This window comes from Tauraco erythrolophus, chromosome 2, assembly GCF_009769465.1.
Source record: "Tauraco erythrolophus isolate bTauEry1 chromosome 2, bTauEry1.pri, whole genome shotgun sequence".
Taxonomy (NCBI): Eukaryota; Metazoa; Chordata; class Aves; order Musophagiformes; family Musophagidae; genus Tauraco; species Tauraco erythrolophus.
In genome coordinates, this window is record NC_141466.1 from 45,094,755 (window position 1) to 45,166,843 (window position 72,089).

At 40.0% G+C, this 72,089-nt stretch overlaps 1 protein-coding gene across 1 annotated transcript; it reads right to left on the reverse strand.

Annotated features, from left to right (window-relative positions):
• Positions 1-2,724: 2,724 nt before the first annotated feature.
• Positions 2,725-36,847, reverse strand: HCRTR2 (hypocretin receptor 2). Its single transcript, XM_086608324.1, has 7 exons — positions 36,619-36,847; positions 20,394-20,572; positions 18,688-18,931; positions 11,452-11,567; positions 5,566-5,786; positions 4,069-4,190; positions 2,725-2,951 (listed from the first exon to the last, which is right to left on the reverse strand). Exons 1-7 carry the CDS (start codon positions 36,845-36,847, stop codon positions 2,725-2,727), a joined length of 1,338 nt encoding a protein of 445 aa, XP_086464450.1.
• Positions 36,848-72,089: the final 35,242 nt, after the last annotated feature.

Below are 72,089 nucleotides of genomic sequence, written 5' to 3' on the forward strand. Positions count from 1 at the left end.
ACATTTTATTTTAATTGATGAAAAGTCAATATTTTCTTGGCATATAAATCTGTAAATTTTTTGTATCATTAGTATTAAATGGCAGCTGAGAAAGAAATCGTGAAAGCAAGCAAGATAACCGATATTTTCTATTTTAAAGATCCTCAGAGATCTTCTGGAGCAATACTTGCAGACATTACAGACTAAAATGAGCTACCAAAGTTAAAACGTCCTGTCCTTCAGGGGTGCTGACACTTGTTATTCCTATTGGCCTGAGTAGGAATTTTGAGCTTATAGCACCTTTGAGCATCACGTAAGTTTTATTTAAGTAGTTACTTTTAGGCACTCGAGTCTGAAGAAAAAAAATTGGCTATTTAGTGTAATCTTATGAAAACATGTGTGACTTGCACCACTCTGGGTTCATGTCTTAGAAGCATGTCAGGACTTAGAAAATTACCCTGGAATCTCTCGAAATTAATCTTAAGGGAAACTTCCATAATGAACGTAGAATTTGCTAGAAGTGAATTAGCAGAAAAAGAAGTGCAAAGTAATTCCAGAATATCACTAGTGCATAAGTAAGCATTCCTCGTAAATAAGTCATTCATTTATAGAAACAGGATATAAATAAATGATGTTTGAGACTTCCTTCAAATTCTTAAGAGTTCTTTATATGATACATTTTAGAACATTCTACGGCATCTAAAATATATAAAAATAAATATCTACAGTATTTACAAAGTATGATACAATCCAATCTTTAAAAAGACTTGTAAAGACATGTTCTTTAGCTCATACTGAGGTAAGCAGGTTTCTGTAAGACTGAGAAGAAGTAGGAAAGGCAGTCATTTTGAAGGAATCTCTTTATCCAGTTGTTGTTGTCTGTAACACAGCTAAAAGCATGTGCTGTTCTCTGGTGGTATTACATGTGTTGAGCCAAAGTCATCCTTGCAGTAACTCCATCGAGGTAAGTTTAGTTATATGAGGGATGAATTTGTCCTACTCTGCATTCTCTGTGCTGCCAGTGTCTTCTGCAGAAACCCTCACAGTTTCATCCAAATTTGAAGTCAAGTTCATCCCTGGTATGTGGAGATGCAGTTCCACTGATTTCAACGGGCTGAGTGTACCTGTGAGATAAAATAAAGATGTTAAGATTATTTTACTGTTTGTAGCAGGTAGCTGACTAGCTCACTCTGTGACTGTCACTCCGAACAGTATGCAGGTGACAATCTGTTAACAAAATGGTCTGCCAGAAAAATGTTCCAAATTGCACTTGCAAATTTTAAGTAAAAACTCCTTGGCTGAAGTCTAAGGGGATTTCTGAGGCATAAACCTTGATTTTCTTGATTTTAAACATTTTTACTGTGTTCTACTACTTATTTAATATGTGCTATTTGGTAAATTGCCCTGTGGTTCCTTATCGAGATGCCATTGAGACCAGCAGAGCACTACAGCACTACAGCTTCCTGAATACAAGTCAATCATAGAATCATAGAATGCTTTGGGTCGGAAGAGACCTTCAAAGATCATCTATTCCAACCCTCCTGCCATGAGCACAGGACAGACAGGGAGAAGAGAATGATGACAAATAATAGATACAGAGTAAAACATAATCTATGGCCACACTGTCATCTGGATTTCATGTCTGTAACCTTGCTCGTGCTGTACATATAGGAATGACAACACTACTGGAGAAAAGCAAGCTGAATTGAGGAAAAAAATTATTCTTTCTACAGTTAAGTGTAAAGAAAGGACTTCTTCAGAGGTAATTTATTTAATTCTTTTTAGATACATATTTTAGGACCAGATTAACTGTCCTCTTTTATCAATATATAGCTTATAGAGTCCTAGCCTATAGTGTCTGAGAGAACTTCTACACAATCAGCATTCACATCCCTAGGAGAGGAGGGATGAATCCTGTACTTGCAGTCCCTTGCAAAGTCCTGCTGGGATATTACATACAATGTAATGAGAAATATCAAATAATAAATTATATGCCATTTTCGGTCTATTCACAAAGCGAGGGAATTGCACAATCATTTCAGCGTTTACCCAGAATTGGGAAAGCTTGAACAACTTCTGCCTTTCATTCCAGATTGTATTCATTTATCAACCTGTATTGAAGAAAAATCAAGAGTGGCTTCCCAGCTCTTCCTGAATACATGTAATAACCCACTCAACAGGAAGAAGAAAAGAAAATGTGAGAAAAGAAATTAATGTGAATTTCTTATTTGATTAGCCCAACTCACACTGGAATGCATGGTAAGCAGATAATTTGAAATAGTCAAGGACATTCAGGTTGTTCAAGCTGTACATCCAGTTTTGGTTATAATATTTGTTATAAAACAGACCATAACTTCAGAGAATTAGCTCTGAGTAGAATGTAGCTGTTTATAAACACATTGCAACTGCAGGGAAAATGACTTTCATATTTTCAGGTACTTCTTTATTTACTTAGAAGTCTAAAGGAAGTAGGGTTCAAAAGAAAATATTTGTATAAAATATGATTACCTTACCCTTTCCCCAATTGCAACTCAACTTTTGAAATAAATGAGATGAAATTTTGTTTCATCAATATACAACCAAAGTTGTAGCATATTCTATAAAATATTTCTTGTAAGTTACGTTTCTTACAGTCAGCTATTAACTGTAAACATCCTTCTCTCATTGCATTGTGCTCAGATTCATATATTGTATGCACAACTAGATTTTACTTTCACAGCATCAAAAGACATAGGGACAAGTATACTACCAGTGGGTAATAGGTGAAGTACCATTTGCTGGAAGTGTGTTTATGTTGGTCAACACAACGTGTTCTGAAAGTTTTGAAATGTTATCAAAATTGCTGATCTGGGTGGTCAAGGATTTCCGACTCTCTGTACTGGCACGGCCTCTGGTGAGCCGTTCATCGTGATGACTGCGAATGCCAAAGATGCAACACGAAAATGCTGCTTTAAATTCCTCTCTAAATTTCCCTGCAACAACAAAAAGGAATCATGAAAAACTTGTACTATAAATCATGTTTCCACAAACTTTATAGATTGGAAAAAAACAGCTATCAAAAGCAAAATTAACCCTAAACACACAGATGCTCTTCTAATACGGAAGTAGGAAATCACATTTTCAACATCTTGAAGAAAGACAGAAAAAAATCTAACCTTTGTAAGAAGACATGTGAGGTATGGTACGAAACCTAAATTATTCCTGGTTAGACAGAATGGACAAACTAGAATGATTTATGAAATCATGTCACAGATAGACTGTTGATTAATAACATACCTAACAAAAACAAGTAATTGAGCAATCACAGGTTTAAATGACTGAATCATTACTCGACATGTGAAATGAGAGGGCATGGCTAATTTGTATTTCCTCTTGAATACATTTCAAAAGAAGATTCAAAGTGTTCAACAGCCCATTAGTCTGCTTTTGGGGCTCAGAGTAAACTGCTCAGATCATCCTCACACTACACACCACAAAAAAACTACAATGGGTAAATGTGTAGTGACGATCAATAGACTTTTGCCTCCATGTATTTAGGCGTAATACCACCAGTTTAGGTCCTGATTCTGCTGTCCATAACCAAATAAGACAAACACAAACTAAGACAAATCTATACTAATAAGCAAACAGCATCCCGGCTGGTTCTTTGGCCTTGAACCTAGTTGGCACAGTCTGATCATGGAAGTGCTATTAAAGACTCACAACCTCCAAAACCCAGTATCTGCATATAAAATGACAACTGGCGACAGCCCAGTTGGTAGCCTAAGCTACCTCCCAGACAGTATCTGGGGAGTGTCTAGGGGAATGTTAATTGCTTCAGAATAAAGTCATGCCAGGGACTTCTCTACCAAATTAATGGCATGGACAGTCAAATTCAAGCACTTGGACTCAGGCCCTGGCACTGTTTAGTTCAGTTATAGGTAGACAGCCTGAAGGTAATGGGATACATCAGGCAACGTGTTCCAAGAAGAGGACCTAGTTCCCACCAGAGGAGCTGAGCTGATGTTACACAATCATTAATCTTATTTGCTATGGCTCATTACATTCAAACTATATATTAAACTTGAATTCTAGGTGACTGTAACTTACCACTGAGGAAGTTATAAATAATAGGGTTGGCTGCACTGTTTGCATATACAAGCCAGTGTGAGAAAGTGAACCAGGCGTATACAGTTTCTCTGTCATCAGCATGATTAAACATCCCAAAAACCCTACAGAAAAAGAAAAGCAAACCTGAAAGATGGCAAAATTAGAAATCATATAAAAAGATTTGGCAACTTCTAGCCTAATCTTATCTCTGGTGATCTATTTGCAGTATCACAGAAAAGCTGATTCAACACTCCTCGCTTTCTTGAGTGAACAAAGTCCTCTCCCCAACCCTCAGATGCCTTTCTCGGTGATACAGCACAACAGAGACCATCAGTACTTTACTTTGCAATTGTGCAGATACATGACTTTTCTGCTAAGTACCAAAGTCAGCCGGTGTTAAACAAGTCAAAAAGAGATGGGAAAAGTTACTTTTGACCTATCCACGTCATTGAGGTTCCCAGCTCCAGGCCTACTCTCCAATAAACAGGGGCTCTGGAGTTAGAAAGGCGTTGAACTGGCCCAAAACCTGAGGCCACACTACCAGCTTCTGTCCTCCAGAGAAATCTGCTTTGCCCAGATTCCTTACACCTAACTTTTGCCATTTAAGTGAAAATGTAACTATGGGCCTACTCTGTAGTCAAGGCAGTCTGTGTAGTTCCTCTGTGGTTCAGATTGTAGGTGGCCTGAACTGCTTTCTGGAAATACTTCTGCCTCTCTGCATTGCCTACCAGGGGACCTGAGGATGAAAAGTGCTTATATTAGGACTCAGGAAAGTGCCAAAATTGAGTGGAATGTATTTAAGCCTCCATATCCAACTTGAGACTATTCCTTAAAAACTAAAATGTCCCTCAAGTACCAATAAAATGCTGGTTATTTTTTAGGATATTCAAGTCTTCTGCTATTTGTCATTATTTATTCCAGAGGACTCAAGACATATAACTATACTAAAGCCTTCGCCTGTCAGGCACTGTACAAAAAACAGAGTGGAAACAATTGTGTCTCAAATGAACAGGAAAGAAAAGGGTAAATAAGTAAAATTAAGCTTCATAGGTTTAGCCTAAGGTCTTAAAATTGTATATGATGAGGCTTGGGTTTGAACCCAGTATTTCACAGTCCTGGGGGCTAAGCCACAACACTACACTCTCCTGCTAACCTTCAGATGCTGCTTTAGGTAAATGCACTTCCACGGGTGCATTTACAGCAAACAAGCTGTAATCCCATGTAAATGACAGGTTTTAATGAGGAGATAGACTAGACCATTTTCATGAGGAAGAGTTTGCTAATAAGCATTACACAATCTGGCCTTTAGTTTAAAAACTAGGGAGAGGTTAGATTTCTTTTTTCCTGCAACTGTATACTTATTTTCCATTTCTTTATCATGAAATAAATAAGCTTATCCTTCAAAAGTGTCTGCCAGAATAAGAGGAATCTCGTAACAGAGGATTGGTTTTAGACAGAAAGCTTTACCAAGTGTTTACATTTTGGGATAAACTTTACCTTTTCAAGACATTGAGGATGCTAATTGGTAGATAGCAAAGTGCAAAAACCAGGAGGACAACCATTAGCATACGTGCTGTTTTCCTTCTTGCACGAATCTGTTTTATTTCAGCTGCCACAGCGCTGATCTTTGACTTTGTTGATTGTACCAGCCCTCGGGGCTGTGCTGAGGACTGCAAAGGCTTCCATTTTTTCTGAACAACAGAAGAAGTTCCTGGGATCTAAAAAAGAGAAAATGAGGGGCACTTTGAAAAACTAGCGTTGTGGGTAGCTATGACAAGAAAAATGGACATATGGACATACACAATGTAAGCTTGCAGGGACAAGTAGGGTTTTTTATTAAATTAGTTGATGTGGCTGCAAGGAACAAACCCGATTTCAGAAACCCTTGAAGGACTGCATAAAAATTTGTGGTTTATCCAAATAAAACAGCTGATGATGTATTAAAATTTTTACTTCCCACATACCTTGCTTTGCTCGTGTCTTCAGACTATTACACTTACCAACCCTACTGCTGCAATTATGTTAGTATAAAGTTCTAAATTAAATGTTTTCTCATATGGCAAAGTAATTTATTCCATTAATATGATGCTAATTTAAGACACTAAACAGCTTTTCAGCATTAGAAAACAAGGATTTATAGCCTGCATAGTCTTCAGTCATAAAACTTCTAAATATGCAATCTAGATGATAATGAAGCAGCTAAAGAAGTCACAGCTGAAGTGTGGATCTCCTTGCAAAGCTATTCAAAACTGAATGTTTGCACAGTGATGAATGAAGGAGAATCATGGAAGAGTGTCAAGAGATAGGAAGAATTAGGTTAGCCAAAGACACCTTGCAATGGGCAGATGTAGCACTATGCTATTTAAAAAAATCTCTGATTTTGTTTTCTGTGCCCTCACATAAGCCAAGTCAAATAAAACAATTTTGCTTCAGTTCTTCAAAATTATTTCCTGCCTGCAGCCAAATGTGAAAGACTACAGATGGTGAGGACTTTCTCAGAGAACTCTATTACAATGACATTTATAATGTTCTTGATGTTAGGCATTGTGAAAACCTTTTGGATGGAAATATAGTTTTATTCATGAGTAGCGCAATTGTCTGCGGGGTGACTGGTCTCATGAGAGGAAAATAGTTCATGTATAAAAGTATCTGCAAAATTCAGATTGTCTATTGTAACATTTTAAATATTAGGGCTAAAATATTAGAATAGCTATTACAGATTTTTGTGTGTGTGTGAACAGATTCCTTGCACAGACAAGCCCTTGATTTAGCATTTATGCGCACCATCAAACCTGATTTACAACTCTTGGAATGTTTTGGCAAAGTTGTGTTGTAATGAACAGGAAATCAATGAAGTAGAACAAGGGATATGTTATAACATTTCTTTTTTTACTAATGTATCTATGGACACAAAGCAAAAAAACTTCTTGCACTTACTTCTACTGAGGATTCCCACTCATTCAGCTGAAATCAGCAGTATCAGTTTCATACCTGGACACATCTGTCCTATTGCAGGAGATTTACTTGACTCAGCTGTGGAGTGTAGTACTGCAATGTGTCTTTTTCATGCATTACTGACATAATACACTAGCTAAGGTTTTGATTTTGGTTTATCAGTACTTTGATATTCTGTTCTTCCTTTTCAGTCATACTGAGTTAACATATTTGTAGCAAGAACTGATCAGAAAATGGAGATGAAAGCAGAGAAACTGCCAAACCTCTCCCTCCTGATCGTGCCAAAGACTCACTTGCAGAATTCTTTGACCAGTTTTCTTGGTAGCTAGATGCAACTTGGAGGAAGAAAAACAGTATCTAGGCTCAAAATTGTGAATGGCTATTTCTACAAAAATATTAGACACAGCTGTTTTTGTACGTGGCTTTTACCTATCAGTGCAGGTAGAAGGGTCTTTTCTGGTATTTAAGCAATCTTTAATAGCAAGAGGTGATCAAAGGCAGGGACTGTATACAAATGTACAATCTCACTGCAGTATATATTAAATTGCTAAATCTTCAGGAGTTTGTGTTGAAAACCTTTCTACAGAGCCCTCTTTTCTTCAGTCTTTACCTGGTGTACACCTGGACTTTGCTGTCTGTTACACCAATAAGCAACAATATAGCAAGAATTTTATGAGGGGAAAAATAAAAGAAGAGCTATATTACTCACAGATACACTGCTGAGCTAGTACCATCTAAGGAGCATAACACTTCAGAAGTGTGTGTATACAGAAACATTTACAAATATACATTTATGTAAGCACATGTGTATTATGTATGTACAAGTAGAATCATAGAATCATAGAATGCTTAGGGTTGGAAGGGACCTCAAAGATCATCTAGTTCCAATCCCCCTGCCATGGGCAGGGACACCCTCCACTACACCAGGTTGCCCAAAGCCTCATCCAACCTGGCCTTGAACACTTCCAGAGATGGGGCATCCAAACTTCTCTGGGCAACCTGTTCCACTGCCTCACCACCCTCACAGTGAAAAATTTCTTCCTTAGATCTAATCAAAATCTCCCCTCTTTCAGTTTAAAGCCATTGCCCCTTGTCCTATCACTACATGCCCTTGTAAAAAGTCCCTCTCCAGCTTTCCTGTAGGCCCCCTTTAAGTACTGGAAAGCTGCTATAAGATCACCCCGGAGCCATCTCTTCTCCAGGCTGAACAGCCCCAACTCTCTCAGCCTGTCTGCATAGCAGAGGTGTTCCAGCCCTCGGATAATCTTCGTGGCCCTCCTCTGGACCCGCTCCAGTAGTTCCATGTCCTTCTTGTGTTGGGGACTCCAGAGCTGAACACAGTATTCCAGGTGGGGTCTCATGAGAGCTGAGTAGAGGTGCAGAATCACTTCCCTCGACCCGCTGGCCACACTTCTTTTGATACAGCACAAGCGTTCCAGCATAATACATATATTTGCTTTTCAGTAATGACTCAGTTATAGAGATAACTGTGGAGAATTTGTGTAATTCCAATAATTCATTAAAAGCCCACTAGACATATCCAAACAGGTACTAAAAGTTGCATAATTATTTCCTTATGTACTTTTGTTCTATCCCCTCAAATTACTATCAAGGACTTTATGATCAGAAGAAATCTCTTCAAATATAACAACAGCTTGCAAAGACTGAAAGGGTATATTTCAGGTGCCAAAATAAAAATGGGTAGGGTTAGTAGTTATTAATATGAGTAGGCTTTAGTGTCAATGTATTTGGACATCAGTAAATCAAAGCATGCAGTATGGAACTTGATAATACAAATTATGTACGAATACTTTTATTATAAGTTCATTCAGTTCTATTTATTTGTTCAGAAGTTACTTTTAATCTATTTGAAATCCTCAAGAGAACATATTCTTCTAAGTCACTACTTCCTCGCTAACAGCTAAAACAAATTACTCAAAATCCCTGGTATTTGTGGCGTGACTGTTCTTCTCTTTACAAAGATGAATCATTAATTCAAAGATTGTAAAGCTTACATTCAGACATCTGCTTGAAAGACACAATCAGTAATTTTAAGAGCTATTGCACAAAGTATGGTAAGGATAGCTTGTAAATCTGTCTTACCTTCAGCGATCTGAAAATTTGCAAGCACAACGCACTCCATTGTAAAAAGAACCTTTAGAAAAAGTGTAGGGCATAGAAAGCATCTACTGTTTGCTGTGGGTTTTCTGTCACATGCATCTCGAAGGCTCATTGCACCTTGCAATAGGATCTCGATATTTAACTGAAGTTCTGGTAAGCAGCATGGTTCCTTAATTGAAACTATTATCAAATAATACACTTAGAGCACTGCATTCATTTGCTCTACATGACTGATTATGGCCACACCTGTTGCACTTAGAAAAACACCTGATGTCTGCAGCCAAATCGTAGTTGATAATAGATGTGCAGTGGTTTTAACTTCACTTAGTGCAGCCTCTTATACATAGTGCTATCGTTTATGCAAGGAAAAGAGACATCTGTAATTTCGCATCACTGATAGCACTAAGCCTGTCGCAGTATTTGTCTTTTTGCCTCTGAAAAAAAAGGATCATCCTAACTCTGTCAGCATGCAAGATGTATAGGGAGAAGAAATACTGTGAAGAAGCAATAGGCAAACTAATACAATCGGGGAAAAAAAAAATCAACAAAACAGATTGGTTTCCAGTCATTCAACTTCTGCTCTAAATCTGAATCAGCATTTTCAAGCTACCTGCAGGTTTAAGAACAATTGCTTTGCATTAACTTAATTAATGGACAGTTTGAGAGACTAGGTAGAGTGTAAAGAAAGTACAAAAGAGAAGGTTAAGATGGAATACGGTGATAAGGTCATTGGGTGCTACAGGACAGATAACTATTCAGCAATGCAGAGCATCTTAGAGCTATGTTAGACTGAACTTAATTTCAAAACTAACTGAGTAAAGCCTTTGTTCTGGTGAAGAGTCCCCTCAAATTGTAAAGGTTAAATTTTACCTTCAAACTGTATTGTTATTTAATCTTGTAAATGTAAGAAATTAAAAGGAAAAATAATGATTTAAAGACAAACAACAAGACAAACAGCAACTCTGGTTTAACCTAATATGATTAGACACAAGAATAATTGCTATTTTGATGAATGGATGACAACCAAATGCCTTAAAATAGATTTTGTTTTTCCTGTATTTTAGTTATTTGCAAGAGATAAGTTTTGTCAGTATAAGATTTGATTTTTACTTTTAACATACATATATTTAGAAATCTAAAATCTACTTGTGATTTCTCTGATGGCTCAATTTGAACTGCATGGAAAATGATGCAGTAGATATTACACCCTGGCCAGGACATCCTCAGATTTGGATGGTATCAGACACAATGTTGAGAGAGAAATGATTCATGCCCATATCTTGATGGAAATGTCAGCCATTGTTAGAGACATTTGAGAGCACAGGAGAGGGAATATCTTGCATCATGTCTTCAACAGGATGAGTTTATTGTCCTTTACGGAATGACAGGGCAGGGGGTGGTGGGGAACTACAGCCACAAATAAATTCCAGACAAAGCAGAAGACAGAAGAGGCAACCACAGACTAATGCATGACAGATTACAGCTCACACCCAGAAAATGATTCTCAAGCTGACACCACTTTGAATTGTTGGAGGGGGAAAAACATTCCTGAAAAAAATCACATCGTTTTTGTCACTTCAATTCAAATGTTCATTGTGTGCTTGCTTGCTTGCTTGGTTTTGTTTTTGTTTTGTTTTGTTTTGTTTTCTTTTGTTTAGCATTTGTTCTCTTTTCTGCATTTTTAATTTGAAGCTTGAAAAAACAGATGTTCATATTATAAATCATGTCAATTATTTGTCAATAATTCACATCAAATCTTACTGATAACAGCCAGCTTCACATCAGGCAATTCCAGTCTCACAGTTCTGATAGTTGAACTTTCTAGTCTAACTTTTGTTCAGATTGCTATGAACCTGAGACTTTGTAGAATGAAAAATAAAAATTCTACAGACTACTAACAAAATGAGGTGGTCAATCCTAGCTTTTGGCTGCTATAGGAGATTTTAGCAGTACAAATAAGGTAACCTATTTCAGTAAGCTTTTCAGATACAATGGGAGAGATCTTTCTTCTCCCTATAATCAATTCTTCTGTTGCCTTTTTCTCTCTTTCTCTCCCTCTAAGCCTTTCATATAGACATGAGCAGGAAGGTGTCTACCTTCAACCTGGCTGCCTTCACTTTTTAATGCATCTCAGTTCCTATCCAAGCTTGCCATAAGCCAGCAATATCACTGAATGTAGTGACAGTGCTGGATGTAAAATTCCAAGTCCTAAATGACAACATGGAGCATCTAGAGAAGAAGGTGGTACATAGGAATCTGCACACAGTCACAACAGCAAGCAAATAGAGCCAGTTTTAAGTGACTTACCTGGCGACACCACAGCTTTCGAAATATTTGCCAATAGGCCAACACCATAAGACACAGTGGTGCCATGTATGTCACCAGAAAAAAGCATGTGTGATACATTTTGGGGTAAACCTCAGCTGGAAAGAGAATTCAAATAGGAAAAGTGCATTTAAATATACATACATTTCATAATCACTTTAAGCCAAGTTATTCATATAGACATGCATGTGTTTTTCAAATATAATAGGTTATAATGAAAGATGTATCCAGTAATAATATGGTCCAGATTGATTTTTTAATCACTTCTATGTATATTCTGTTTCTATTATAAACATGGTTTTATCTCAAGCATTCCTTATATCACATTCTTGTTTTCATATTACATTACTACTTTAGGTATGGAGTCTTAAGAAGTTGTGCTTTTATTAAATCAGTGAAAGAACATTTCACTGTCTAGCAATAGCTAAACAGTTATTCAATCTACCTCATCTTTGATGTGTTTAACAGGCTGTGTAACTGCCTTTTGTTTTACCTCTGCAAAGGCTACAATGTATCCCTGAGTAAATTGCACAGTGTCTCACCTATAAGCATAGAAGGCAGACTATAGCGCACAGGATGCTAATGGGAAGAGAGACAGACATTTCTTACATCATTTTTTTGGCGGCAGAATAAATATGTCTTAAAGGTATACTCAGTGATTTATTATTACAATTACAGTAAAAAAAATTAGAATTCAGTCAAGTGCTCTAAATTTAGGATATTTCCAAGATTATTTTTGACTCAGCTTTAACAATAATGAGTTTGCTACTATTGTGTCCGAGTTTCTTGTGTATCTCTTTTCAAAAGACAACTTATGAATGTTATTCGCTCAGAGACAAATATCTTACAAATGTCGTGAGTATATTGTGTTTTTAAGAATGTTGTATCATAAACTTCACCATTAGATTATAGAAGAATGTGCAGCGGATGCCTGGAAAACTTGCTTTCACTTTTGTAACATCAAATGTAGTTTGGTAATGCCATATGTTAATATCAGTTACAGCTTAACATTTATGGATGGTCTCAGAAAAGGAATGAACATTATGTAGAGTGACAATACATAGCAGAAGTGAAACTTTGCACTAGATGAGCAGTTTAATTGCACCGTAATCCTAAGCATTGCATTTTGGGCTAAAGAAGGAATGTTTATGTTAATTTCCTGAATTTTCCAACATTTCAGGATGATGAGATCTGCAACTAAAAGTCTGTATTTAGTTTTAATTAAAAAAAAATAGAAAGAAAAAAAGAGTTGCATGACATCAACACTTTAGTGGTCAAACTTACTTTCTGCTTCCTAAAGTGACTGAGATTGTATACCTTATCAAACAAGAGGTCCCTTTGCATGCCAAGAGGATCCCTGACTGATTAGACAAGGAGATATGAAGACATGGCCTACAACTGGTTCACCAGTCAGAAAAACTTCAGTATCAGGGAAATAACTTGCTATAGCAAAATCCAGCCCATGTTCATCGCTAGCAAAGATAATAGAGATATTGCCATTGCCATTTGACAGCTTTGATGGATCAGGGTTCAAAAAATTCAGATGATACTCATTTGGCTCCTTACTTGCTCCAAATGCTGTAGCAAACCCGCTTACCAACTCTACAGCAGCTGCAGCTGCAGCTCCTCTTTGTCAATGTCCCTGGGGGAGGCAGAACATTTGGGGCAGGTTTTTTTTAGAAATGGTGATAGCCTGGGTTTGTATATTGACTGATGATCTCAGAATTGTTTTTACATTCCAGAAAACGCAGCCTCACATCAGCCCTGTCAGCTGGGGAAATACTGACACGCAGGCTTCACAGGTGGAGAGATTAAGGAGAAACTGGAGTAACGTAACTTGCTAGGATCACAAGAGGTCAAAGCTGAAAGTACATTCTTTCTGTTCAGAAGGAGGTGTCACCTGCCTCATCAATACTCTGCAGGCAGCCAGGCCCCTTTCAGGTAGAAGAACAGTACATATTTAAAAGGCCATCTGGAGTTTATGGCTTCCAATTTAGCATTCCAAGTAAAGCGAAACATTAAATGAGCCTAGCTATCTACAAAGAACTGACGGACCAGGTTGAAGGAAGATCCTAACGCTTGCCTTTGAAGATTAGCCACCTGGAAAGTGCCAGCTGCTAAACATCAAAGGGAACCTGTCCCTCCTCCACCCAGGGCAAAGCCCTTTGTAGAACTTTTCCCTAAGAAGCATGACTCTGTTTAGCTTCTCAAGCCAAAGAAAAGCTTTAAAGCTGTTTGACAATCCCAGCAGCAAGAAGGAGGAAGGGCTGGCTCGGGATACTGTCCATTTATCAAGTGGGTGAGTTCCAGGCTCCTTAAAAGAGAACATCAATCAGTCTATTCTCTTGGTGATATATCAGCTGTTTGACTGAGGCTGCTGAGCCTCTTACTGCCAAGAAGAAGTATCTTTGCCTTCTGTGGTTGCTTAATGGGCTTTGGGACAGGGAGAGGGAGATTGTTCTTAGTTGGAGTAACTGTCTCTTTAAGGAGAAATTAATGATTCTCACATCACTGGCCACTGTTTTACTGAAAAGAGGGAAGGGGACAAAAAGTGAGCAAGTGGTCACGAAGATTGGACTGGGATGAGATCAGCACTCCTACTCAGCACCAGTCATACAGTGAGATTATTCCACCTGATAAAGGATTAATATGCTAAAACAAGCCTTCTTCTGTCTGCTGCAGGGGTTATTAAACAAATTTTAAACTTTTCTAAAGCTTCCGTCTCAGCACTGTGTTTCAGTCCCAGACTGTTGTTCAATGAAGCAAGAATATAGAAGATTGAAACTACAGCTTCTGGATTTTTGCCAGATTTTTACTATATTTGTAAACATATATGCATACATGTATACATATACATATGTATACAAACTGAAAACAAGCCAGACTCAAAAGGTTTTGATATGTCTAGCAAATGAAATATTCCCTTAAGCCATTGGTGCATAATGAAATCGGTACTCTTGACAGCTTTCCCAAGAATAGGGAAAACCAACAAGACTATCAAGTTTGTTGAGCTTCAGCAGAGAGTTCCTCGGTTCCCTAGTCTCAGGAAGAGACCAACGAGGTTTCAGAGTTACCAATATGAAGAAGCAATGCAGCTACAAGAGTATAATTTTAGAAAAAAGCTTAATAAATAGGGATATTAGGAAGTGGGCATCCATAGTAGAGAAAATTTGACCACACAACACAGTCCTTTCCAAACTATGTCCCTATGTCAGAGTACTTACAGTTAGCTAATAATGAAATTACATTTTCAAACCTGATATATTATACTTGGGTTATCCATTCACGACAACAACAAGCATAATTTTAGTATTAGCAATATTCTGACATCCTTCTGCATTAAAGTGTCACACAAGTATTTCCTTAAATTCTGAACAATTTTATAAACAGGATGCATAAACCTTCATGTAATAATGCACTTTCCAGCTATTTGTTTCCCAGAATTAAGACAATATGTTTTTGTACTATTTTATGAGTAGTCTAAGAGGAAATGGAACATAAAGTCTTCCCTTTGTTTCCATTCAACCATGTAGTTTTGGGAAAGGATTATCTCCATATTCTTTTTATCATTTGCAAAAGGGTTGGTTAATGCACTTTGGCTAACACTCTTTTCACGAACAGCTCAAAGAGAATGTATTTAGCTGACTTGGACACATGGTGAACTCATTTTAATATACGTTTCTTTTATTTTGGCAGTTTATCATCAAATTCAGCACATAGCAATTACAGACTATTATAGAACTGTGGCCAACACTGGCCCCTTAAGTGAGTCTGCATAGGTCACATGTTGGATCCTTCTGCATTCCCAAATAAAATAAAATATTGTTATTAGACAGTACTCAAAATGAAAAACCCTCAGCCTAGAATTGGCAATGAATGTTATATTCAGGAGTGCCAGAAGCAATTAAAAAGAAATTGAGCCCTGTTTTAGGCTGAACTGTTGCTCCATTTGCAGTCACTGGCAGCTCTCCAACAGCATGCTTGAAATCTTAATAGTCAGGGTGGCCACTATTTGTTCACCGTAAGGAGCCCAAGTGTCACAGTGTTGATCAGACCTTCCCTGCAGACACTCATCAGACTTGTATGGATTTCAGCAGCCGGACCTAGGTCTGGGTAGGGTACAGTGTTATCTCCTGCTTTGGCGTCTCCAACATTTTCCTGGACATGGCTTCCCATTAGTACTCCACAGCATCTCATGTTTCAGTGGCCCTGAGTTCCCAGAATTAGAATAGACTTCCAAAACACTTTGGAAAGTGTCATTAAGCACTCTCTTTTTGCAGTCCCAACCTTGACAATTCATAGTTTAACATCCTTGGGACAGACGGCGTACCTGATGCTCTGCAAAGACGTTGTCAGCCTAATTTTAAACAGTGTAAATTATATGCATTTCCAAACAAATACAATCCCTTTCCTCTAAACTGACTCTCCTACAAGATTTGCTGAGGGTTTCTTGAGCATGTGCAGTGTCTACATCACCATTTTCTCTTTGCAAATATAGCTTATTTGTAGCGATATGAATATCTTTCTCCTTCAACCTCCTCCTAGTTGGCTTTATTTGACACTCAATATTTCGTAATCAAAAAAAGACAAAACAAAATCCAACAGAAATGCAATTTTTTTCTTTGAAAATATCAGCTCTTTATTCCTTCTTCTGTCCTCAAGGCTCACCAGTCTTTTCAAACTGCTGCTCTGTTAGCCATGTTCTTTTGTTCTTCTGTTTGGGGGCCTCTGTGATTTCAAACCCTGCTTTTCAGTAGAAAAAATGCATCTTCTATGCTTTGGCCCAACTCATTGTTCTTAGACATTTTCAGTGGAATGGAAATTATTTTTAGCTAATGACGCTCTATTTGCCATAGTGAAAGGGATGTTAAGGTGTATATGTATTTTATCCTTATTGAGAATATATGGTTAACTCTACATTTACTAAGTAATTTCATGATTTCAGAAACCTACTTGTACTTTAATGCATAGAAAGGTTCTTTTCTCAAGTTACTATGATAAGCTATTATTAGAAAGTGGAGAGGATTATTTTTTATGAATACCTGAAATGTAGAAGAAGAATTCATTAGAAGAATAATTCATTAAAAAGGCAGCAGGATAAAAATCGGATTGTTATCTTTCAGTGGAATGAAAAGCTTCCCATTTCAGAAAACTTTAACATATTTTTAATGTAAAATTATTTTCATTTCATGCTCAACATAAATTAAACAAACAAACAAACAAACAAAATTATTTTGGAATTTTTGCACTTCATTTCTGAAGCCACACACAAAAACAACTTCATTCTATATACAAGTTCTTGCCCTTTTTATACCCCTTTCTAACTCTCCAAACATCCAAGTGAAGGCTCACAGCATAACCTGAACATCAACAGATTTCATTTTGGATAAATACATTCCATAGGATTAGAGTCTTGCAAATGCATGAGAGTTTTTTTTTTTGTGTAATGGGTGCTTCAGCTCAGGCATATCTGTGGGCTGCAACTATTTCAGCACAGCACTGAACAAGAGGCACTCTTTAAAATAGTTTCAAGGCTACTACAGACTCTGTAGCTCAAAAGCAACACTTTCTTGTCGGGAATCAAAAAAATGGCCAGTGCAGACCTAGAAATTTTGAGATTGCGTTCCCTGATGAAATGATCTCCTGAGTCCCTAATTAACTACACCATTTTCATTTCCTAGGTTGATTAAAAGAATCTTTGCTGCAGATCTAACCTTGAAGTTAGGAAAGCGTGGATAATCAGTTCTGCAGCCAAAATGAGTGGACACAAATTGTACTTAGAGTGAACACTGTGAAAGAAAATACTCACATAGGTACTGCAGCATCCAGCAGCAGACTGGGATACAAAACTGTTCACAAATGAAAGAGGAACACTAGAAGTAAAGAGCTGATGAGCCATCTCAGTGCAACAGCAAGTACGACACCCATAGCTTAACAGAGCTTTCCTCTAACCTGCAAACTTTAAGCACATCTTTGTCTCCAGTGGTTATCTCTGCCTCATTGCCTTGTCCCAGAGGACTAAATGGGATAAAGGAGATAAAGAACAAGGAATGTGATAGCAGATGTCTTCTCATTAATCCCCCTGTGGCTCTGCAGAGGCTGTTAGCAGGGAAGGAACTTCCAAAACAGCACATGGAAGAGTCCTCAGCAGTTCAAGCTGCTTAAACTAATTTATCATGTTAATTAAGCACAGGTGATCCAGTTGCATTTGATCTTAATTGTTCACAGGACTGGAATCTTCTTCTACAGAGGCAGCTCGGGAAAGGAATCTGATTGTGTTTTAGTCTGACTCGAGGCTATTAAACAGGCACCTTTTAGTTATATGTTTTGGCAAACTTGGCTTTATTTTCCTGTGTGTGACTAATGGTATTACTGATGGTCATTATATCCAGTGTCAGAGTCACAGCATGTAACTCATGCGCTCTATTAGCCTTGGAGTTACGCCAAGGCCCACCAGAGTTGAGTCTTAACCATTGGGGTGGGTGGCTAACACCACTGGCTGTGAATGGAGGCAAAAGAGAAGTAGTTACTCCCTGGCAACGCTTACGGCTTCTTACAGCTGAATTCACATACAGAACTAGTGAGATTCAAAGCTAATCTGGAAAGGCAGGTTTACACTTCTTGGATAGAATTGTTTGTAACTAATTACGTTTACAAAGTTATTTAAATGGTCTTGTCCATGACAAATTTCAAATTGTAGACTAACTTGCTGTCTCGTATCAATGACCACTCTGTAAATTCTGTAATGACACACAATTTGCATTGAAGTCCCAGGACACATCTAAAAAGAGTAGTCATACATCAGCAATTAACAAAAGCGATAGATCAGGTAAACAGAAATTCTGTTCTTGTGTAGTTATTTCTTAAGGCTAAATACTGAAGTCTTTGTAAACCTGCAATGTCCATTGATCACAGAATTATATAAGCATAAGCATTTAAGAGTGGGAACATTTCTACCCTCTGGGAAACATTAACACGGTCAAGACACAAGCCAGCCTCATTCATTTAAACTTGATTTCAAAGGTACTTTAAGTCTTAGCAATACAAAAGAAAATAGGATTTCACAGTATTTGAAAAACAGCAGTTCTAGGAAAGCTTATGTAATTAAGAACACTTTGTGATATGTTTATACGACTTGACTGCAAATTAATACGTCCTCATATTTTTATTACATGACAGCAGTACAAATTCAGTCTTTATGGTCAATGACACACTCACCTCCCCAGTGCTCATCACATACTGTGAACAAGGTGGTTTTATTGGCTAATCCTGGGAACACACTGCTGCACTCCATAACAATAGCCTGAGGAATCATTATGATGCAGGACACAATCCAGATAATTATAATGCTGTTCCTTGCTCGCTTGGCTGTGCTTTTAAACATCAAAGGGTGACAAATTGCATACCATCGATCCAAAGCAATGCAGCTAAGTGTTAGTACAGACACAGAGACTGAAACTGTCTAAAGAAAAGGAAATATTATGTAAATGTAAATGTAATTTTTCAAGAGCTTTAAAAATTATTTATTGTAAATTTTTTCCAAAGATTTAAAAATTATTTCTATTTTTAACACTGTTAGCTCTTTATCTGCAATTATTAAATATAAATTATTCCCAGGAAAAGACTCCTTTTTAAATCACTTCTTACACAATTACAACAGATATTCTCATCTGCTGTAGACCCACTAGAATCAACAGCACAATTCACAGATTAGGGTGCTACTCAAACTGAGTAGGTGTAGCAGGTTCAGATTCTGAAAGAGCAAATTCATGCAACTTAGAATTTGCAAAACTTTATCTGAAAAATTACTTTTAAAACTCTAGACAATCAATTAGATATTTTTTAATTTGTAGAACAATTTTTTTTGTTTGTCTTTTGGTTGTTTTCTGTGTTATATTTGGATACCAGTACCATCATTTTGCCCTTTCAGTTTTCACAAAACCATGGAAATTCAGGGTCTCATAAAAAACCCCAACCAACTAGCTTAAGGCAGACTATGTCATTTTACCTTCTATTCAGTATAAGACATAACCTGTCACTTTGGTTTTATTCTTTCACTCTGTACGATAGGCGATCATTTCACTGTCTCTTTGAATTTTCTTCCACTAGAATGGAGGCTTTGAGACAAGTTTTGTGATTTTGATTCTGTCAAGTAGGTGACACAATGTGGCTCTTCAATCATACAGGTATCTTCTCAAAATATAAATTGTGCCAGAGGCACAGAGCTGATCACCTGCATACATTCAGAGTTCTGCTTAATTCTTTTTGATTTGTGATGACTGAAAGGCCAAGCACTTGTCATTCTAGTATGCTCAGCCAGTTCATCTAACCGGCTATTCTTAGAAAAGATATTTGTCAATCATTTTTATGCAAATGGTCTCATAACTAATTAGTCCACTGGTGATGAGTGGTGGCAATTACTACTTCAGGCAGACAATCTGATCAGCTTCCAGTGAACCAGCATACTTGGACTATTTCTAAAATAGGTAAAGTAAGTCACTGAACATATATGAAAGCCCAAACTCCCTTCAGAGGTTCAAATTCTCCGTCCTGGACACTTGTGTAGCTGTTTAGGTCCACACACACAGAGTATAAATGACTGTAATTATATTTACAGACATTTTTATTGCTTTTTATCCCCTCTGAATTACTAAAACAGATCACAAAAAGTGAAGGGCATCAGACAAATGTTCCAGAAAGTGTATTGCCCAAGTCTAACAATTAGATGGACCCAGAACAGTGTTTATTAAGTATAAACATATTCATAAGTGAAACAGTCCTTTAATCCTCAGCAGGTACCCTAAGATACCTACTTCAGTAGCAAGGACAGACTTCCATCAGATTATCACTATTAGGAAGATGCTACTGCTCTTCCTCTTTTTTGTAACATGGGTAATGTGTACACAAACACAGTAAAATAATACCTGTAAGTAGGGAATCACTTTGCAGAGGGGATGCCCAAAGAACCAAGTTTCTGTGATGTCCACTACTAAAGTTGCTGGAAGACAAGTAATTGTGACCAGAATGTCAGCCAGAGAAAGATTGACTATGAAGTAGTTGGTAACTGTCCGCATGTGATGATTCTTCCACACTGCAATGCAAACTGAATTTGGAAAGACAAGTTAGTGAGATGGAACTGACTGAGGGAATGCTTCAATAGGAAAACACTAGGCTTTACAGAATTAGGGAAACATTTGTGTCTTTTGTTTAATACAGAATATTTGAATATGCAGTTCAGTGTAAGAACCATGTATTTTCTTTTGAAATGGGAACAAGAGAGTACATGAAGAGAGAATCTTAGTACAAAAAGAGGAGTTTTCCACAGGCTACAGCAAAGGAAGTAATCTCATATATAAACCAGTTTATTTTACTGTAAGTACTATTTTCACTAGCTACTCACACAGCACTTCATACCTATTTTAATTCATTGGCTCCAGTCTACGGCAATACACATCCACATTTGTAGTTTTCCTTTCTCTTACAATAGTGTGATGCTTAATTCAAATTGCTACCACATGGAACCTTGTAAACTGTATCAAGACAACTATCATTTTATAAAACATTTTATTTGGTGTAATACATGTATTGTATCTGCAGAGAACCTGTAACAGTTGTCTAGGCAATTATGATTTGAGGTAAGTAAATAAAGGTAATTTTTGCAGCATTAAGCGCTACTCATTTAAATGTGGTATATTTTTGGTGATATCAAAAGCAGCATGCAGCAAACCTCTATAAGCGGGGTCTTTAGAGCTTCTTTTATATCTTTTCTTTTCCCTCTTTTTCAATTCGAAAGGCTTTTAGAAATGAGGCAAATCAGTCCTTTAACACGGTTGCACCACATTCATAAGCTAACATGTCAAAAATGCCCAAATTTAGTCTGAGATACTAGCCTAAAAATAAGTTTTTTAATAACGTCAGAAGTAAAACCCTGAGAGATTGTAGCAATGAATCGCTTTTGAATGTTTTAGATTCAGTCACCAAAAGCTCTTTAAAAACTCATGCATGAAATTTTCTGGAAATACCATAATAAATCTTGTAAGAAAAAATTGTCCATCAAAGGTTCTTCTCCTGTAAACAATAATTCATCCATCATACAAATCTGGATGAAGATTCAAAGTCTCCTTAATCTATAAGGATATAGCAGTATGCTTAATTTAGATATATTAAATAGATCACAGAATGCTAAATAATAAAGTTAGACAGGCTTCAAGAGGTTGTCCAAATCTAAAATGGAATCAGCTAGAATTAAACTGCCCTCTTATTAAACTAGATAAAACAGCTGGAAAAAAAATACACAGAATATAAACCACATAAGCTCTTGAGATCAGATGCTTCTTTAGATCCTAAAAAGGATGGTGTGCCTGAAAGCCTGTGTCCATCTTCCAGCTGCATCAGTTCATCTAATAAAATGTATTACTTCAGTCACAAATCTTGTCTTCCTTAAGTCTTTAGACCAACACAACCACAGCAAGACTACCACTAAGCCATTGCTGGCAAGTTTACATTTTAAAATCTGTTATATTTGAAGATTAACAGAAGCCTCTGTTAAATGCATTGCAGTGTTTAACTACCTTCCCTATTAAAAAAAAAAAAAAGAAAAAAAGTCTTCTGACATTTAATCTACTTTTCTTTTGCTGCTTCTTGCACCACTTTTTTTTCTTGTGTGTGTGTGTGTGTAAAGAAAGGCAGCAATGAAGAAGAGCTTTTCCCTGTGGTAATGCTTCACGTATGTAATGATTGTTATTGCACCTTTCCTCAGTTTTCTTTTTGGATGGTACAACTCCAGAACTCTCTATCTTCTACTGCTGGTCATTTTTAGAACTTCTGCAACCATCCTTCTTGTTGTTCTCTGGATGATCTTCAGACTGGATCGCACTTTTGCTGCAGAGTGTCATGACCAAAATCAGCATAATACTCATTCAAGACCTTCCTAGAGCTTTAGCAGGAGCTGAGATTAGAGTATTTCTTCATGAAGGCTATGTATAGGCATTTAGAGGTAATTTAGGTCAAAGGGAGAGAGAGAATCTAGGTCAGTTTCTTTAAGAGAACGTGATTTTATCAACTACCTGGCTAGGATAGTTGGCTTCCATTCATCTAAAACCCCCATTGTGAGACAGTAGATGTTCTTCATCTTTTAATGTGTTGCAGACATGGTTTTAGATTCTATAGCTTGTATAAATTTAATCTTTGCTATACATCTATCATGCTCTTGCAAATGCATGCAAAAACCTCTCCGCAAAGCTCTTCACTATTCTTGGACTGTTTTTGGAGAAAATCTCCCACAGTATCCATTTCTTCTGTTGTTTTCTTCCTGAATACAGAATGTCAGATTCTCTTAGCTATGGCTTTAGATCTCTGAAAGGCAAGGCTTATAAATCAAAAAATTAAAAGAAACATCATATTAATTGTGTTACTTCCCATTTGGGTGATTATCTACTAAAGCAATTCGGGTGATTATCTACTAAAGTAATTATTGCTATAGCATTGCATCATAATTACAATGTAAATATCCAGAGCCTTATCATTGTCACTCGGTGCATGGGATTACTACAGTTATAACTTCCATTCTGACAATGCAGAAGCAGCACGTTAACAGAGAAGATAATACATTGCTGCCCCTCTGGAATGTTGTTTGCAGTTGGAAATGCAATGTTGGGGAAAAAAATTGTGAACACTATTTCACTTTCAATAATTCTAACACTTAACACTAAAAATTTGAAGATTTGGGCTTTTACTTACGTCTTGTTCTTTGTTTTGAGTGCAATTCATATTGAAGTATGGTCCTGTCTTGTACTTAAGCAGAAGTTGATATTAAGTGGCCATGTTTTTCTGTATATTTTATTTCTTTCATCAATAGGCAGAAGTTAAGTAAAATGTTGTCTTAAAAGTTCAGAGTTTGGCTACTTTGTTCTCATGCTATGCTTTCAACAGTCCTACCTGATTCAGTTAAGTGCATTATTTTCAGCAAAAGATATCTGTGCCTAAAGGTGTAAGGTTTAAGCAGATATGTATGATCTTTGACACAGCCTATTCTCATTCCTGTGCTGACCTGTTTGGGGAAAGCACCAGAACATAAACGTTATTTCTGGTAAAACAAATCCATTAAGTTAACAAATGTGAGTTCAATCTCACTGGCAGCAAACTGTACCAGAAACCAATTCTCATAGCATTTTGCATGTTGTGTTCAAAGCTTTCTATCACTATGAGCAAATGAAACCTCATGATACCCAGAGAGCTAAGAAAGTATCATTTTCATCATTGATGCAAGGAAAGTGCAGTGCGGAACAGAAGTTGCTAAAAGCCATACAGTAAATCAGACACAGAATAAGAAACTTGGACTCCTAATTCCCAGCTCTGTACTAAGCCTTCCAGATCACGCTAGGTTAACACGGATGGAATTTAGATGAACTCCAGTACCTGCTATTCCTCAGAGAAATACAAAAGACTATGCCCCTTGCTAGTCAGGGAGTAGCAGCATGCAGGAAAGCCAATGTACAGAAAGTAGCTCTGAATTCCTTTGAATTCTAATCTACGAGGGCAAAAGGCACCTGAAAGGTAGAAAAAATAATATTTTACAAGCATAGAAATGCATTATAATTTGTTACTTTAGACTTCTCTGTTTATGCTTGTATGTTTCCCCTTTTGACCTCAGCCGTCCTTTGCAGCATAGACCATTTCCCGTTCTTTGTATAGCCCAGAGCACAAGAGCATCTTAACTAGCATGTTTACATACTACCATAATAATGAAGTATCCCAGAAACTTATTCCATGACTGTATAAATAAAAAATGAGTTTGTGTAAAAAAACCTCTAAGGAGGAAGTGGTGTAAAACCAAGTCAGCTTCTCCCCTGGTTGTTGCCCTTTGCTGGTTGCAGCACTGTTTCCAAACTTGCACAAGCATTGGCAATGTTTTCTTTCAGTGCGAGGCTAAGCTGAGCTGTGAGGATTTGCTATGAGTTATTTGAATAGGACAGAATGGTATAAATGACAGAAAGTTAGTTCAATCTATTCCTTCCAGACTCGATGTTTCTGAGTCTCCTACAGTACAAGGTCATTCAGTAGTCTTGGACAACAGCTTCCGTGATCTAGCAGATCATTGAGAAAGACGCCCTAGCCTCTGTTCAAAAACTTTTATAGTTTGACTATGCCACTGAATGTATTATAACTAGTTAAGTATCAGGACAAAAGAATTTTGCATACTCTCCACTCTTACTCCTTTAAATACGCATTTTTATCTCAGGTGGTTCTACAGAGAGGTGGAAGCACTCAGTTCCTATATGAACTCTAAAGAAACATGCTAGATAAAGGAAGCTCTGTGGAGTGGGAAATGCCATCTGCCTACTCGGAATGAAATAGCAGGGAGCTGTGGCTTTCCAATCAGCTTGGAGAAGTAATGATGACAAAGGTAGTAGAGATTCTCAACTGAGAGTGAATTTTACCAAAAAGTACTCCAAAATCATCAAATAGGAGATGAGACCAGCATATGATTTCCTAAAAAACTTGGGAGACATCACAGAGTTAACAGGATGCCTGTTTAGTTAGGGTACAATGTGGTGGCCCAAACTGAGCTCTTCAGACCTCCACTGAAAACCTATGAAATAGTAAAAATAGCTCTGAATAAAACCTCAATTTAACATTATATGCAAATCTTTAATGCAACCTTTGATGTTCCCAGCTATAAATGGGAGTAAGGATGAATGTAGGAAAAACCCTGTTAACACAGGCACTGCAGAAAAGAAGATCAGCATTAAAAAAAAAAAAAAAAAAAAAAGAAAAGAAAAAAAAAACACGGGAGAGAAATATGAGAGAAATGTAACTCAGAAAATTGCTCCTACTGTGCATGGTTTTCCCAACTGCTACAATTCTACTGAACCTGATTACCTGCCCAGTGTATTTTATTATTTTCTGTATTTTTGCTTTTATTTTATAAAACCACTCAAAGTTACAGTTAATAACCGCAAATGAAAACATGCAGGCCAGCTTTCACAAAGAGCAGCTGTTTTTCTAATGGTTGTTAAGTAATCCGACTCCCGTAACTCCTTCATTACACCGCTGATTCTTTCGTTTTCTTCCGCCAGTCAAGAAGCAAAACCGCTGCTATTCCTACCTCTGCCACAAAGTGTCAGTGAAGCCTTGGAAACTAGTTTGAGTTTCCAGGCAGACAGTGTTGGGAAAAAACTTACGGAGGCGCTCCCCAAACGAGGACAGGTCTGCGACAATGAAGCTTGTTTCAGAACCCATCCTCCAAACGTTCGTGATGTCCCACCCCTAGAAAAGTCTCACGGGCAAGTCTCAGGAAGGACTAAACGTAACGAATTCCAATCAAAGTTAAAATCTAACACAGATGCCATTAGAAGTCCACCAAGAAAGCTTCATATACCCCATTGAGAAAAAACCCTCTCAAATAAGGTGGTACGGTGATACTGGTATTTTTCGTGTACAAATTTATTCCCTGTTGGTTTAGAGTCCTGGGGCATTTTAATTAGAGGCTGTAATGCCATCTTTTCAATTAGCGTAGCTCATTGTATCTCAAGCTGAATATGAAAACAATACAAAGACTCCAGTTGGTACAAAATGCAGCTGCTTGCCTCCTGGAAGATTTATGCTGTCTTGAGCATATTAAACATCACGCCACAGTCCTTCCGCTGGTGGACTGCTGGTTCAGCTGTCAATTTGTTTTTCACATGTCAACCCTAAATCATTTCCTCAACACTCCAGCAGTCTTGTCAACCTCCTGTTCAATGGCTCATCTTCCAGGGCGACTTCTTGGCCAAAATAAAAAAATAATTTCCATAACCTGCTATACCTGACATTTCCTTATATAAATGAATGACATTACCTCTTATCTCACTTTTAGTGAATAATAAATCCCAGATGGGTGTAAACAAAGAATTAGAATTTTATTTCCCATTATAATAAACTTCAATGATTTTGTTTTGCTTTGGTAATTCAGTATCACGATTGCTTGACTGAAATATGGCCACCCAGCAGTCATTTGGAAGTAGTGCTGTGATTATAAGCACTGGTCACCAAGATTTCCAAATGCATGAGGCAGAAAGCATCTAAAGAGCTTTGCTCCACAATATTTTACAAACAGTGATTAAAAATGTGTTTAATAAATTTGAGTTACACACTATACCCTACTTCCTACCCCCACAGAAAAAACTGTTTCTGCCTGGCAATGAAATGGTTCTTCACATGGCATTCTCCCCTTTGGTCTTTTTCGGTGATGACATTGTCTACTGAGACCAAGGTCTGGGTGGTGGGGTGCTGAGAGACACAATCGTGTTGAAAGTAAGTCTGAGTAGATAGGCTACCAAACAGGATTCTGGAGAGCTAGAGCCCCTGCAGAAACACTGAATCAACGCATACTGTTGGAAGGAAAAAGCCTGTCACTGAAACTACTTTCATCATGAACGGTTCCTGAATGAGATTCTTCTGCTCTAACTTGAGAGTCTAAAAATTAGGTGCCTAAGATTAAGCTGATTTTCTTTGTTTTAGGAAGGTTTTCCATGAGTCTTTCAATAATTTTATTGATGATTTTGATTAAGGCATGAGAAGCACTTTAACTAAATTGTAGAGGATATTTAATTAGGGGTTTTTGAAACCAGCAGCGAGAACAAAAGATCTAAAACAAAATGATCTTTTCTGTGAATAGAGAGATGATATCTATTTCCTAGGTTGTCCATCTCTTATCCACTATTAAGCCCTAAACTCACACATTACTTCATTTTTTACATAACTAATCTGAAAAAAGGAGTCTAACGTAAGATCAGGTGTATGTTGAAGAAGTAATAGAAAGAGTGACACAAAGAAAAGAGACTTTTTGTACAACGTTTATTGTAATGGAAATACTGAAAAAAAAATCTACAGCTGGTAATAATGCCCAGCAGTTAAGAACTGTCCTTGAATACGTGATATGACTGTTGAAAAGATGGATAATATTCTGGGCTGCACATACAAAGGCCTACCAGTGAGGTGATAGCTCATCAACAGGACACCCTAGATGTGTCAACAAATTTGAACAAAATCACGGAAGCATGACAAAAGGAGTAGGTGGCCATGCTCCCTATGTATCAGACATAAACAGGTAGGTTTGTGTAGGTTCCATCACTTTTTTCTAGTATAACTCTAGGGAAAATACTGAAACTGTAACAAATACAGCTGAATAACATTGAACATATGAAATCTTAAAGTATTTTGTTGAATATCAGCTTCACTGAAAGGTACTATTGGGAAACTGTCTCCCACAAAAGACAATGAGAGTCTACATAAATAAACCAGACATACAGCAACGAGTTTGCTTGCAGCAATATATTTTCTGAGATGTTTTCTAGCTACAGAGTGCTCTATTGTACTCAGGCTTTTAAAAGGACTTATGCACTGGGGGTTGTGGGTTACTCATGTTCTCCAGCCCACTTCTACATTTTTACGTACTGCCTTATTATTATGGCGCTAGAGAAGAATAAAGGAACTGACTTTTGCTGGCTGGAAGCTTATCTCTACAGATTACAATTGGGAGTAATAGCACAACCGTCTAATTGGCACAGGATTCATTTTCTAACTCAGTCACATTACATAATCTTAGGCAATTAACAACCTAATGGAAATGGGAGTTATTACCAGAAGATCAGCTATGCTATAAAAACAGATTGCCCAAAATGCCAGGTTTGGTCAGCTCTGGCAGAAGTTAAAGGTACCATCACACAGTTTTATCGAGCTAACTGTACTGATTAACATAGAAAGATTGGTTTTACATTTTTCCACCACACACACACACACACACACAAATCATTACAAGTATTAACTGGCAACCCCGGACACCTCTGCAGAGCTGGCTATACTGGCTTATCCAAAGAAGCGTGGCCAGCAGGTCAAGGAAGCAGATTCTGCCCCTCTACTCTGCTCTCTTGAGACCCCACCCGGAATACTGCGTTCAGCTCTGGAGTCCCCAACACAAGAAGGACGTGGAGCTGTTGGAGCGAGTCCAGAGGAGGGCCACAAAAATGATCCGAGGGCTGGAGCACCTCTGCTATGAAGACAGGCTGAGAGAGTTGGGGCTGTTCAGCCTGGAGAAGAGAAGGCTCCAGGGAGATCTTATAGCAGCTTTCCAGTACTTAAAGGGGGCCTACAGGAAAGCTGGAGAGGGACTTTTTATAAGGGCGTGTAGTGATAGGACAAGGGGCAATGGCTTTAAACTGAAAGAGGGGAGATTTAGAATAGATATAAGGAAGAAATTTTTCACTCAGAGGGTGGTGAGGCAGTGGAACAGGTTGCCCAGAGAAGTTTGGATGCCTCATCCCTGGAAGTGTTCAAGGCCAGGATGGATGAGGCTTTGGGCAACCTGGTGTACTGGAGGGTTTCCCTGCCCACGGCAGGGGGGTTGGAACTAGATGATCTTTGAGGTCCCTTCCAACCCTAACCATTCTATGATTCTATGATTAATGACCAGTTTTTTCTTAATCACATTTGATATACTTACCTTTCTATCCATAGTAACAATAAAAAGCCTACAAAATCCTTACACACACTTCATGTTAGAGATGGAAGGACCGTAAATACAGCTGTCATCCTGCACATGACACTACAATAAAAAGATTTCACACTTCACTATGACTCAATTTAAACCTGCATGACTCATTAAAATCAAGGTGTGCTTCACAGCCAAAATGCCGTGCAACTTCGAAACAATATGCTTCAAAATACATCTGTCAGTCAGTGCAAAATGGAATTGTGCTAGGAAAAACCTTTCCATGTCCATGTCTGTTTCTAATATAGACATAAGAATGCCTCTTCTTTAGGGTATACAAAGAAAATACGATTCACTATGCTAGTGAAATGCTACAGCAAGTATCTTGCGTAGTATACAACTTCTGAATCTATATCATGAATCCACATGAAATTAGCCGTGTGGTGTTTGGGTTGTTTTTTTAAAATAGCAAAATTTTATGGGGCCTTTAACCATTTGATTTTTCAGCATGACAGGTTGATGAAGTTGTTCATATTAGAGTTTGAGGGAATTTTAAAAGCAGTTGCATATAGCTAATTGTGTTTCTTTCCCTGTTTAATAACATTTTCCATGATAGGCAGAAGTACACCGATTAAGTGTTTTAATACTAGTTGTTACCTAAGCCATTTCTATATTTTGTTCTATTGATGTCTTGTTGGAACTGAAATTATGAACACACTCACTTTTGGCAAATATTGTCCATTTTTAGGTAAGAAGTCAATAAATTTTGGCTTTTGTTAGCATAGATTACTTCAATGGTAACAAATTCTTGTCTGTGAGGAAACAACGCATACTTAGTTATGCTGTGTTTTAAACAACATACTTGAATGGTGACCCCTAGAAACGTGGCCAGCCAACAGCCTCATGATGTGCATGCATAGTCTCTATTTAGGAGATCCTCTATTTGAGTAAGCCATCTCAAGTATGTTACTTAGTAGTCTCTTGGGCTCTTCCCCACTCCTGCTGGGAACAGAGCTCTCGGAGAAAGGTGTGACACCTCTTTTGAGGGTCACCTCTTTGCCTGGGAGCTGCATTCCAGCTCAGACTCTCACACTTAGCTCAAAGACCACATTGCAAGTATGCAACGTGCTGATTCAGCCTCACTGATTTTGACTAATCCTCACCCACTGACTTGACTTTCTGGCTTAACCTCAGACCTGCTTCATCACTATGGATTTGGCTGGGGATTGCTGAGAGGTGACTGAACCCTGGTAAAAATCACCAGACCTACCACGCTCTCAGGCACAGTGGAACTGTGTTGGTGACTACACTGCCCTGTCAATCTTGCTGCTGCTTTCAACTCGTGGCTCTCCTTCCCTGGGGGAACAGTCCATTCTAGCTCTTGTCTGACAAACTCCACTTGTGAGACCTAAGTAAGTAAATCAGCTGCTAATGTCCAAAAAACCCCAAAGGTCTCATTTGACATGCAACACAGAAAGTAAACAATGCTTTAAAAACAAAGAAGTGTTCCAAAACATTTGATTTTTTAGAAAGATGGTGAGTTAAAGCTGGAAGTGACAACAGCTTTCATTTTATCTGGTCACGCCCCAAAGATGCTTCTGTCTGAAGAGTTCTTCACTGACCTAAGAGAAAGATGCGTTAGTCTGTGTTCAGCTCCTGGCAGACAGGGCTTTACTGGTTTTAGTGTTCTTGGAGTTGTGCAGTTGCTGAACAGCTCTGCTGAGTTACTTTCCTTCTTCCATAGACAGAGGATTCTTTCCAAACATCACCCACAATACAAAATTAATACTAGGCAGCATATCCTGCCACCATCAAGGTTGCACCTGTTTTGGGTCTAAATGGCAGAGCTGGTCTTCAGAACTACCACTCCAACAGCTTTGAATAAAATTAAATGGAGTAAGTTCTTTAAAAGTTTCACAGCTTTATCAGGAGTACATCTTGAAAGTAAAATGAAACAAAAGCAAAACCAGCAACAGTAAAGTTTGCTATTTGCTTCCTAGGTAATCCATCAGATACATGCTAATGTGCTTCCCTTGCCACCCATCCCCACCCCATAATGTTCTGGCATTGCAGGGGAACGCTGACTAACTGGTGATAGCTTTTCTGTAGGAGATGCTGAATAGCCAGCCTCTAAGTCAAGGTTTATGATACACCAAATAAGAGATGTTTTATCAGCAGTGCTATAGACAGAAGGAAGGAAGAAAACTGGATGGCAGAAGAGTCCTAAATTTTTAGTTTCCAAAATGTAGGTGTAGCCTCTGAGGAACAATAACACTATGAAAAGTAGTTATGAATTAAACAGAGGATGAAACTCCATATGGAAAGGAATATAATTTTTGTTTCTCTTTTAATAACTTTTAATGGGTTTTGACCCTTGAGACCGAGCACTTTTCCACTTGTTCAGATTCCAGTACTCCTCCTTTATCACTGAGTTTACAGCAGAACTATTGTCCTTTGGAATGATTTTAGAATACAAGTAGCCAAACCGCTTATTATTTTACTCTGACTGAAAAAAAAATACTATCCAAGGACATTCATTTTCATCCAGTTATGAGAGCTGCCTCTAGGCAGATGCAACTCTCCTTTCTTTTAGAAGAACTCAAACAAAAGTCAACAGAATTTGGATTTACATTCAAGGCATCAAGCATGTCTTGCAGCTCACCTTCCTTCATTCTTGGGCACTGCCCTTTTTCAGAGGTGGGTTCAATAGGACTGCACTATTCACACTAGGCAGAGTTGCCTTCTGACATGAAGAATGCTAAATGAAAGTAGAGCTGTGTCCCCTCTGGACTCTCTGGGCAGAAAGCATATAGAGTGGAACTAGTTACACAACTGGATATAAGAATCTAGAAAGAAAAGGGCATAATTTCAAATCAGCTTCATCTTTTAATGCTTTCCTACTTTTTTCCATAAGGATGTGCATGATTCTTTCTTGCCAGTAATCCCCATATTATGCAAACACCAATGTACTTCAGTTGGTACTGGAACTCTTATATAAATTTTCACACATTCTATATCTCAGGTAGATGAAATGTATAAATATTGTATCATTTTCTATGTGGTATCTTTTCAAAAATTACAAAGTCACTCTAGTTATTATTCACCCAACAGATAAAGGTGCTTCTCATGCTGACATTACAAAAGTAAAGCCCTTTCAGTGCCAGATTCCCCAAGTAATCTGAACAAAATTAAACGTAATAACTTAAAATGTGATTAAAGTAAATATGTCTCATCTACAGCAATCAAATAGGATTCATGAAGATCGTGGCACCATTGAAGAGAATACATGACCCATCCAATTCTACCAACACATGCATGCATGCCTAGACCTCAGTATTCAACAGACAGATGCCTTTAAAAGGGTAACAGAGCAGCATTTACACAGTTGCCTATCGATAGGCATTGACTAGAACTCTGGTGTTAGAGCTATACACAAACCTTTCCTTCTCCAGCCCTAAAAAATCAAACCACAGTAAGTAAAAATCAAATGAATGCTCTATGAATCGAACTATGAATTCTTTGAGGAAAGGACCACAGCTGGGTCCTGTACAGATCTCAGCACAACTAGCAGTTACTATAAAATAGATAATAGAGCTATCCAGAGAAGAGTAATTCTCTATCAATTAAACTTGGTTTCATTCTGAGTTGGAAAGAAAAAACAGTATCACTAAATTGTGTGAGTAAATGAAGTTTCTGAAATCCCTCACTGATGTCCTGCACAGTCTTTTAGCCTTGCAAGCCCGCTGTGCTGAGGACTTTCAAGCTGGGTGCTGGCAGGTTGTGCGTGCTCAGGATCTCAGCCCCTGCCAGCTCTGGGGAGGGCTGCCAAGAGGTCCAGCAGCCCAGCTGGTGGGACACCAGAAGGCTGCTTGTTCTACGTTCGGTCTTTGATCAAACCAAGTGATCTCTGCTGTACATTCTGATTTTGATGACTGCATGTTCCCTGAGGGAAAGCGTTTCATTAGAAAAGTTCTGACTCATGCGAATGAATAATTTAAACAAGGACCATTCACATTCTTTACCTATATAAATGGAGTTAAATGTATGGAATTGTACATTACTTACTAATTCCTTGTGGTCTTATTCCGGTTATTAACTGCTGCAACTGGTTAGTGTGGAATGATCATGTCAGTAACCAGAGACCTCTGTACATCCCATAAATATCTCTCCTTCTTTAATTATCTAGTTTTCTATTATTAAGCAATGTTTTTAATGTCATGTTTTAACATAAAGAAGAAACAGGTATCTGCTCTACAGTCAACATACATTCTCCATTAGGAAGTCCTATGTTTTGCACTGGCTGTGCAAAGAGGCTGCAGGAGTTCCATTGCTGTGCAGTGGTGAAGAAAATCTTTTGGTCTCATTTGCAAAAGAGAAAGTCCTTATCCTCAACACCTATTCTGCTTTTAGTGACAAATTCTGGCCGAGTGAATAAGAGAATAGGACAAAGCATACTGATGTTATCATCTGGATTTCAGATTCCCTGAACGTTCATGTAAATATGTCCTAAAAACGTCTTCTGTTTCTTCTCAGTGGCTTGCACTGAAATCTCTGGTGAGCAGCCAATGTGGGCACACATGAGAATCCCTGACATGAAGCATTCGAATGCAATGATGAAACTTGCATTCAAATGCAGAGATTTGCTAAGGGTTTCCATTTTAGCTGGTTTGTGCAGCAGCTCAGACAGTGTACGTCAACTCTTGCAATGAAATGGAAAGCTAAATAGCAATGCAGACCTTGTTATATGCTACGGTAAGTAGAATTCCTGCAGTGCAGCTCACTCAAGAGCCCAGTAGATGTCAATCAAAGTTCAAGCTTCTGATTCTACCCGTGGTTGTTAATTAACTGTCAGAATGCTTCAGTCTGATTTATTAGTAATATCTGAGGGATGTGCTGTGCCTTCCACTTGCACAGATGTTATTGCTGGGACACAATGACTCTCTTCATCCCATGTGAATGCACAAATCAAAATGAGAGGCAGAAATATAATTTCTCAGTACCACACAGGGAAGGGAAGGGTCTTTCCTGGTTACTTAAGTTTTATCTGAATAGGACATGGACAAAATAGAATCAAAGCATTGACTTCACGTGCCACACTAGTCCAGCAGTCAAACATAAGCAGAAGACACAGCAGCATTAAGGATGACAACATAAGGCACTATTAGCCATTAAAACTCTCTTTAGAACCACTTCTCTGCTTCAAGGAGGTCCATGACTAAATCCCAGATTAACTTTGGATACGGATTTTTCAAGCACGAAAAATTAGTTTCTCAGAGACTTTAAAATGTGTACTGTTCTGTATTAGATTTTCAGTGGTAGCCAATTAAAGTTTCACAAAAACGTGTTTGGAAAGAGCATGAGAGCACATCCATTTCTCTCTCCAAAACCATGTGAGCCTGCAATCAGCGCAGTACCTTTCTTGCATAAAGATGAGACAGTGTTCATCTAATGAGCACCTGCACCTGCACATCCCACAAACAACTTGCCTGTAAACAGAAGCTGCAGTTTGGGAGGGTGAGGTCCGTGTAATGCACAAAGGCAGTTTAAAAATGGCTCGGGCAGCAGCAGTCCAGTATAAGGAAAGGTGGGTGGACAGCCAAATGCTAGCTCCCATCCCAAGCAAAAAGACAACGTACACGAATGTCAGGGAGCAACAGTTCCACATCAGCACCGACATTGTCTCTGTTTGCAAGTGCACGGAGAGGAAAGCTTTTCCCTTCAGGGGGAAAGAGAGTAAGCAGGGTGAGAGCTCCTACAGCTGAAGATTTGACCTTGAATCTCTAAAAGCGAGAGGACCACCTGCTTAGAGAACTGGTGGAGGCAAACACGTAAACACAGGTAGTTCTCCTAAACCCTTCTTGGCTCAAGACCAGATCGAAGAACACTTTTCTTCCTAAATTACAGCCTCTTTGCAAGGGCTATTATCTTTACACTGTCAAGCTGGCTGCCGGGCAATGCACCGAGCAAACACGCTCAGCCTTATGAATAGGTCTAACACAGCCTCTTGGCTGAAAACTCACTGGTAAACTCACTGGTTTCCTCAACGTGCACGCTGGATGTACAGTCACTGCACCAGTACAAAAAAAAAAAAAAAAAAAAAAAAAAAGCAACATGGGTCCGTTGAAAGAAAAAAAAATCTTTGCAAAATTTTCCCTTTGGCTGCAATCGTATTTGCATCTTGCCTCGGGAAGCCTAGAGCTGACAGCGCCGAGATCCATAAATCCTTCGGAAAAAAACATGAATGAAAGACCCGTATGGCAGGGCTGGGCGCGCTCGCGCGCCGCTCCGTTCATGAAAATGTCACGGAAAAAAAAAAAAAAAAAAGCAAATGGCCGTTGGCTCCCGCTATAAGCGCCTTCTGACGGCGGAACCGGCTCGCACCGCGCTCACGCTCATTCATACGGGCAGAACTGACGCGGACCAACCCTCTCTCTGCCCTCACCCTTTGCCTACGAGCAAACCGCGCGGGCACGGCCGCCCCCGGACCGTGTCTGTGCACACGCGTGTCTGCGCACACGCGTGTCTGCCTCCCCCCCCCCCGCCTCCCCATTCCCCCCGCCCCCCCACCTCCCCCACCCCGCGCCGGCACAACCGCCCTTCCCGACAGCGCGGTGACAGCCCCCGCCGTGGGGTCGGCCCGCCCTCAGTCACGCTCCGCCGGCTGCAGCCGCCAGCTCGGGGGAGAGGGAGCGGAGGCGCAGCTCCGCCGGGGAGGGGGAGAGAAGGGGGAGCGGCGAGCGCGGTCCGCCCGTCGGGAGTCCACCCGCCGCTCGCCCGCACCGCCCCCGCCTGTTCCCGTAAACGCTCCCGCTTCCCGCCGCCGCCCCGGCCCACCCTCCCCTGCCCTCGGCTCTCCGTCACACTGCCCCCTCCCCGCGCCAGGGTTACCCACCGCCCCCACCCCCGCTCCCGCCGGGCAGCCCCCCCGCCTCGCCGCATCCTTCACGGATGAATGGGAGCGGGAAGGAGGCGGGCTCGGAGGCGCCGCCTCGCCTCGCTTCCCTCAATGAGAGCCTGGGAGGGCGCCGCCCCGCCCCCCCCCCCCCCCTCCCCCCGCCTCATCCCCGCTCCGCGCGGCTCGCGAGCGCGGCCGTTGCGCCGCCGGGGCTCGGAGCGCGCGCGCTTCCCGCCCGCCGGCTGCTGAGGGGAGCGACCGCCGCTTCCCGTGTCCCTTCTCCGTCACCCCGCGCCCCGCACCGCTCCCTCTCTCCCTGTCCTTTAGAAAACACGGCGCGTTTGTTATCTCCCCAGCAGCCTCCCGGGCGGGCTGAGAGGCGGAGCCGCCGGCCGGGGCGGGCGGGGAGGCGGGGAGGGGGGGGGGGGGGGGGGGGCTGTTTCAGCACCTCAGCCCGGCGGACAGGGACGGGAGCCGGCCTGCGGCCCCTGGCTACCCCTCACCGGCCGCTCCGGGGAGATCCTCCGGCCCCTCTCCGCCTGCCCAGCCCCAGCAGCAAGCGGCTGCCGCCGCGGCCCCTCGCAAGCGCAGGGGGAGCGGTTTTCACGCCGTCCCGCGGCAAAGGCCCCTTCCGCGCAGCCTTAACTTTCCCTCTCGGCTGGAGACACCCGCTTTTCCAGCGGGGGAAGCGAAACCCACGCCTGGTTTCCAGCCACCATCCGTGCAAACGCCACCTCGGCAAGGGGGAACGGGAACTTTGGGGGGAGGAGGGAGCGCGGCTCACCCAGGACGTTCCCGACGAGCGCCACGATGAAGACGACGATGTAGCCGGCGATCAGTGCCCATTCGTACTCTTTGGGATGCAAATACTCCTTCCAGAGGTATCGCAGGAACTCCTCATCGTCGTAGTCGGAGGAAGGGGTTAAAAAAGCCTCCCGCGTTTCGTTTAGCTCCGACCCGCTCGTCCAATTCCTATAAGGAGGGGAACCATCCTGGGATTGAAGCCCGGACATCCCTGGTACTTGGTCCGGGGGCTGAGAGAAGGAATGAAAAAAAAAAAGAAAGACAAAAAAAAAAATACCCTCTCAGAGCATCCGAGCTTTCTCCCGCCCGTCCATCGAGGCTTGTGGTTGTCAGTGCGAAAAGCGGGGTGTGGGGAGAAAAATGACGCGGGAACTTACGGGAGCCAATGCGGGAATAGGCTGGGGATTCACGTCGGTCCCCAACCCGCCCTGAACAGCCTTTTCCCCGGCCGGGCTGGGGGCTGCGCCCTCAGCGCGGCCGGGGAAAAGGCTGTTCAGGGCGGATTGCGTGCTTCGGGTGCCGGACTACACCCGCCCCCGCTGGAAAAGTCACGTCCGATTCGCACGACGTCAATTTTCTTTCCTTAAACTACACCCCCTCCCCCATCGCATCTCTGCACCCCCACACACATCCCCAGCCTCGCATCTCTCCCCCACTCCCGACCCCCCGACCCTCCTCCTGGCTCGTCCACCCCTCTTCCGACTCCGATTCCCCTCGGTTTCTCACCTTCTCTTTTTAGACCTTTCTACATTAAAGCTCGAATATATTCCAGGTGTTTGTAGATTAAAAGCAGTGGAAAGGCTGCTGTGGAAGGAAGCACGGGGTGAAAGGAGCCATTAAGAACGAGTGGCTAATGAGGCTATCTCCTTTCAGAGCCCTTTTTAAAGTTGGGCTGGCAATGGGGCTAAAACAGGAATTAACCCCGATGGGAAAATCCTCAAGAGCACTGATCAGACAAGCGCGGGGTTTCATCGGTTTTCAAGATCACTGAGAGCTCACTGTAGGCTTGAGTCTAGCATGCAGATTCCCTGCGCTGAGGTTGTTTCAAACGTCCAGCTTGGGATCTCTAAGCCGCACCTGCCCCTTAGCTATTCTGAATCGAGCTGAGCTGGCATTTCTGCAATTCAAGAGAGCTCAGAAGCACTAGTTAAGCAGCGTGAGAGGATTCCTGGCTTCTGGTCATCGCTTCTTGGATTATTTTCATACTTTGCCCAGTGTACAGTTCTCAGAAGAGAAAAGTCTGGTCTTGTCCCTCCCTGAGTGAAAACCCCCTCTTATTCTGATAATCTGTCCGATTTCTAGCTGAATAATTTAATGAGCCTGATATAAGCACCGTTTCCATTGTGAAATGACACACCTTGCTCAGTTAAGCATTTCAGTGCGGAGTCTGCACCTCCATAGGAACGGAAGAACTATTATGGTGGGACTCTGCTTCCAAAAGATAAGAGTAATAGAGAAGCTTTAATTCATGAACACTGTAGTGCTTAGCTCTAGACAGTCCTTTAGCTGCCTGAATTGTTCTTTATAGGTATGCAGCCGTCTCTGTTGCTTTCAAAGTCCAATACAGCATATCTACACCCAGTGTTGCCTTTGGGCACCTGTTTCTATAGACCTGCTCTCTTTGCTTTAGTTCCTTGTAAAATAAAGAATAAAAAAATCCCTTTCCTCTTACACAGTGAAGTTGAGTGGACTTTTTAGGCTAAACACATTAAAGATTGAGATATGCTCGGATATACAAAGGCAGGATAGGCACCTATCTGACATAAATTAGAAAGGCAGACTTTGCAAGCATCATAAATGAAAATTAGACACTTTGCTGTCGGAGTGCAGATCCTTGAAGAGACTGCACGAAGAAAAACCCTGTGTAAATAAGGACTGGAGCTCTAAAGTTAGGCCTCAGGGGCAGAATGCCCTTGAAGTTAAGGATAAGAAAACTATGCAGCATGATAAGGGAGTAGTGTTTGCTTAGAGCAGAGCTTCGCTAGGCGGGTGTCTGTTTGAAATAAGCTGTTAAATATGACAAGCATATGTATCATCCAATAATGGTGTAGAAAAGGTGTGGTCTCAGGATTATTGGCAAATACTGTCTATATAAGCAATAAGAACTGCGCAATAAACGAGACTTCCTGCAGCTAACTCATATTGAGTCGTCTCAGTACTTCTCCAAATCCCTTCTCCGCATTATGGCGCCCGAACAGGGACGGGAAAAAATGAGCTGGACTCATCGTTTCACTCGGGACATTTATTACTTGTTTTGAACGAGTGTTATTTTAGCGGAGAAGGGACGGCGACCTACAGGCGGCCCATCGGGGAAAGCCGGGCGGATCTACCCAGGCGGCCTATACAGGAAAGCCGACGATCCGCAGGATCCATTAAGGCGGCCCATCGGGGAAAGCCGTGCAGATCTACATACAGGCGGCCTATAGGGGAAAGCCGGAAGATCTGTAGGATCCACTGTCGCGGTAAGACGATGGAACGGGACGTTGCATTGTCGTTGTTGGGAAGTTTCTTAGAGAAGCGTGGATTAAAACTTGGAAAAAGATATTGGCCCCCCCTGATTGCAGGGGGGTATGCAAAAGATATTATCGTGAAACACGAAGAATTAGGAACCAAAGGAAAGAAGAAGTAAGCGACTGAAGAAAAAAAAAATAAGCGACAACTGCCTCAACAGGAGGAGGTAAGCGACTGGGAACAATGGGAAGCATGGCTTTAACAGAACATAAGTCTGTAGTTAAAGTGCTGACAAAGTGCTAGAGAAACCAGCACTATTAACAGTTCTGACTTGATAAAACTCCCGGTACTCCTGGTTTGGGTATCAGCCCATGTACCGGAGGCAAGCTCTTCAAATATATACATGACAAGGACTTGGGACACTATAGACGTTAAACTTTGGCGTGCAGCCACCTGTGGGGATGCTGCTGGCCTGGAAAAGTCATCATCGAATCTTTTGATCCAGGGCCCCGAACGAAAGACAGACTTATTGATTCCCCCCTCTTCCAACGAAGTCGGTACACCGGCACTCCCGCGCCGCGCCGCCCACCGCGCCCGGCGGCGCCCCGGGGACGCCGCTGCTGCTGCCGGCCGGGGCCGCGGGCGGCGTTTGCCCCGGCGCTGCCGCCCGTGCGCGGAGCGAGCCGCGGCTGGAAGGGACGGAGACGCGCGGCGGGCCCCGCTGCGCCGGTTCGTTCGCAGCTGATGGTCCCTCGGCGGGAGGGGTCGGCGCCGGTTACGGAGCGCGAGCGGCCGGAGCTGCGACAACAACAACAACAACGACAACAAGGGGGGGCCGGCACAGGGCTGCTGGGTCGTCATCGCCACCCTGCCCCCCCGCCCGGCTGAGGCGAGGGAGGGCTGACCACCCCCCCCCCCCCCCCCCACCCCCCGCCGCTGCTGCCCCCCCCACCCGCCGGCCGCGCCTGGAGAGCGGCCGCTTGGCCCCGCCCCCCCGCCCGGCTGAGGCCCGGGGCCCAGGTTATACCGAGAGACAGCGCATCGTAACTTGGATCATCTCGATCGGCATCGCGGGAAATAACTAATTCTCTTCTGTTCCAGCAATTTCAACAGTTAATATAAGTGTTGCAAAACCGTAAACATGCACATTCCATTGTACATCTGCGAGCGCACACCACGCTGCCAGGGCCTATAGCAGAAGGGAACAGGCGAGCTGACCCTCTCACGAGTGCAGCTCTGGTACCAAACTCGCTCATGCAGGCAAAATCTTGCATGACTTCTACCATCAGAATGCTAACGCCATTAGGTGACAATTTGGTATAACAACAGAGCAAGCCCGCTCAATCGTACAATTGTGTAGTACCTGTCAAAATACGATCGTGCCACCAGTGAATGGTGTTAATCCTCGTGGTTTACGCTCGCAGGAACTTTGGCATACACTTCGTATCAGACATATGTATTTTTGTCATCATAAGATATTGAGCATGTTACTGGTATTTCTTACAATCCTACTGGGCAACCGATCATAGAATACGCACATGGTACTTTGGAGAATATGCTTTTAAAACAGGAATGATCGGGAAATCTCCCAATGAAACAATAGCTAAAGTGTTATGGGTGTTAAATCTCTTAAATTGAGAGCTAAATATTTTGGGATGAATAAAATGTCACACATGTCAAAATCAGGCACAGGCAGGGTTACAGCAAGTGGCTTTCCGACAACTGACTGAATTGGCTAAGAGAGCATTAAGACGTGTCCCTGATTTTTGGGACAGGGGAAGCTTCCTTTGCTTCCATTCGGCAGGGAGCACAGGAACCTTATGAGCATTTCTTTGATCAGCTACAAATGGCAGTTCAGAGATAAACAGAAAATCCGGCTACTGCAGATGTGTTGGTATTCCAGCTAGCCATTGAAAATGCTAACACAGACTGCCAACAAGCTCTTGATCTTATCGGAAAAAAAAAAAAAAAAAAAAAAAAAAAAAAAAAAAAAAAAAAGAAGCCAAACAAACAAACAAAACACCAAAATGCTAGTAACTGCTTCTGTAGGGCTATAGTAGAGCTTACGGTATTCCTTCGCATATAAGGGGAGATCTATGTACTATAGAGACCTTAGGAATGTATTTACCTAACACCACCATGATCCTAAGTCATAGACACACCTGGAATAGGCAAAGCACGCATGCTTATGATAGCTAGTGCAATTCCAGAGCAGAATTTTGGGAACCAGCTAAAATCATTGCAGCTTCAATATTTGCACCAGGAGTTGGAGTGGCACAGGCGTTAACTATACTGAGTAAGTTGGGTTGTTGGCTTACAAAACAAACTAATGCTACAGCTTTTGCTTTATCAATGTTCTTAATTGACAGGATGGTTAAAATCTCTAGTAAAGCAGACATTATATTGCTAGTAGTTCTTTTATGTATAGTAATAATCACCCCCTGCCTATTGTCACGCTCCCAGCGAACGGTACAGAGTACGGTTCATCAAGTAATGGTCACAGAAAAACAAAAAAGGGGAATTGTGGCATCATACACACAGCTACAGTTGAGGTTTCACCTTGATGATTTAAGCCTGTGCTCTTTTCTGAAGTTGGGAAACACCGATAACGAGGGTGAGAAAGAGAAGGGAGTGTGAACAGCTGGCACAGGGAGTGTGAGAAGTTGACATGGGGAGTTTGGGAAGTTGATATAGAGTGTATGAGAAAATGATGTTTAGTTTAGCAAGTAAAAAATAGCTCCTTTTTAGGCATAGCCAATAGTAAAGTTAAAATAGGTGCGTGCACTATTGTTTGTACCCAATCACAGCTGGGTGAGGGCCGCGTGGACACATCGTGGCCAGAGTAATAATCTATAAAAGCTGCCTATATAACAATAAAGGTCACTCTGCTATCACAAAAGAATTTTGGACACAGACAGTCACAGCTGCACAGCCTCCTTTGACAGTAATCATTAATGGGAAGGCTTTTCTGGCCTAGTTTACACAGGGGCTGATGTATCTATAGTGAAAAATCCTGACTGGCCGCCCTCTCGGCCTCTGATACAAGCCCTGGCAGCTGTGATCAGAGTAGGTGGAACACAGATCCCACAGCAGAGTGCACAGACCTTGTTAGTAGTAGGCCCAGGTAACAAACAAGCTATTTTGAAACCATATGTTTTTGATGTCCCATGTACATTGTGAGGTCGGGATTTGTTGAATCAGTGGAATGTGAGGCTAACCTCAAATTTTTAGCACGTCACTGATGTCCAGCCCTGACTCAAGCTGGCAAGCCGGTCTGGGTCGATCAGTGGCCATTAAAAAGCGAGCGGCTGGAGTGAGCTCAAAAATTAGTCAACGAACAGCTCAAATTAGGACATATAATTCTCTCCACTAGCCCATAGAATACTCCAAAATTTGTTATCTCAAAGAAATCAGGAAAGTGGAGATTTATGTTAAAAGATTTAAGAGCTATTAATGCAATCATTTCACCAATGGGTGCTTTACAACCGGGTGTACCAAATCCTACTATGATTCCAGAATGTTAGCATTTGATGGTGATTGATTTAAAAGATTGGGTTATTTCACCTTTTTACTTTTTTATTTATTTGCACCCTAACGATTGTCCTAGATTTGCCTTTTCAGTTCCAGTGCCTAACAATGAACGACCCACGCAACAATATCATTGGATTGTACTGCTTCGAGGAATGATGAATAATCCTACAGTTTGTCAGTTGGTGGTAGATGATGCTCTCTGACAGGTCAGACAGTAGATCAAGCTCAGCAGATTGTACACACCTGCCCTGACCGTCAGCGTATTGTGCCTTCAAATAATCCAGCAGGAGTAAATCCAAAAGGTTTATGTGCCAATGAATTATGGCAATCTGATATTACTTATATTCCATCGTTTAATCAATCTAAATATGTGCATGTAACTGTTGATATGTTTTCTGCCTTTGTTGTTGCTACTGCTCACACTGAAGAAAACCATGGGAGTACCAAAGAAAATCGGGACAGACAGTGATCCAGTATGGTGCCTTTTTACAGGATTGGGGAGTGACGCACACTACCAGTATCCCTCATTCACCTATGGGACAAGTGGTTATTGAATGAAGTCATTTAACATCAAAACAAATACCTAAAAAAAAAAAAAAAAAAAAAAAAAAAAAAAAAAAAAAAAAAAAAAAAGGGGCAGTCTTCCGTATATTTCCCCACAAGAGTTAAATTTATTAGGATCAAAATTTGTAGGTAGTGCCAGCAACAACCACGTTACACAAACATGTGTTGTTTTAATCTAAGTGACCATGGTGAGTCCATCCGCGAACAATTGCAATGGCTTGGAGAGCATGCGGGGAGAATTGTGGTAGAGGATTGTATATTGATATGTAAACTGTCTTTATGTTTCTTATGATTTAGTATATTACGTGTGTGAAAGTTGCTTGTATATATGCTTTGTGTCTTTTCTCCGATCGGAAGGTGTATGGATTCCACCCGTAGCTACTGGAAGGAAAAGCATTAACTGGTACCAAATTAATGACAAAGAATTACAAACTAGACTTAGTTGTAAGCACGTAACTTTGAAAAGAGAAGCTAGGAGGATTGTTATTAAACAACATGTTGCGATTTGCAAAATCCGCTGTTGGCCAGCAGAGCACATACCTGGCGGCCTTGTCGCACGCACTGGCCACGCGTGCAGCAACGCCGTGTCAGTGCCTTTGTCATAGACTCTGCTGAGGGTGTAAAAGGGATGGCTCAGAGCGGGGCGGAAAGAGGCTGCAGAGCACACTTTGTGGATAAACAGGGGACGCCCTGAAGGTGCCGTGCCTGCCTCTCTTCTCTGCGATGACCCTGCCGACTGACACCCTCCTGCTCAGTGGAATCTTGGGTATAACGGAAATAGTAAAGCCCTCAGAAAGGGAAGTAGTATGCTAGAAACTGCTTTGCAAGGCTGTACCAAAACAACATGCTAGTAACTGGGGTTGACAGTCTCGTGCACAGGGTTTTCTTCGTGCAAGAAAAGAAAGGGGGATTTGTCGGAGTGCAGATCCTTGAAGAGACTGCACGAAGAAAAACCCTGTGTAAATAAGGACTGGAGCTCTAAAGTTAGGCCTCAGGGGCAGAATGCCCTTGAAGTTAAGGATAAGAAAACTATGCAGCATGATAAGGGAGTAGTGTTTGCTTAGAGCAGAGCTTCGCTAGGCGGGTGTCTGTTTGAAATAAGCTGTTAAATATGACAAGCATATGTATCATCCAATAATGGTGTAGAAAAGGTGTGGTCTCAGGATTATTGGCAAATACTGTCTATATAAGCAATAAGAACTGCGCAATAAACGAGACTTCCTGCAGCTAACTCATATTGAGTCGTCTCAGTACTTCTCCAAATCCCTTCTCCGCACTTTGCCACTAATGAAAACATCTAAGGTTGTATTAGTTAAGGTGTGAGTTTTGGAAAGTGATTTAAACTCTCCTGAGAACGTGGAATGCAGGTCTACTTGGTACACGAAAAGAGACATATTTAAGGAGCTTGTCATGATCTTCACTTGTGGCGAAAAGACACAGAGCATGACTACTTGGTGATCAGTAACACACAACCACACTCATGCTCTAGCTTGTTTCATATGTTAAAATGTTGCTCCGTAAGTCCAATATTTGCTTCCAAGTTGCCATATAGTCTGAAACAGGTAATGCCTTTTTTGAATGAGTGATTTTTTTCTTGTTTCCACACCAATAGTAAGGAATTGAATTAAAAAGGTATAAATATTAAGAAACAACATGGGTTTATGAAAAATGCATCTTAAGGCTCATGATTTTTTCAATAAGATTACAAGTTTGATTGATAAAGACATAAATAATCGACTATGCAGATTAATAAACTGCATGAATTTGGTATTCCTAGAGTACTGTAAGACATTTGCTTTGATTGATACAGCACATTCTGATTAGGAAGACAGGATAGTAAAAAATCAATATGGCACGCATTATAAAGATTAAAAACGGTCTAACTGACAGGTCTCAGAATGAAATGGTAGACAAAGAATCATCACCGAGCCTGTGCATTTCTGCTGTCAGTTCTTGCTTCCGTTACACTCGTTCAATGACCTTGAAGATCCTGGCGGGTAATCCAAATAACAGGGGCAATCAGCTGAACACACACTCTGCCCATGCATCTGTAGACAGAAAGCTTCATGTGATCCTAGATGGCACAAGTAAGTATACCTGGGAAAACAGGTTAAGCCATATAAAAGCATGGGTGAAACTTGACTAGGCAAAAATATTCGCCATGTACAAACCTCTGCTACTGAGGAAATACTTTTCAAATTGAGCCATTTTTGCTGTAAGTTTTAAAATCAAGATCAAATGTCTTTCTAGAAGATAAATGCTAGCTGAAATGGGAATTAATTCAGAAAAGTCGCATGACCTGTGGCACGCAAGAGGTCAGACTAGATGATTACAGCAGTCCCCTGTGGCTTTCTAATTTGTGAAAGGGCGTTAGCAAAATAGATTCACCCAGTGAGTTTTAGTGCTGATCTTTTAATTTTACTATTTGCATCAAGACTAGTGCAACAGTTTATATCTGTTCCTTTCACATGCAAGTGAACAGCAAGTACTCAAAAGTATGTAATTCTTATTTTGTTAATGGAGTTTTTCAGTTCAAAACCTGTTTAACACGTGGTTTTGCAAACTTCCATAAACAAAGACCATACTGGCTGCCCAGCACTTAAGAGAAGCATAAATTCAAGGTTGTATCTATTAACCTTCTTATCTCAGGAGGGTATTGTCTGGTACTTTATTTAGCTAAAAGGTTCACATGCATTGATATCTTCTAATACATAACTTTCCATCACTAATCCAAAAATACTGAAATGCAATTACCAGCCCTAGAAGATATGTCTTGTGGCTTTCAGTACCACTTATTATATGATATTAGACCATGTGAATATAAATCAAACACAATTTTATGCTTTATTGCATCTGATAGCTCACGGGAACCGACATTCATAGAGAACAAACCAACCCAACTTCAGCATCCGAGTTTATTGCTTTGTCAAACACATTTTCGCCCTCCGTAATAAAAATTCTATTGCAGACTTACGTTTTTATTAATCATACAAATGGGCAGCATTTTTCATATCTTAGGGACTAGCCCTTTCATTTTAAAATCTACTTGATTCAGAGGATTAGTTCCATACTAGTCTAACAGCATATTAAATTAGGAGCCTTTTATCAAAGCAGAATGGATTTTAAAGTTTTTGCAGACTTGGGTTAAGAGGTAGCTGAGCTCGAGAGTTTTTGTTCAGCCTTTGCTGAACATTTTAACAGGTGCTTTCATTCTGGGGAAGCAAACCACATAGGCATGGCTGCTGGAGAGAAACTGGCTGCTGTACTGGCAGTAGAGACGAACTGTGTGAATATGTCCTTCCTTCCCATCTTCCTTTCACTGTTCTCATTTAAGAGCTTTTCTCTGTCTCCTTTCTATCTCTTAAGGAATATGTCACATGACAATTCGACAGAAAACCACCAACTTTACTGTTTATTTACTTGAACAATCCCGTTCAGTTGTATTCCAGATTTTGTCTGTGAAGCCCCTCTCTCCTTCTATAATGGTGTTTCAAGGTGGAAGTGCTGCTTCCCGGGCAGCAGCACTAAGCAGTTCCTGAGAAGCAGATGGGCTATCATCAACTAAATAGTGAAGAAGGGAAGATGGTAAATGAGTAAGTAGAGAGAAGCTACGAGCAAGAGAGGAGGACTGATAGAAAAAGTCAGGTTTGGAAATCTACACAGTGATAAAACTCAGTGAGGTAATAAGAGTAGTAACTACCAGGCACTAAGGTGTTGTCCGGATTTTGACTGGGACAGAGTTAGTTTCTCTTTTTAGCAGCTAGAAGAGCTCTGTGTTTTGGTTTTAGTTTGGGATTCCATATGAGAAGAATGTTGACAGCACACTGATGTTTATAGTTGGTACGGAAACATCAAGGACTTTTCATCTTCCTGTGTTTTGCCAGTGTGCAGGAGCACAACAGGCTGGGAGGAGCACAGCTCAGACAAAGGGTCTGCAACTCCCCTTATGATTTGAACTTAGACTTAGGATTGAGGGCCAAATTGACCAATGGAATATTCCATATCATGCAATGTCATGCCCAATATATCAAAGAGAGTTGACCAGGAAGAAGAGCTTTTGCTCTTCTGGGAACTCTCTTCCGAGGGCTCTCTTGGACCCTTGGACTCTCAGACTCTTGGAGTGCTCTCTCTCACTCTTTTCAAGCCTCTTACTCGTCCAATATTGCAGTGTCGGGACTTATCTCTTTCAGAATTGTTTGCCAGGACAGGACAGGAGTTGGTCACTGTGTGGTGAGCAATTATACTGTGCATCGCTTGTTTGTATATATTACTATCATTTATATATGTATTCATATATTATTATTTTATCATTATTACTTTTAATTTTATATTATTGTTATTAGTAAATTTTACTTATCTCAACCCATGAGACTCCTTCTCTTTTCCCCTTTAATTCTCTTCCCCGTCCCCTGGGGGTGGGGGAAGGTGAGCGAGCGGATGTGTGGTGTTTAGTTGCTGGCTGGGCTAAACCACAACAGGTGTAAAGAGCCACAAAAGAAAAATAAATGCTGTATTTTTTGTGGATAGGATGAATTAATCAGCAAATCTTACAAATGTACATAATGACGCTCCATCACACAACGCATTTACAGCACATTTCCTTTAGATCCCTTCTTGTCTTAACCATAATCCAACAATGAATTGTAGGTTAAATAGGCAAAACTAGTTTTAGCATGAGAGATATGATTCAAACTTGCTGTTGAATTTTTGGAACCAATGGTGATATAAGAAGCATCCAGGAATTAAACTTGTTTAGCCAACCTCAGGCATTTTTCTTTGTGTGTAGAAAGCAGGATCCTGTTCAGCAGGATCCTGTTTTAAACGACCCAACAGCTTGCTAAGATACTGTTACCCAAACACAGGAAGAATATCGGATATGGTCTATTGCTTTATTATCTCTCTGGCACCATTAAAATAAGGCAAAGCTAAGAGAACTTGCTCTGTTTCTATCAGCAATCAGATAAGAAAGATCAGCGGTTAGATCAGATCATGCCACTTTCATAATTAATACTCACCAACGCAGAACATATCTGAAGTGAAAAGGTCTGATTGTAGTCTTGTTCACAGTACTGTAAATTAGAGGTAACTTCATTCATGTCAGTAGAGTTATGCTGTTGTAATACAAATTAAAATAATACTCTGCATAGTTATGCAGATTCAGATGAGCGGAAAGCAATAAGAGAATCTGAGTCTTGGTGAAAATTCTATTGTGCAGCCTGCAACAGAATTGCCTAGCATCATTCCTGCATGTTATAGGTATAATTTACCTGTACCAAGCTGGTAACATTCATATGAAAAAAAAGTACACGGCTCCTCCATGCTTTTCTTGGGCCATTTGCTTATTAACAGTCAAGTACTAAAAGGAGTTCAGAAAAAAATTTGGTTTTGATATATGAAAACGGATGTGTTCCACCTGCAGTATTCACTCCTCCACCAAGTCTAGAAACATCTAAAAGCAAACACATTTAATGATCAGGGCACAGATCCAGCCTCGCTAGAACAAATTACAATGCATCTCTCCTGAAGAGGTCTCAAACTGTATCTGGAAGCTGAAAGAAGGATGCCTGCTTATTCTTCTGGAAGCTGAAAGAAGGATGCCTGTTTATTCTTTTTTTTTTTTTTTTTTTTTTTTATAAGTCAAGGCACTCCCAGTGATCATTTCAGTCAGTAAGTTTAAATAAGTAAACCAGAGAAAGCTCTTCTTAGCTTCACCTGTGTGTGAATACTGGAACTCATTGTTGTAGAAGCCAAGGCAAATTCATTACAAGTCCATCGAAGCTGTTAAATGAAGCGGTTTGGATGCAGCATTGCACTCAAGATCTCTGAAGCCAGAGAAAATATAACTCCAAATATAAACTGTTTCTTAAAATTAATTTCCCTAGCATCTGCTCCTGACCCATTTGGAAACAGCACAGGATCTTCAGTGTGATCTGAGACAAGATGGATGCTTTCATATTAAGCGTTTATTTTGAGGAATAGGAAATAAGAGGCACAAAGCAGCTGCTGCCTTTTTTTTTTTTTAGTAATAAAGAATTTGGTTATTTTAAAGGCCTTTCAAATGAATTTAGTACAAACATCCAGTACTCTAAAAAACATTGTGTTATTTATAATAAAGGTTTTCATGGCAATTAGAGCTCTGATCTACCCTTTACATCTTGCAGCAAGCAATAATCTCTGTTCTGCAGAATGTACATTTTAAGCAGAGGAAACAGATAAGAGTGGGAAGCAAAACAGTGACAAAGATGGTTTTAGTGACTTATCACTTTCTGTATATGAAAGTTAAATGTCTCCAACCTGTATTACTGGCTATGACCTTTATTTTCTGTAGTCAGGTTCGCTGACCTACTGACATGAGATCAGAACAAAAGTACTATATTGTCCTATTGCTTTCATCGGACTGTTTCTTACTTTGTTCTCTAATCCCTCAGAAAAGCAGGTCATACTGCATGAGGTCAAAGATCCCTCTAATCAGTGTTACATCTCTGACAGTGGCCAGGAATAGACGTGCAGAGGAGAACATAAGGGTAAAGCAAGTTTGCAATGATACTTTCCATCTTTACAGCTTCACATTTTTGAGCAATCTGCAAGTTAGCAGCATCCTGAGGCAAAAACATTATGTCTGGTTAATAAATAGGTCTTTATGTTTTTTCCCCAACAATTTCACTTAGTTGTTTTCTGAACCCATCTGAACCTCTGGCATCCACTGTAACTAGAAGCAATGATTTCCATGATTTGTTACAGTGTTCCTCCTTTGCTACCTTTAAAACTGTTGCTGGATAATTTTATTTGATTTCTTGTTCATATATTGTAAAAATTAAACTATTTCCCTTTCGACTTTTTCCATACCACTTGTGATGCTCTTTTCCTCAGTCAAGTCCTGCTTGAAAGGGTCTTCATTTCAGCATCTTATTTTTGTTACTCAACTTTGCATCATCAGAAAACTTTGTTACCTTTTATATTCATGGCCTTTCCTAAATCGTCCATGAATATGGTAATTAACACAAGTCCAGTGTAGGTCCCTGGATCTAGTAATAGAATTCTACTGGCAATCTTTTCCATTTTCATAAATAATTATTTATTCTCCCCTTGAACCTGTTGTTAATCACAATAGGACCTGCGAGATGATCATTTAGCTTCACAAAGAGCACTTCAAAGACTCTGAAAGTAGAAAACATCTTGAAAACACAAATATATTTCATAAAATTTGAGAGATGTAGTAGATATGTGAGATGTAGCTTACCTCTTCAAAAAACATGATGATTCTTTTCAATTATGTGTATTCACATGCCTACTACCTCTATTACATCAAATTGCAAAGTATACAAAATAGACTTACCAGTCCAGCATTTCAAAACTGTCTGCAGGCCCTATAAAAGTCCGGCTACATATTCGACAGCTTTCACACCTCCTGTATTGTTTTCATCTGGAGGTTATATATTTTAGTTATTAAGCTAAAAATTTAGTATTTGAATTCCTTTAGTACACGTATCACCAGGTCTTGGAAAACTTCTGGGACTGTTTTCTCTAAACGGTAAACACTGATCTACTCATTCCTATATCATTTGTATGTTAGGAATTACTTGATATGAGACAAGCTAGCTATGACTCAGTTTACGTCCCCAGTTTTAACTATTTTCCTTCCTTTCTCCAGAATATCATGGTCATGTTCTGACTGCTGAAGTGATTTCCAGCTTTTTGAAGCCACTGAACTCTTCTAGGGAAATAGCTGGAAGAGAGTTGGAGCCTATGCCAGTGTCCAGTATAATGTAGGCATAACTTCTACATTTTGCTGAGTACCTTCCTTCCTTTCAAAAGCCTGCCTGCTAACGTCCTCATTTTAAACGATCATTCCAGGTTATTTATCTTCTATTTCAGGTTTCAAGCCTTGCGTATAATTATTCATACATACGATCTTGTTTTGGTGGGGCTTTTTGGTGATTTGTTTAAATGAGACTCTATTCATTCAGTCTTTTTTTTGCTGTCACTTGGAATTTTGTTTGGTTTGCCCTATGTACTATACTTCATTCAAGTACAGCGTTCTGTAACTTCGCTACCAGATGAATCATCTCAAATGATGTACTTTTCAGCACATTGGCTTTCAGATCATTAGTTTTAAAACTTCTCTATTCTTATTTTAAGTTTCATCAATCGATTTCATTTTCCTTGGGTGGACTACCTCTCTCGTGCCAGTTCCATTTTTTCTTAAACTTTCACCTGTTCCTAATTAACTGACTCTGCTCTTCTTTATGCCTCTTCTCAGGCACATATTGACAGTCTTCAGTCTCTCTAGCCCTGTTTATGGTACTGAGAACATTTCTCGGTACATCTTTTCTCAGAGATTTTATGTCATCTGTTGCTATTATTCTGTAACATGACCTCTTGAGATTTCTATTTTTATGTTGTCATCAGAAAACAAGACAGAAGTATTTTGTCGTGAAAACAGTTCACAAAGCATCAAAATCATTTGTATCCATGTCTTTTTCCACTCTTTGCTGTTTTGTTTCTTGAGGTACGTGCTGGGTTTATGTTTTGGTAGCAGGGGAGGGGCTGCAGAGATAGACCCTTGTCATGGTTTGATGTGGAGGGGGTGGGGGTTCCGGTGGCAGGAGAGGGGCTTTGCTCCCTGTGACCTCCCTGGTTTTGGAACCAGGTCAGACCTGGTTCTGGCCACCAGATCAGACTGCCATCCCCCTCAGGCTTGAGCCAATCAGCGCCTCTGTGAATTGCCCTATTTAAGTCAGGAGAAAGGAACCGGCAAAGGTGCTTTTCCCAGGAGCGAGGAGAGAAGGGAGGAGGGCACTGCCCCCGCTCCCTGGCTCCCGGCCGGGCGGCTGCCTGCGTCGGGCTGGCGCTGCCCATGGAGAATGGTGGCTGTGGAGCCGGCTGGGGAACTTGGGGGCACCCCACTCCCGGGGTGCCCACTGGGCTGAGTTCACCTGGAGAGGACTGAGATCTGAGAGAAACAGCCGCATCGACACCAGGTCAGTGAGGATGGAGCAAGAGGAGGTGTGCCGGAGCCAAGTTTCCCCTGCAGCTGGTGGTGAGATGGCAGGCAGCCCCCCTGCAACCAGGACGGCCTCAGTGGAGCAGAGACCCACTCGCAGCCCGTGGAGAGAAGATGCCTGAGCCTGAGGATGGTCGTGTTGGGATGCATGACAAGGCAGAGAGGCATCTGGAGTCTGCGTGACAACCCACGCCGGAGCGAGTGGCTACAACTCCCTAAGTATCCGAGACTGTGGTAAAGCCCACACTGGAGCAATCTGTGGGGAAGGATTGCTTCCTGTGGGCTGGACTCACGTTGGAGAAGTTTGTGGATTTTTCCTCGTGGGTAGGGGATCCACTGAAGCAGGGGAAAAGGGTGTAAGGATTCCTCCTCCTTTAAGAGAGAAGCAGCAGTAACAGCACGGAATGAACTGACCTGCACTCCCCCAGTCCCTGCTCCCTGCGCCGCTGGCGGGGGTGGGGGGGTGGGGGGGAAGAAGGTGTCGATTTTTAAGATCTGGCTTTGTTTCTTTTTATCCTGTCATGTAACTGGTTTTGTTTCCCTTTGTCCTTTTAAGTAACCATCAATGAATTGTTTTGCTTTTAAGAAAGCCAAGTCTGTTTTGCCCAGGACCATGGTTGGTGGGTGCTCCCTCTGTTCTTGTCTCATCCCTCAGTCCCTTTATTATATTTTTCTCCTCTCCACTTTACTGGAGAAGGAGAGACTGTGTGAGTTTTAGTTGCTGGATCAGCCTAAAACCACGACAACCCTGTAAGAAGCTGCAAAAAGCTTCCCTGACTCCAAAACCAGTCAGACAGGCCTCTGGCCAGATCAGACCTCCCCTGTTTAAGAAGGGGACAAAGGAACCTGAACTGAACTGGACCTACACTGAAGAGAGGGGGGAGAGGGAGGGGCAGACCTCCATGGCTTCCCGGACAGGTGGCTGCCCATGCTGGGCCACCACACTCAACTGGAGATGGCCACAGTAGCATAGATGAGAGAGCTCCATGGTGCCCTGTTCCTGGGACACCTGCTGGGTGGAGCTTGTCCTTCTGGGACCGCCAAGGTTCATCGGGCAGATTGGGCCTGGCACAGCTGCAGCAGAGAGAGGACTGAGATCTGAAAGAAACAACTACACCAAGGTCAATCAAGACAGAGCAAGAGGAGGTGTGCCGGAGCTGAGATTCCCCTGCAGCCCGTTGAGAGACAGCAGGCAACCCTCCTGCAGCCCATGGAGATTAACGGTGGAGCAGAGATCCACCTGCAGCCCATAGAGAACCTCACACTGAGGTAGAGATGCCTGTGCCTGAAGGAGGTCATAGATTGTGGGAAAGACCCCATACTGCCAGAGACTTACGACGAAGCAGAGATGCATCCGAAATCTGTGGAGGATCCCACACTGGAGCGGATGGCAGCTCCCTAAGAAGCCGTGACTCTGTGGGAAAAGCTCTCTCTGGAGACATCTAATGGGTAAGGACTGCATCCTCCGGGAAGGACTCGTGTTGAGGAAGTCTGTGGACTGTCCCATGAGGAGGAGATCCATTGAAGCAAAGGAAAAGAGTGTAAGCAGTCCTCCTCCTTTAACAAAGGAGCGGCCAAAACAACGTGTGACAAACTAACCTGCAACCCCCCCATTCCCCATCCCCCTGCACTGCTGCAGGGAGGAGGTAGAGCCGGGAAGAAGGGCAGGGCAGGGGGGAAGCCATTTTAAGATCTGACTTTGTGTCTTATTATCCTCTCAAGTAACTGTTAACAAATTAAATTGACTTGTCCCCAAGTCGAATCTGTTTTGCCCAGGACCATGATTGATGGGTGATCCTTCCCTGTTCTTGTCTCAACCCTCAGTCCTTTTATTCCATTTTTCTCCTCTCCACCCCACTGAGGGGAGCAGTGAGCGAGCGGTCTCATGGTGACTGAGCTGCTGGCTGGGATAAACCACAACAAGGTGTGATTTCATATTCTGTTTATGCACTTATATTTTCTTGTGGCATTTAAAACTTTACTGCTGCCTAGATAGTTTATTCCATACCTACTTTATATTTTTTCTAGCTTAATAGAATACTTCCGTTAGGTAACAGGGAAGATCTTAACTTTCCTTCTGTTTTTAATGAGCTGCTTCATTAATATTTATCTTAATCATTCAATGGAACACTAACAAGAGCTTTTAAGTGGCTATACACTACTCGGCACTGCAACAATGCAGAACTTTGCAGTAATTTCTCTAATTGTTCCAAGGCTTCTTGTGATATAAAACATGCTTTCTGCATCAGAATTTGAAGCTATAATGGTACACAATTTCTGAAGAAAACAGAATTTTTTTACACATTTTCATCTGACCTCTCCTGGACAGGATTCTAGTCTTTCAGTCTAGGGGGTGAAAGTGCACTGTTGTGTCAGCAAAAACTGCACTGATTTGTATTTATTCTGCAGTTTGCTACTGCATCTATAAAATGTATGTTTACTAAGGAGAGTGTTAGCAAGAAGTCTGAAACTGAACACCAAATCAGTGAACAACTTGATTCTTCAGGCTCTAAGACGACGCTGGGCCAAAAATAAATAAACGACAGAAATTGTCTCTTCTAGAGAATCCCTAAACCTTTAGAGGTCTTCTCCAGCTCCCCAAGTATTGAATATTGTGTTCTGTGTTCATCTCTTACTGTCAGTTGCATATTTTAATGAGTCTTACCTTGCCTGGCTGTGCATCAAAGAATACTGTTAGTACTATTCATTAGCCAATGACCTTGTAGACAGTGACTGGCTCAGATATTTACTCTGTTAAACACTGCAAACCAAGAATTCGACTTGCAAAAAGAAGAAAAGATAATAAAATGAAAAGGAATAAAAAAAAAGCAAAAAAATGCCAAAAAGAAAGGAAATGTTAAAAAGCCTTGAAACAGATCAACCTCGTACTGCAGAAATTAGCCTAGCCTGAATATCAGATGAGGCTTTTAGTGAATTAAACCCATATTTTTGTATCTCCATCAAGTCACCTTGCATTTTATGAGTCAAATCTAGCTTCAGTTCTCATGCCTGAGAATACCAGTCCTTATGATTAAGGACAGATTTCTCTCCCCTCTTTGCCACTTGACAGCTTTTGAGCCTCAGATAATTGTATTTCTGTCTGCTATTTAAATCTTTTTGTATCTATGATTTAAAATAAAGATGTACGTGTACTTTGGAGGATGAACCTATTATCTATGGAGAGGAAGAGAAAGTCAGTTAAGGACTGTCTCTGCTACTGGTAAAGGCAGTTGTGAAAGGAACAGTTCGGTGACCAGGCGTCTGCAGACTCACCCATCTATTGTGCAGGACCCGGTTGGGGTTGACAGGACCCTGAATGAGCTCAGACATGTGCCCATGCAGACAGGACAGTGGATTTGGACTGACGGACTGGAAACCCATCAGCGCAGGAACTTTCCCTGCCTTTTCTTGTGTTTATAAGCAAGCTGCGAACTATGTGTAAATAAATTATTAGAATCTCTCACATTATTGTTACATTCGGGGGTACCAGCACTGAAAAGGACAAACACTTATTATTCTGTGAAGTTGAAAGTGTGAGGCAGTGTTTAATATGCATTGAGTGATGAGTATGAACCTGGAGACCACAGCAAACCTGCAACCTTAAGACTCTTTCAGTAACACATTTGGGGGGATGTCTGAGCCTGCATAATTCTTCCAGCTATTTGTGAAGATAAATAGTCCATTTTTTTTCAGAATCTCAGGCTATAAACCCAACTTCCACTCTGTGATACTATTAATTCTTTCCTCTCCTAAAATGTAATTTTATTGGCTGCACATTTTTCATTTTCTGCTCTAGGACAGCTTGCAAACAAGGCAGTCTTGTCTCAGTTTAAGTTCAGCTGAATCATGATCAGCCCAGATCTTCAACTAAAGATTTGAAGATCTCATGGTGAAGCATGAGCAGAGCTTGGGGAGGTATTATTTGAAAAAGCATTATTCACTTTATTCCTTCCAAGTTTCCTGCCTCTTTAAATGCTTAAGCTTCCTCAGATGTTGCTCACTTTTTCTTCAGAGGCTTTTTCTTCTGGATTTAAAAACTGTAGGTATAAAAGCCATTTCTTGTGAAGCACAGCTGAGCTCTTAGCATTTTCACTGCAAGCAAGACTGTATTTAATGAACTTCATGAGGATTCTGTATGTTTATACACATCATAGTAAGTTGCTTGCAACCACTTATAGAAAATGCCATTGTCACTTAACCCCAGCTTCTAGTTACTCATCTGCAAACTGAGTTCACAGAACTTCTGTACTATGAATGTCTGTAAAACCATAAATTTAAGGTGCTGTAAGGGAAGGAGGTGAAGGATGACAAGTTGAGCACATAAATTTATATAAGTTGCATAATACTGGCACTGGTGCACTGACTGAAGTCCAGACTCAGTCCACTAAGTCCAAACTAAATGTCAGAACTTGAAAAATCTGTCCCTTCCTTTAGCTGTTTTGTCTCCTTTCTATAAATTTGCTTAATCATTCATTTCGTATAAAAATAACTACAAATGATTCTAGCTTCAGAATATCTACTCACATCTACAAATACTTAAATGGAGTTACTTTATAACCTGTGTAAAGCTACATGCATTTTGTTATAGGACTTAGAAGTTGCTTCTTCATTTTCCATTGTCCTTGCCAGAGAATACGAGTAAGCTGGACCACGAAATGGAGAATCTACACTGAATAAAGAGCTGTTATAAGTGCACTCCAAATTGTTATTTACATTGTTGTTGAAGTTCATTGAAGGTCTCTGATTAATATGTATGTGCAGGGAGAAAGGACAGTTTGGAGAATTATAGTATCAATAAACAGATCAGTGGTGTTGTCTTATCAGTAATACTGTTGGATGTCCTAGTCAATCTTTTATTCAAAGAGCACACAGCAGGTTTTGAAGATATTTGTAAAAGTGTAGTAAGAATGATAAAGACAATGAAAATGTCTTTGAAAAGAAGTTGAAAAAAGGAGATATTTTACCACAGGAAACAAATCAGAAAGGATATCAGAAGTGTGCCAAAAAAAAAGAACAGCAAGAGGAAAGCAAGCTACATATTTCTCTTCTCTCTAACTCATGCCACAAGAAGGAATCACCAAGTAAAACTAGTAGTGGGAAACATAGAACAGATCCAACAGCTTTTCTTGCAACAAGGTAAAAATAGACTGTAGAACTCATTAAGGTAAAAAATTTAGTTACCTTGATGAGGTCTCATCATTCATACAGATAACAAGAATGTCCAGGCTTGTCATTGTTAATTATAACAAAAGATTTGGCTTAGCTTTCCAGTGTTAGAAATTAGGTGAGATTTCTGAAGTTTCTCATGGAAAATTAAACTACCTGGTATCCTATCACTCATGGGTTAACACACTATGAATTTTGTTCAATAAATATAATAACCCGCACCTTAAAACCATCTAAATTTCTTTTCTCCACAAATCCAGCTTACTGTAAGTAAACACATTGTCCCCAGATAAACTATCTACCTACTGTTGTCACAAAATAGCAGCAAAGATGGATAATTACAGTTGAACTCAATGTTTTCCAAGTTACATTATCAGTTGCAAACAAAAAAATATTTAAAAGAAAACAATTTAAGAAGAGTATATTCCATCTTGAATATAATGTTGTAACCTTAGAATCATAGAATGGTTTGGGTTAGAAGGGACCTTGAAGATCATCTAGTTCCAACCCCCTGCCATGGGCAGGGACACCCTCCACTACACCAGGTTGCCCAAAGCCTCGTCCAACCTGGCCTTGAACACTTCCAGGGACGGGGCATCCACAACTTCTCTGTGAGTAATTAAGAAAACATTTCAGCTTCTGTTGAAGCATCAGTGAGAATGCTGTGTAAATACACACCTCAAAACATAGAAATTTAAACTCAGATATGCAGATGAAGCCCCAAAAATTGTGCCCGTGTGGTGTATGCAGGTAAGGTAACCTCATAGCCTTCTAGTACATACATTCTTAAAGTCTATACTTGAGTCACTGAGTTCCCCTTCTACAGAGACTACGAGAGGCTAGCAGAAGTAACCTGGAAACTGTGCTAAATTACTCTTTAGCAATTCAAGACATTTACACAGAAACAAACTTCCTATTCCCAGATCCATTAACAGAGCTTAGTATCATAGGTTGAGAGCACGCATGATAGCAAGCAATACTCCAGAGAAGAGGACTGACACTGCCTTCTGTGCATCAATCCATCTCCTAGTAAACTAGTATTTAATTCATTATCCAAAACTATTCCCTCACTGTACTAGAGAGGGGTTAGTCAGATCACATTTTTCTACTCGGTGAGGAGGAATATCGTAAAGAGGGAATACACTTTACCTAGCAGCCTCCTTTTGCTATTAATACCATTGCAAGCAGCTTTACAGTGTAATGTAGGATAATACCCTGGATTGTGTTGTATTGTATTGCTGTAATACTTTACTGTATTATCTGGTGACTTTCAATATTTTTTCTTGCAGTCTGAACTGCAAGATGTGCATTTCCTACATAACTGGTATGTTAATGATTTATTTTCTTCAAATATTGCCATTCGCCATGCGAAAGGAACACAACTTCATTGCTGTTCTATAAGCTGTAGCATTGTAAGTTATTATATACTAAGCATATGTAAGTATATATACTAAGTATATATACTCTAAGACTCTCCTGGTGACCAGAGTTTGAACCTAGATGTTAGATTTGCTCTGTGAATATTGTGTTGCTGGATACTGATTCATAGGCAGTTTTTAAAAAAAAGAATAATGAGATTATTCCCATTTAAGAAATACTGAACTTGAATGCTGAGGAAGTTTCACTTTGTACGAGAAATTGTATTATTTTTTGATACTTACAATTATCTCTGTTGAATTCTCTGTGTGTTTTTGTTGTAAGACAAAAATTTACTAAATAATAGTAATAAATATGACAAATAAACAGATCAAACCAGTTATTAAAGATTAACAAGATAGGCAGAACTGCAGTACTCAAATTAAATTATGTCATTTTTAGAACAAATTGCTGTCTAAACAGTCTTCTGGAAAGTATATCACACATATAGGGATGTATTTTTATGTATATTTTCTTCTCTGAAAGGGTTGTCAGCCACTGGAATAGGCTGCCCAGGGAGGGGGTTGAGTCCCCATCCCTGGATGTGCTTAAGAAAAGGGTGGATGAACTACTTAGGGATATGGTTTAATGGGGGATTAGGGACGGTTGGACTGGATGATCTCTAAGGTCTTTTCCAACCTAGAAAATCTATGAAATAAATCTATGAAGTATTGCAGATAAATGGGTAGCACTCTTTCAGTTGTTCACCTCTGTTCCATGTGTTCTGCTAAATAATCTTTGACTAGTTTCAGAAATCTTCTGCTGTTTAGAGTGGAAGTTGACTTCAGATGAACAAAACATTTACCGTCTGCTTGTCTACATGCTTGTCCCCAGAGTGCCTATGAGCGTGTTTAACTGATAAGTGAAGTAATGACTACATCTGTAATTTTAATTAAACAGTGCCAGGGCCTGTTCTCTGGTCCTGAGTTAAGGTGTCACAGGCTGGCTACATCAATACTACTTTGCACTCAGCTTTGGGTCTCCTTGACTACATCTCTACTGGTACTGTCTATACCTATACAGTAAACTAAGCAAAACCTAAGCAATGTCTAAGTATGGTTTGGAGGTTAAAATAGGTCAGGAACCATTTCTAACACACAGTTTTCAGGACACTACCCATTTTCCAAGAGTTTATCTGTGTTGTCATGAGCCATGCCATGTCAACTGGTGTCATCAGAGGCTTGTTTGCTTGTCCCTGAATGCTCCTTCTTGCCCTTCTTGAAGATGGACATCACATTCTCATTTTTGCAGTCAGCAGAAGTCTTCCCTGATTGTCATGACATTTTAAAGATGACAGAGAAAGGCCTCTCAATGAAATTAGCCAGTCCCTTCTGCATTGCCAGATTCTTTCCATCCCACAGAGATGAATTTGCTTAAGAGTTCCTTGACTGTATCTTCTTCTGCTACAAGTAGTATTCATTCTCACACTCTCTGCTAGTAGATCCAGAAGGCCTGAGAGCAGACCTTACCAGTAAAGACTAAGAGAAAAATGTTATTGCATACTTTTGCCTTTTCTGTGTCCTTTGACACTAGCAGAGCACATTGAGCAGTAAATTCATATTTGCCTTAGTTTTCCTTCTCCTGCTGCTGTACATTAAGAAACTTTCACTTTTGTTCACGGATCTCACTAGTTTTAGGTTCAGCTTACCTCTGTTTTTTTCTAACTCCACCCCTACATGCTTAGACAATATCTCTATATTCGCCCAAGTAGCCCATCCCCATTTCCACATTCTCTGTATTTCCTTCTCATTTGTCTCAACACAGAGGCAAATCTGCTTTCAGGACTCGAAAAGATAAAAATGATCATGGTCACCTGATGTGAAAGGCTTAACCAATATGAACATTGCTAGTACAAATGTGTTCATAATTTTTTGAGGACTTTTTAAGCTAAGTCAGGAATCATCAATTCTTCCCAGCTAGCACAAAACTTTAATAAATAGCCCATTATCTGTACTCTTTGAATCACTAGAACTACATTTATGTCCTTATTTTTCGTATGGGTGCAGTTGGTACTGCTACATGACCCAGTAGCACCCAGATCTTGGGTTGACGATGGTTGAACTGTGGCCTAAATCTTACTGATGAAGCTGAAAAGTAAGCAGGGAGCTGTTGGTTCTTTCTCCTGTGTATTCCAGCTGCAGGTCTTGCAGTCTGTACCACAGTGTCCAATATTTACTTCCTGTTGGAACACACCTTGTTTTCTTAGTTAAGATGAATTTTTCTAGGAAGAGGAAAAGTGCCTTTGAAGTTTTCTGTGACAAGTGCTATACACATTATGTTTGGACTGAGTTTTTAGTTAAATGAAATCAGGCAGCACAGGTAATAAATCATAGCAGTTATAAATCAATAAAAGCCCGTGAAAGTTAGAACAAACTGCCTTGTTCTTATTCCAAAATGCAGAGTTTGAAAGAAAACCACAGTAACCTAGAAAACATAAAGAAACAGAGTTTAAAAACTAGTCGTCTTTGAAGAACATATCGTGGGAAGAGACAAGAAAGAAAAATGTGGGAGGGCAAACAGGAAAATAGAGATACACAGACCTTTCTGATGACCCAAAGAAAATAATTCCCGCTGCTGGAAATCAAACTCATGCCTCCTGATTCCAAACCTTGTATCTTACACATCAGACCTTTGCACCTCAGAACTACAGCACTGTGACCAGTGTGGCAATGTGGCCCGTTAAAAAAAGAGGCATCCACAAGCCCAAGCGTTTTGGGATGTTCTCTACATCTGAAATTACGTTCTTCCCTTGAAGCAGTGGATGACAGCAGAGCTATGACTGTGTGCCCTGTTATTTCAGCTGTTAATCAAAGCCTCTGTTCCCTGTACTGGATACCTATTGAGGATTACACACAAGGCAAGCTGTTGGAAAGGCTGGAACAGATGCTGCTCTTAATCAGAACCTATTAAGGCTTCTCCCAAGCTCAGTTTGTCTCTCCGGAACACTGGAGAGTCACTTAGCTGTGTCTAGTTCGGGTGCTCGCAGGGGTGATGTTTAAGCGTAACACGTCATAAGTGCTGGTACAGAAACCCACTGTGCTTCAAGGCAAGCAGCCAACTACCATTGCAACAGCTCACAGCCCCTCGTGGGAGCTCCCATCTGAGTAAATAAGTGGTATTTATCATGAAAGTGAGGCTATGTCTATACTAATAAATTAGTATTCCAGACACAATTCTTTAGCAATTGCATGGACACTACTTAACTCTTTTACTCTTCAAATCAGGGCACTCATGTCCAAGCTGTGTTTCAGTTTGCTAGGATAAACCCAGGCATAGTCTGAATGGGTACAACTCCTGACAGTTAGTGGCCCCTGCAAGTTTGGTGTCATTCTCAATGAAACCCGAAGAATTATATCTGTTTGAAGAAAGGCATGTGGTGCAGCATCACATGAACACTTCCTTAGATACATGACCATTAGTAGACAAATCAACTACTGTAACTCAAGGATTTATGTTATGGAGTAGTCCAATGATGTTCTTAGAGTAAGAGATAGCTTAGGGCCATTCTATGTTATTCCACTTGCTCACAGCCTCAAGGCTTATTCAAAGCCAGAAACTAGAATTGCAGAAATGTGCCAGTGGGTCTGGCTAAGTACAAGGAAGCACCTTTTGTCCAGCAGTGTCTGTGAAATGCTTCTTAAAAAATCAGGAAACCTTCTAGGTGTCTTGACTTAAAGCCACTTGGTTTTGGATCTTATCCAAGAAATTTTTCTCAGGTGACACAAGAGATGGAATGAGATTTCTAGGGAGCCACTTGAAAAAATTAGTTTGACAGTAGTTTCAACTATAAGAAAAGAGTGCTATACTCTATACTATAATCCACATATTTCTTGCATTTAAATTGCTCCCAGGAAATGAAAAACTGTTATCAAATTAGTTGAAGGATTCTAGTTTACCTCTTACAAAGCTGTGAGCTAAATAAACCAGCCATGGGAGGTCTCACCTTATCAAGTACTGACACATCAGTGACACATCATGGAGATGGCTGATTCCAGTCATGTACTTCCTTCTGGGCTATAAAACTTTAGGTGATAAAATTGCTATGGAATATCTTAAGGGGAAGAGAAAAAAAAAAAAGAAGAAAGCATCAGTGAAGAAAAAACCAGCTCAATTTTAGAGTTATTTAAATCATTAAAAACAGATTGTTTTTCCCCCCAATCCTTCTTTTCCAGAAAGACACCAGAGTTCTGTTAACAGTCACATATTCAACATAAAGCAGACGGCTCCAGGCACTAGAAGGGTATACGTACTACATTTAGCACATTCAGATTTACTCCCCCTCATTTCACCTTCCCTAAAGCAACAGCCTATAGAGCTTGAAAAATGAGCATGCTTACATGAGTGCAAGTGACAGGCTTACATTATGTGAATGAATAAGAAAATAAACCGTCTATTTTTCTTTTTATAAAAGAATGATGATTGGTGAAGCAGACAACAGAAGTTAAAAGAAACCCAAACAACAGGAAAGGAACCCAAAGTAATTATATTTTAGGCTGACAGCAAAAAATCACAACCCACAGTGTTTCTGTGTTAGGCAATAACATCTCTCCTTGGATTATAGATGCTTAGATAGAGGAGGAACAAAGATTCAGGAAAGTACCATCAACTCACAGGAAGCTTACAAAGCGTTTCTGTCTGAGATTAATTTGAAAGGTTACCGACATGCTGATGGCAGGCATATTTCAGACACAAGATTATGACATTTCATTTGAAAATAAAAGCTATTCTATACATTAGGATACGGGCTCAAACCAAAAAATTATTAGTTAAAAATTCAAAGAAAAATCTTACCTAAAGTCTTCATGACAAAAACTATTCAAACTGTCATCAGTGCCAATGCATGAGTCCAGGCACTGGAACTTGAGTACCTACAATACAAAGTTGTGAAAATTGTCCTTGACCTGGTTTTTAACCATACTAAATAATTCCTCTGCCAAACAGGATCTGGGAATAGTTCAGGAGGCAGCATGGGCAAGGGAATATTTCCAGTAGAGTCTATAAGTAATGAAACCTGTCTTGGAGACAGTTCAGTAATACGGATGTAGCCAAACCGTGCCTGTTCTCCTCAGGACTGGAAAATGAACCTGGATGTTGTTACTTTGCTAACATAGATGTAATCTGACAACACATAGAGTGTATGGCCAATGTAGATTTATTTTTAAGTATTTTGTCTAGAAACTGGCCTTATCTTCCATTTGTACTGACACATAAAATAATTAGCTTTCAAATTCCCTGTGAATATGTCAGAAGCATCTGAGAATAGTAGTTAAAGTAGCTGATAGTTAAGATGCTAGTGTTGGAGGAAAAAAGATTTCCTGATCTCAGGGGACCTAACTTCATCATTAAGCTAATGTCATTTAAGTATGATAAAAATCAGCCCTTGTAATTCTCCCACCTGCAGCACAATTGTATTTCAAAAAGAAGAATCCAGCAGTAGCACACCTGCTAGTATGTGCTAAATAATTTGCTTTCTCCACTGACTGACATTTACATGTTTTTACAGAACTGATTTCCTAGACAGCCTAGTAAGAGCTCTGTGATTTCCATTATTCATAACTTTTTTGAGCCGTTAGTCAGTAGACAGAAACTCCCATGACGGTCTCCATTTTGAGAAGAAATGAATGATAAAAATGAGATTCTTCTTCATCCTACATACAAAGTCTGTTCCCCCTGAGCACAAAAGGAAGAGGACCTTGCTTTTAGTTTCCTCCAGTCATCTTCTCAGTCAGTTTTGCACCCACAGAGCTCCCTTCTTGGAACCAGGGGTATGGCTGCTTTTCATCCTGTCTTTTTCTCCTCCTAAGTATACATTCTTCCAAACAGTCTCCACGTTTCTTCACTTGCAACCAGTCAAAGGGAGACCTCCCACAAAGTGTAAATCGTCTCTGCCTTGGATCCGGTATTTGGCTAAATCCTTTAGGAGATGTCTCCTTAATTTTTATAGCTGTCAATCTGTGACAGAGTTTTACTTGCTGTATGAATTTAAGATAGAAGGCTGAACTAGACATTGTTTTGTTTAAACTGAGTTTGTTATTGTCTGTTGGCCAAAGACGCTTTCACAGCAACCAATAACACCTTCTAGTTCAAGAAGTATTTATGTGCCTCTCGTTTCTCGCGATTTAGTCATGATGGAAGAAAGCCATTGCAAGTTTGATGATAGTGAAATTCAATCAATTTTTCACTGCCGGGTCATTAGAAATTCTTCTGAGGAGTTATGTTTTTCTGGTGGATCAGCAATTAGCACTTTTAAAGGACCTGATGATGACCAACTCTAGACAGCTTGAATTATACCTTCAGTAATTCAACAAGTGTTACACACAAGTGACATTGACTAAGAAATCATCTACTAAACTGAACTTCTCCCTGGGAGCCTAAGCCATAAGGAGTACGTCTAATTGTGTCATTCACACGGTAGCCATGTTAGCTACAAACCAGCTTCACAAGCTGTGAGCAGACAAACCCTGGGCAACCTGTCTGAACCTGAAGGCCATGTAGGCATCTGTCGGTGGGAGAGTAAGAACAAGAACAACGTCTGGAGTGCGTATGGAGACTAGGAAGAGTTCACTATCATGAAACTGTCCTGATTTGTGTCTATGCTAAAAGTTAATAGTAGCATTCCTAGCAATCAGAAATTGAATGCAGTATGAAAACTGGCTCACTGCTTACATGTTCCCAGCTTTGTAAGGATTAGCAAGAGATCCTCTGGGCAAGTAAGTCAACAAGTCCTTTGGCTCCACACCAAATGCAGGATATCTGCAGAATGGCGTTGGATGTGTGGCAGAATTATTTAACCTATATGCCTCTAACGATAGAATGCAGATGCCAGATCCTATTTAATAGATGGTCTCCTCTTGGCATATGCTTTATTATCTTTGGCATAATGGTCACATTTATTAAAAATAATTTAGATGCTGAACCAAGACATCCAAGTGAGAATTGTCATCCTCCTAGGGTCGAAGTGGAGAGAGTAAGGCAAAAGTCTCCTGCAAATCAAAATCTTAGACAGGCTTTTCTGGAAGCCTTCCCTGACCACAGAAGCAACTTGAAGAATCTGTATTTTGAACTTAAGTGCCTTTGTTAATTGCTTAAAGATAGGCAGAAAGAAGGTGTTACCCTATCGTGAGGCTTGAATAGGTGCCTATAAACATAAAGGGTTGCTCTGTGCTGATATATTGAACATTGTGAACTATAATCACTAGATGCCAGCCTGGACTAGACATGCATAACTCAGATACTTCTCAAAAATAAAGGTGGAACTTACTAGTGTTATCAAGCCAATTCTTTCTTAAGGGAAGTTTAGTAACATATTAAATTTCCTATTAAAATACGGAAGAGAATGTACCTCTGAATCCACTTTAGAAATTTCTGATTTTCTATCCTGTGCATGAGAGCTGTATTCTCTTCAGTTTAATCCACAGTTACCAATGTAAGGTTTTCCTTTTTCTTCTGTTAATTATTTATACCTATGTTTAAAAGACTTACCTGTTATGTAAGTCCAATTTTGCATCTTGTGAGATTTGGATCTTTGAATTAAAGAGCTACAAGCTGCACCTTAAACGTAATTGAACACAAATTTCAACTTTGAAATTAGGTCTAATTTTACTTTTATATTTTTAAACTAAGATTCTAAACTACTACAGGCAGATATCTTTTTCTCCTAAGTTTTTCATTCTACTGCTCCTCCCAATTTGAAATTGGTCAGTTACAGATGACAATATAGCATTAGACACTTGTTTATTGCAAGTATATTCTATTTTTAAAATGTGGATGAAGTCTACTACTTCAGACAATTTTTATTAGCATACAAGACAAAATACTATACAAGATAAATGTATGTCTTATCATTAATAAACTGACTTAGTAGACTGTGATTATTTTATATGTATTAATTCTTTAAAATGTAAAATAATGTACGTAATACAGCATACTCCTAGTTTATAACTTGTTCCTTGACTTTATGTTGTTAATACATGGAGGTTAAAAGTTGGTTTGATGTATTATAAGATGTTGCATGTTCTGACTTCCAGATTAGTTTACTGCTATTTTTAATTTTGAGATAGGAATTTGCAATCTGTTCTTCTAAATATTTTGCCTAGGTTTTATTTAGCAAATATTTCTGTCAACGAATTTAATTGCTAGAAAAGAAATGGCAGCTGAGCAAAACTAAGCTCAGAATTACTCAGAATAAATACATAAAAGAAGAGAAGTGGGTATCTACATGTCTGAGAGGTTTTCATCATTCTTTTTGTTGGCTATAGTTCAACTTGTACTACTCCTGAATGTGAAATCATTTTTATCATAAGCAGGTGGAGAAAATCGTGAATAATTTGAATGCTTTGCACAAATTTAAACATATCCATGGCTGACAATGCATTTTTCCTTAAAAAAAAAATTATAAGGAATCAAAAAAAAATAAAATAGGTGCAAAATGAACAGTTGGGAATATGACATATTAGAAATATGTCCAATATGCCTGCAAACTTGTGATTATTTTTATTCTTTAAATTCGTGCTTGGCTTATCAGCAGAGGCAATGCTTTGTGCTTAGCCATGCAAATTTTCATATCAAGAAACAGCTGCTGTTCAGATGAAGCACTGGAGGAAAAATAATCTGTTCTGCAATGTTTGTTTCAGAGCGTACTTCCCAAAAGTGTGTCATTAGCACAGGGAGTTAAAGGTGACACCAAGAAGTAGCTGGCAGGGAATTATGTCCATAATGTAAAAAAAAAAAACAAAAGCAAAACCAAGAAGGAGAAAAAAACCCCAATATTGACAATATACATATATTTGCCTCCTTTGATGTTTTCAGTAGCATGGTATACAATATAAAGTTAGTAAATACCTGACCTTTACTGAGAAATAACCAGTGTTTTCTGACATTTATTATGCTATTTGAATTTTCTAAATTGCCAAAGTGGCTAAGTGTAGGTTTAATGACACTGAAAGAGAAAGGTTATCATTATCTTTTCATTTTCCTGGCAATTTTCCATATTTAAAATGTATTTTTATGCAAACGCTTCTATTTCACTCATCTGTAGCTTGGCAAATCTTGTCCATGTTAGTAATACATCAGCCTTTCTTAGGGTAAAATCTACTTCTGTGGTTTCAAACAGCTCTCTGGTGTGTGGAACTTGGACCTTGCGCTTGTCTTTTATGGTATATCTTAAAGAACACAGATGTGGAATCTGATTCACAAAATTAAAGCAAAATTCTGTTTTCTTTTACATCTAGACATCCCAAGAAAGCCAGCAGAATGAATTATATGAGTGAAAGCAAATTTTATCGGTAACAAATTGTTTTAGGATGGCATTCTGACGTTGCTGGATTACAGCTGATCCTTTGTCAGATACCATTAATACTGATGGATCATCTAACTCGGTCAACAGAGGCTCATGTATTTTGTGAAGTTCTGGAGCTGATCCCTGCAGCTAACATGCTACTGGCTTGCTTGTAATAAAGTGGGAAGACAAGAATGGCTATAAATGATACTGTACAAGTTACAGCCCATTACCACAGCAAGACGCACACAGCCCAGTCTGTAGGAAGGAGGTTCTGCTCTAGCTATGCAGGACTTGGCATACGTGCAACATTCTACAGGTTTTCTTGTACAACTTGAACATAGCTACCAACAAGCATTGTTATGTGTCCACTCTCACATGAGCACAGCTGTATGCATGGCTACCATTAGTAAACGTTTTTGCTTTGGACAGTGATTTCAACAGTCAGTTGCTTACACCACATATCATTACATTACGTCTGTGTGGCTAAATGCTACACCTAGGGTCTATACAGTACAGTGGAGGCAAAGCAACAATATTGAGGCCATCAGACATTGTATTCTTCCCAGTTGCTGGCAGCAGATGTCCAGGAAGAACATAAGAATACAACAAGGACACAATGATACTCTTCACAAATAACCTCCTAGTTTCCAGCGGTCCTTGAGCTACAGTATTTGTATTCAGTAGCACATTGTTTTTTGTTTCATAATTTTGTTGCTTAATACTATCAATATTTTCAACATGCACAGCCTGCTCTGGAAAGAATTTCCAAAAGTTGACTCCCTATTTTGTGAAGTTATAGTATCTTTTGTTTTAGGTCTGCCATGAGGACAGTAAATGAACAAAACACTGGTTTTAATTCAGCAATTGCCACTTGGCCACAATAATAACCTGAAAGATAAAATTTGTGCATTGTGGCTCACTGAGTAAAGACATCATGACATGACTGTGTTTGTGTTTCTATGACTTATTAATACTTATAAATTTGATTTCAGCTGTTATTGTATTTAGTATAAATAAAGGGAATACATTTCTAACCAGAAGAGTTCTTCTAGACCAACAAAATGGATTACATTTAGTGGTATTCCTTAGTCACTAAAAGGTTTAAATGAACCTGAATTACAAAACTAGGAAGAATGAGTATTCCAGCTAAAAGACCATCTTAATTTAACAAGTCATACATTCAAACCCTATGAACTTAACAGTGTAAAAAGAGACCAATATCTTTAACTGTGAGCTCCTGCTCCACCTGCGTGAGGGGAATGGTAGAATGATATCCTTCCATATAACTACAAAAATTTTGAAACTACTCGAAGAACAGTTGTATGTAAATCATAGAATCGTAGAACCATAGAATCACAGAATGGTTAGGATTGGAAGGGACCATGAGGATCATCTAGTTCCAACCCCTCTATGCCAGGCAGGGACACCTTTCACTAAACCAGATTTCTCAAAGGCTCATTCAATCTGGCCTTGAACACTCCAGGGATGGGGCATCCACAACTTCCCTGGGCAACCTGTTCCAGTTCCTCACCACCCTCAGAGTGAAGAATTTCTTCCTTAGATCTAATCAAAATCTCCCCTCTTTCAGTTTAAAGTCATTGCCCCTTGTCTTATCACTCCATGCTCTTGTAAAAAGTCCCTCTCCAGTTTACTTGTAGCCCCCCTTTAGGTACTAGAAGGCTGCTATAAATGCCTTATTTATGTCCTGTTTACGTCTATCAGATGTCCACATGTGTGTACAGAGCTGTAGGTGGGAACAGAAGGGAAGCTGTCTATGAAAAGTCCTGTCAGTATTACCTTATAGAAGAAATACAGTATGGCTGCCAAAGACATTACAATCTCTCTGTCAGTAACAGCTTCTACTAAAGGATGACATTGGCTAAATGTTGAGAATATGTGGAAAAGCACTGTCTGGGTATTTTCAACTCATTTTTTTAATACTTGTCTCTTGTCTTCTTAATGGAATAGATTTCTGGAGTTAACACCATACAAACAAGAATGAGAAACAACAAAGAAATACTCCGTACATTAAAGACTGATCTGCAATATATGAAAATAGGATGTTTCTTAAATAATGTTTTTTCCCAAAGAAATGAAAAATCTACCATTTCTAGTATTGAGTGTGCAAGCCTTTAGTTTTAAAAAGACTCTCTTATTTTAGAAAACAAAGGAATGGAAGATCAGCATAACTGGCATATGCAGGAGATAAAAATGGAAATTTGACTAGCAAATAATTTCCTAGAACAACACTTAACTTTAACTAAACTTTGTAGCAGGCCTTTTCCCTACATTAACAAGAAAGCACAGCTAGAGAGGAAGAGCAGTTAGGGGTCCATTGAACCTTAACTATTCAATGCTGGTACAATTTTAGACACAAACCATTACAGTTTAGCACATTCTTAAACTATCATTATTTCTAGGTACCCGCTTTGAATTATGCTGTGAATCACATAATATGGTCAGCTATCATTAGATAAGAAGAAGTTGATATAGTAACTGCTTCAAAGTCCCTTTCAGACATCTAAGCGTTGCCAAACTAGACTGAAATGAATGGTCTGAGGGATTATAGACGTTCTTGGGGAGTTTAAATTTGGAATAAAGAGACAGAAATGTAGTCAATGTCTGAAAACGTTGATATTACTCATTATTTTACTTATCTCAATGTATTTGCTAGTTCTGATTTTTTTGCTACATATCCTGCCCAGCTCACAGTGATGCTTGCCATTTTAAACCAAACTCTACGTTTAACACTATAAATGACATTTTATATGCTTTGTGTGCAACTTTAATGTAGAATGTAGAAATTTATATCCAAAAAAACAGCCTAGAAATCTTGCAGTGCAGAGCTTCCCAGCTCCAAGTCACTAGACATGTTCCCGGTCAGAGAGTTTCCCAGGAGATCCAAATCAGGCACCGTGCATTCTCAAAAGTACAGTGGTATGGAGAGCTAGTTCTTCATCTTTAATCTCTTCTGTGACCTAGTTGAAGAGTGTTCAAACTTCAGACAAATACCAAATAATGGGCTTTAAACCATGCCCTGGAGGATGTTAATCATAGCCAACGCACTTTTAAGCTTTGAAATATTGTTCTGCCATGCTCATTTAAAAGATTCTTTTTTTCTTCTCTGTTTCTAAGATTGCTTCTGTTTTCACTGTGGTCACACTCCGTACTTCCTCTACTGAGCAGTTTTTGGGTTGTGAGCAATTTATGCTTACTGATTTATTGCTCCATACTTCTTAATTAGCCATACTGGCTTTACTTGCCCCCTTCCTTCTTAAACCCTTGTTGAGATCAATTTGCATTAAAGATGGGCTCATGACATAGAATTCTGATCAGGATTTTGATTAGTCAAAGTTTAGACTGTTTTTGTTCTGGTTTCTGGCTTACGGACTTGCTTAACTCTAATCATATCCACTGAAGCATGTCTTTCCCTTAAACCTGGTTCTAGAAACCTGACATTAGATGAACGGACATTATGGTATGATCATGCAGCATAAATCCCAGATTGAGAGATTTACTAAAAATCATAACTATCACAGTACTAATCCCTTTTGCTACTTCCTTCAGTGTTGAGAGATTACAGAGTGCAATGCTCTTGTGTTTGTTCCTTAAATTCAGTATTTCTATTTCTGTGGCCTTATTCCCAGTAACAGTCCAATAATTTTAAAAAACAGTGTTGCTGAAAACCTAGACATAGTATGCCTTTGTTTGGGCCTTATATATAGATTTACTTCCTCATTCATCATGTAGGACCAGTTCTCTTCTTTCCTGTTGTATTTGGTTTTTATGGTTTTTGAATTGAACATTTTCTGGTTCATTGCAATTTGCAAGATGTAGCTTGGCTTTCTTCATCACCCCGTATTTTCTGCTTAGTTCTCTTAGTCTCTTATTTATTTCTAATACTCTATATGAAATGGCTTTTCATTTGTGGAGACATGGAGCCTCAATGTGTTTTCCTCTTAATGTGAGCTGCAAGCATCACAAAATTTTATATTCAGCTTAAAAAAAATTCCATATGCCATGTTACAGTTAAGCCTCT

Excerpts from the sequence above, each read along its gene's own strand:
- HCRTR2 (XM_086608324.1), bottom strand. The coding sequence starts at position 36,847 with ATGTCCGGGCTTCAATCCCAGGATGGTTCCCCTCCTTATAGGAATTGG. Across the intron at positions 18,932-20,393 it reads AAGTGATTCCCTACTTACAG|ACAGTTTCAGTCTCTGTGTC; the intron begins GTATTATTTTAC and ends CCTTTTCTTTAG. Across the intron at positions 2,952-4,068 it reads TATTTATAACTTCCTCAGTG|GGAAATTTAGAGAGGAATTT; the intron begins GTAAGTTACAGT and ends TTGTTGTTGCAG.